Source organism: Microcaecilia unicolor, chromosome 5, assembly GCF_901765095.1.
Source record: "Microcaecilia unicolor chromosome 5, aMicUni1.1, whole genome shotgun sequence".
Classification (NCBI taxonomy): Eukaryota; Metazoa; Chordata; class Amphibia; order Gymnophiona; family Siphonopidae; genus Microcaecilia; species Microcaecilia unicolor.
Window position 1 is genome coordinate 346,277,787 of NC_044035.1, and position 72,089 is coordinate 346,349,875.

The 72,089-nt window shown below is 46.2% G+C and overlaps 1 protein-coding gene across 2 annotated transcripts; it reads right to left on the minus strand.

Moving 5' to 3' along the window:
* Positions 1-14,497: 14,497 nt before the first annotated feature.
* On the minus strand, positions 14,498-58,773 carry LOC115469913 (MTOR-associated protein MEAK7-like). 2 transcript variants are annotated; one of them, XM_030202691.1, is made up of 9 exons: positions 58,653-58,773; positions 54,852-55,166; positions 47,855-48,027; positions 41,772-42,005; positions 41,048-41,192; positions 39,318-39,758; positions 35,284-35,402; positions 18,476-18,655; positions 14,498-14,936 (listed from the first exon to the last, which is right to left on the minus strand). In XM_030202691.1, exons 3-9 carry the CDS (start codon positions 48,002-48,004, stop codon positions 14,817-14,819), a joined length of 1,389 nt encoding a protein of 462 aa, XP_030058551.1. In that variant the 5' UTR covers positions 48,005-48,027; positions 54,852-55,166; positions 58,653-58,773; the 3' UTR covers positions 14,498-14,816. The 2 variants fall into 2 exon arrangements, with proteins under 2 accessions (XP_030058551.1, XP_030058549.1); XM_030202689.1 differs by lacking the exon at positions 54,852-55,166.
* Positions 58,774-72,089: the final 13,316 nt, after the last annotated feature.

Genomic DNA, 72,089 nt, shown 5'->3' on the forward strand with positions numbered 1-72,089 from the left:
AAACAGCAAAAGAGTGCATGAATGGGTGGGTGGCAATGTATATGAAGAACACACACAGGTCTATGTCTCTGGTAGGTACAGTCTCATATAAAGAGTGCTTCCCTTTGAAAATTTGGTACAATGCACATACTAAGAGAAGGAAAATTTTCAGCCCAGGGTATTTACACACCTCCCTTTTAAGTTAGTTTGGTAGATTCTTTCGAAAACTATCCTCTCTCTCAGCCTCCACTCTGCCTGTATCATAAAAACATTTCAGAAGCACCACAGAAAACTATCACTTTCTTTTGGTCTTCCAGTTCTGAAATTTTTACACAAAACTTTGTTAAATTTATACCTAAGACACCACCCATAAATCTTACTGTCTGAGGCAACCTACCCTTGGCATCTCTAGTTTCTATCAGAGGCAATGGAGAGTGAAAATTTGTTCATCTACCCTGGTTTTTATTCCACTGCTCTAGAGCTACCAAGTTACCCACTTCCAGGAGGAAGACTATTTGGCCAGTCCTGGGTTTTTTTTTTTTTTTTTTTACTTAAATGCCAATTCTGTGTATTAGGTGTAATCCCTGATTCTATCCACTGAAATCAGCATTACATCCCATAATGCATCAAGATGGGGTTGTCAGAAATCCAGGATTGGCCCAAAACCTCCCTCCTGGAACTAAGTAAATAGGCAGCCCTGACCATTACTTCCATTCACACCATGTGCTTGCCTAGTCGCTATGTTTATTCACAAATTATTACTGTTACCACACCTACAGTCATAGTAGCAGACAGCAGATAAAGACCACTTTTCCCTGCTAAGTCTGAAGAGGTGAAACAGATGGGGGCAGGGAAAATGAATGTGACTGGGGAGGGGAAGAGCAAAGAAGAAATGTAGGCCTATGGGTAGGGGGGGGGGGGGGTCCACAAATATATGTTCAAATATAATCTAGGCCAAGTCTGAATGCATCAGAAGTCACTCTGGCTCTGTTCAGCACTCCCAATGAAGAGCTGAAAGCAGTGGTGTGCTGGGAAATATTTAACAACAGCCTCTCTCTCTGGGTGTAGCCAGCCCTGATATTTGGGGAGGAGGGTGTGGAGACAAGGGGGTAGAGGGGGGCAATGCATTCTTACCTTCCTTCCCTCCCCGCAGGCAGGCACACTAGGGATACCTTTGCTATAGTGATATTGAGCCCCATCTGCCAAATAAATGGATTACTGCCACTCCCTGCTGTTTGTGGCTCTGAGCAGCATGCCAGGACTTCAGTGTGAGAATTCCTGGCATACTGCTCAGAGCCAAGCAAGGTGCAGTGGCAGTCCATTTATTGGCTGGCAGGGCTCAGTATCCCTGCCAGCAAAGGTGAAGGACTTCAGCAATGCCAAGGGTGGCCCATCGCAAAGCTGGAGCTTGAAGGCCAATGAGCACAGTCTCCTTGTACATTTGGCACTTCTTTTCTCCTCTCTGTGCCCTCTCCCTTCCTTAGTCCCCCCAATGAATCTCTTCCTATCCAGTACCTCTCTTCCTCATTACTTCCCCCAATGCAGTACCACTCTCCCTCGCCACCTTTCCTGATGCAGCCTCTCCTTCCTTGACCCCCCCCCCCCCCCCAATCATGCAGCACCTCTCTCATGCCTTGCCACCCCATGCAGCATCACTTTCCCTGCCTCTCTTGATGCAGCTCATCTGTCCCTCACTCACTCACTCCCTCCCCCATGCACTGCCTGTGGTCCCTTGTTGCCCCACCACCACTACAATGTAGTATCTGCCTGCCTCATTATCCCACCTGAACCAGAATCTCTGCTTTTTCCCTCATTGTCCCCCCCCCCCCCCCCCACCTCCTTGCCTCTTGAGATACATTTTTTTTAAGCAGTGCTGGCATACATCAGCAAGAGCAGACTGCTTCAGCCAATCCCAGGGGTCTTCCTTCAGCATGTCCCGCCCCTGAGGGCTAAATGAAGGTGCCCCAGGATTGGTTGAAGCAGCCTGTTCCTGCTGTTCAATTTGTTTTTGGAGCCTCTGGCTGTTGCAGTTTGGGCAGAGACAGCTTGGATGTGAGTAGCAGGACAGTTGAATGTAAGTTGTCTGCTGCACTTGTAGGGGTGAAGTCATCAGAAATAATCACTGCTGAATACCAGGAGGTGCAGGCGGGGGAGGTCAGAGAGTGATCAGAGAGGTACTGAATGGGCAGCAGTGGCGGCAGAAGATGCCCAAGCCACTGTGGAGGAGGATCCCAACACCGCCAGGAGGGGACACAAATCACCTGAACCCAAATGTTGGGAGCCGGTTGATGAAGCAGCTTACTTTAACAACCGGCTCCCAAAATTTGAAAAAAATTCACAACCGGCTCCTGTGAGCTGGCTTCAGCACACCACTGGCTGAAGGCTACAAAAAGTTGAGCGATGCAAGCTGTGAAAAAAAACTAGGTGAGAAGAAACTCTAACAAGTGTCTTTACTGCTCCATGGAAGAAAGAAACTGCCTGGTCCCAAACAGCAATGCGAGTTAGGAAGGTGTGCACACACGTATACGGTGGAGCTTCCAATGTCTTCTGGAAGTTTTTTTGCACCAGGTTCTGATGACTTCACCCCTACAAGTGGAGCAGACAACTTACATTCAACTGTCCCACTACTCACACCCAGGATGTCTCTGCCCAAACTGCAACAGCCAGAGGCTCCAAAGACAAATTGAACAGCAGTGGAGACAGAAGGCACCCCTACTTTGTTCCACCAAAAAAAAAAAAAAAAAAAAGAGGGAAGGCTTCTGACAGGACCCCATTCACAAGCCTAGGAGGAGCTATACAACAAGCCCACCATCTGAATAAACTACTCGCCAACCCCAAACCACTCCAAAACTCTAAACATAAAGACCCACTCTATCCAATCAAAGGCTTTCTCCACATCCACTGCTAGCGCTACAAGACCCAGCTGACTAGGCAATAGAGAAAGAACGTTCCAAAAAGTACCCAAATTATCCGGTAGGATACCTCCCTGAGATAAAACTATTCTGATCCCGCTGAACTAAGCAAAACATATACCTAGAAAGCCTCATCTGCAAAACTTTTGCATAAACCTTACAATCCACATTGATCATAGAAATGAGCCTTTAATTATCCACCTTAGAATGATCACGCCCTGGCATAGGGATTACCACAATCTGTGACTCCCCAAAAGTCTCTGCATCCCCAAACCCCAAAAAGGCCTGGAACTACTGTCCCAAATAAGGGACTAACAAGACCCCCCAGGTTCCACCCCCCCAGGGTCTCCAGCCCCCCCAAACTCCCAGAAAATGTCAAGTGGCCGCTGGCCAAACCGTCTCCCACCCAGCGAGCGATGGGGGGGGCTGGAGGTCCGGTGGACCTCCAGACCACCCCAACTCCCCCCCCCCCCAGCGTTGTCCGACCGATCCCTGGTGGTCCAGCGTGAGGATAAGTAGTAGTGGTAGTAGTAGTAGTAAGGACAACCCCCCTCCCGGCCTTCCTACCTTAAGTTGGAGGAGGGACGCAGCCTGCCTCCATCCTCTTCCTTCTGTTGACGCCGCTGCAAAATGGCGGCGCCCAGCCCCGCCCATTGCATCCTGGGATGCGCTGGGCGGGGCTACAGACCATGTAAGGGAATTGCTCGGGGAAGGGGTAGACAGGGCCTGGTGGTCCCATGGACGTCCAGCCCTGTTGATCATGAGGGTTTGACAGATTTGGGCTTTTGACAGCCCCGACCTGTCAAACATGTGCGGGGGGATTGTGCTGAGCGCATGCTCGGCACAATTCGCCCGCACTTCTACCCCATGATCATTGCGCTGCTTAAATTTGCATGCATTATCTCTGATCATCAGTGTGGTAAAGCCCCGCGCTGTTCCAACGCTATTTTTAGAGCGCTGTTTGGAACAGCGCAGGGCTTTTGATCATGAGGGTGCCGGTATCCAGTTAGCACTGGCTGGTGTGGTTCAATATTTGGACACACATGGAGAGGATTCATTGATAAGCGAGGGTCCTAGAAAAACTAAGGAGTTCTTAAAAGGATAGGAACATCTGGAGGAGTGGCACAGGCAGCTCCTTGTGACTCTGGGCAAGTCACTTAACCCTCCATTGCCCCATGTAAGCCGCATTGAGCCTGCCATGAGTGGGAAAGCGCGGGGTACAAATGTAACAAAAATTAAAAAAAAACCAGGCCTGCTTTTCTGAAGTAGGCCATTTATAGGTATTCTGCATGCTGTTCTAGATTCTTCAGTTTTTAAATTTTTCAATGTGTATTTCTTTTCATTACTTTTTATTGTTTAATGTTTTTTTTTTTTTTTGGGGGGGGGGGGGGGGTTGAATTTCAATTAAAATTTGTAATTGCAATTGTGTGAATTAAAGTATGTTATTCCTTTCCACACACACACACACACGCACATTGTGGCTCTAGGCAATGGAAGGTTAAGTGACTTGCCCAGAGTCACAAGCAGGCCCGCTGAGAGGAGAGAGAAAGGGGGAGGGGCAAGATTTCCCAGGCCCAGCTGACTCAGTGGCATGGGGAAACTGGGGCCCTCCACTTTGGGCTCAGGCCCATCCAACTGCAGTACCTTGAATGGCTGTCAGCGATACCCAAACCCCCACCTGCCAAATAGCTCCGAAGCCATGAACTGAGCATGTGCGAGGAGTACCAGCATCAGTGGTTAGAAAGGATGCTGCCGACTTCCTTACACCAGGGGAGGTTCGGGCTGCAGAGCTATTTTGCTGGCAGGGCTTGGGCATCCCCACCAGCAAAGGTAATAATTTTAATGGGGGGGGGGGGGGGGGGGGGGGAAGAGCACAAAGGAATGGGTGGCCCCAGCATTCCTCCACCACCACGGGCTGCTGGCTACCCCCTTACATTTGGTACAGCAGGGTGGGGGGCCCCCCTAAGAATGTTTGCCCCAGGCCTTCTTTTGTCTCTCAGCAGCCCTGGTCAGAAGGAGCTGCAGTAGGGGGAAAATAAATAAATAAAATAAATAACATGATTAATCACAATTAAAGTTTTAATTGAAATGCAGTCCTAAAAAAAAAAAAAAAGCAGTGGGAACTGAGATATAGTACTGGGGCAAAAATGTTTTTGTTAGGAAAGTGAATAAAAGTAAGAGGGAGAGGGAATCACGCGACGCTATGCTCGGGGGAAGACACTAGTTTCAGTCTCTCCGGGCCCCCAAGCAACTCCCGCGACCTTTGCAGCGCACTAAATCTTTACAAAGCCTAGGTTTTGTTACCTGGTGAGAGCTGGACCACTGTTACAGCAGTTGCTTTGGTGTGGCGACGAGATCGGCGCACAAGGAAAAAACCCGAGGCAAAACGGTGGAGGACAAAATGGCGGTGCCTTCGAGTCCAGCTTCCCCTACAATTTCCTCAATGTGGATTGCGGAGATTACTTCAGAAATGACTGTAGTCCTGGAAGATCTGCTGGAAGAGAGGCGATTAGCTCCTATACATACTAAATTGGAGCGATTGCACGCCCAAATGGAAGAACTTTCAAAAGACTGTGTGGCCTTCCAGACTCGAACAGCAGCGGTAGAAGATAGGGTCACGGTGGTAGAGGAAGAATAGAGCGCACTACAGAAGAGAGTAGCGGATCTAGAGGCCAAAGTGAAGGACCTAGAAAATAGGTCCCGCAGGAACAACTTGAGGCTAAGTCTGCCAGAAGCGGTACTGGACAAAACTTACCTGGTTATCTGGAACAGTGAATTTCTAAGGAGCTGCAACTTCCAGAAGGTAATGGCCCCTTACGTATTGAAAGAGCTCACAGACTTGGAACAAGGGCACAGGCATACCATAGACCTAGGGTGATTATCTTAAGGCTTTTGAACTTTGCTCAGAAACAAGAGAAACTACAAGCACTTTGAGAAGGGAAAACATTGAAATATGACAACCAGAAAATTTTGTGCTTCCAAGATTACTCCGCAGGGGTGGTGGCACAGCACAGAGCCTTCTCCCCCATTTGCTCAAAGTTGTTTGCCCTCAACATTAAATTTGCATTGAGGGGATCTCGAATTCAATGATGGAAGCAGGGATCTCTTTGTTGCTTAAGCCAGGAAACGATCCCACTGTATGTGGCTCCTATAGACCCATTTCACTTTTAAATGTTGACGTAAAGATACTGGCCAAGGTGTGGGCCAACAGGTTGGGACGGGTCCTACCAAAGTTGATAGGGGGTGACCAGTCGGGGTTTATCCCGGGTCGACAGGTGGGTGACAACATTCGCAGTACCCTCCACTTGCAATGGGAAGCACAGAAGAGACTCCCAGGGGCAATACTGTTAACACTAAATGCCGAAAAAGCGTTTGACAGGGTTGACTGGGTGTTTCTGAAAGAGGTTATGCAGCGTATGGGTCTTGGGAATAATTTCTGCAGGTGGAAAGCAGCCTTGTATGCGGCGCCGAAGGCCTGTATACAGATCAACAGCCAGTATACCTCCTTTTTTGCTATTGAACGTGGGACCAGGCAGGGCTGCCCCCTGTCGCCCTTATTGTTGCTATATATATATATAGAGAGAGAGAGAGAGAGAGCCCTTGGCAGAGAGGTTACGTAGCCATCCGGGGTTTCACAGTGGGGAAGAGGGAACATCGCATGGCACTGTATGCGGATGATCTGTTGCTTTATGTGACAGATCCAGGGAAAACGTTGGAGGTGGTGGTGGATGTCCTGGGGGAATTTGAACAGTATGCCGGGTTGCGGATTAATATGGAGAAATGCAAAATATTAGGCATTTTGATCTCCCAGGAAGAAGAAAACTGTTTGAAGCAGAGGTTTGCTTTTAAGTGGGCCGGAAGTCATATTAGGTATCTGGGGGTTTATATTCCTAGAGATCTGAGTAGAGTCTATGGACTTAATTATGGCAAAATAGTGGAGTGCATTAGAATTGAATTATCACAGTGGAAAGGGTTGTGGCTGTCGTGGTGGGGGAGGATGGCGGTTATAAGGATGAACGTCTTGTCTAGGCTGTTATTTCTGTTTCACTGTTTGCCGGTGGCGGTCCCCAAGCGGGAGATGCAGCAATTACAACGCCAGATATTGCAATTTGTATGGGACGGCAAACATCCCCGGTTAGCGGGAAGGGTGATATGGGGAGAGATTGAAAGAGGGGGTAGAGCAGTGCCTCGGCTTGAGTGGTATTATCAGGCTGCTCAGGTCAAGATGGTGCTGGAGTGGGAAGGGGGCAGGCTTAAGCCAACAAGTCAAGTGGAACAATCGTACTTCCCACATAGGGGTTTAAAATTGTTATTATGGACCACTGAGGGATTGGGGGGAGGGGTGTTGGCGGGCGTGAATAACCCATATCTTAGGCACATTTTGACTATGGAAGGAGTTTCGGAGGAAGTGGGGACAGGGAGAGGGGGTCTCCACTAGGGTGGGGATAAGATGGGAGCCGAAGTTCGGGGCCAGGAGGATAATCCGGTTTGTGCAATGGGTTCACTTGGGCCTTTCGAGTTTTGGAGATGTGCTCCAAGGGGCCCAGATTAAGAGCTTTGAGGAATTGAGGTTACAATGTGGACTCCCCGAAGGAGATCATTTTTCTTACTTACAGATAAAGTATTTTATGGGAGCGATGGGATGGAGGGGGGGGCAGCCCTCAGGATAAGGAGAGCTTAGAGAATTTATGGGGTATATTACGGAGGGTGCCTAGATCCATCTCGGTGCTATACAAATTTATGAGAGGCAGTGACCCTGCCCCCTTTCGCTTCAAGGGAGCATGAGAATCAGACTTAAATTGCTGCTTCAATGATCAGGAATGGGAGAGGATATGTGGGGAGGTTCAAAAGGCCTCCACGTGCGCTCTAGTGCAAGAGAATGCATACAAGGTGCTATCGAGGTGGTATTACACTCCTGAGAGAATTAGGGGTATGTACCCTAATGCTTCTGACTGGTGCTGGAGATGTGGTAAAGACAAGGGCTCATTTCAGCACATTTGGTGGTCCTGCCCCCGGTTGATACCGTTTTGGGAGGGGTGATGAAAGCATTGGTAAGAATGTTTGGAGATTCCATGGTATGTAGTCCACGGGTGTGCTTGCTGGGGATGTATAATGACAGTGACTCATGGGAACGGAGCAAAATGTTACGTTGGGGTCTGGCGGCAGCAAAATGCCTGATAGCTTGGAAGTTGCGAGTTACTGGCCCTCCTTGGGGGATTGGAAAGCAAAATTAGAACTCATAGCTATGGAGCGCTTAATGGCATACCGTAGAGATGGGGAGCTACGGCACAAGAGAGGATGGTCTCGACTGCAAGAATGGGTGAGGACAATCAAACTTTGATAGGAACGGGTGGTAGTTGAGGAGGGGGGGAAGGGAGGAACGGAAGACGAGGGCTAGAGGGGGAAGTGAAGCAATTATATGCTTGAACAAATTTAAGGGGGTAGGACAGAGCTGAGGGTGTAGACCCTTGTTTATAGTGATTGGGAGTTGATAGTTCAATTTTCACCATAAGGGTGACTGGGTTGTTGTTTTGTTCTTTTCTGTTATATTATATGGATGTCCAATATTTTAGGACAACTTGGCATTATCTGTACTGTCTTGAATGTTGTAAGTTGCTTCATTAATAAAAATATTTAAAGTGAAAAAAAAAATTTGCATTGATATGCCCGGCTACCCTCAAACTTACACATGGAGATTCGACTCATATACCTCGGTGGAGGAAGCGTGCAAATTTCTTGCATGAGTGGAAGGCACAGACGGGGAACGATCGAGAACGGCCTGAGGGAATACCTAGATGATCTGACAAGGGAGTGACTCTCACTGGGAAGAAGGATTTCATGGGGGCATTCAATATAATACTATTATAAAGGGAGAATATGGATGGAGGGAAGTACTGAAGTACAGACTTGTGACTTTTTTTTTAGGCCCCGGTGACGCTGTGGTCGGCGTTCAAAGGCCCCTAATTTGTTGGTTATTGACTCATGGAGGACACAGAATTAAGCTTGTTTGGAGGGAGCTTGGGAATACGCCGGTTGTTGGCTGTGAGGGGGCGCATATTGATGGATATATGGGGGGGGGGGGCAGTTTGTTGCTTGCTTCTGCAAGTTGCGATTAGTTTTGTTTTATTAAGTATGTAACGGGGGTTGGTGGGGAGGCGTTTGAAGTGATTGTTCCTATGGGGGGAACACTGTTGGGGGAGGGGAGGGAAGGGGGCATGGGTGTTGGGAAATGGGGATTAGGCTTCAGGAGATATTTGGAATTTGGAGGTTAAGGGTGAAATACTGGCAAGATGAGGAGAGATGGATTAGATTGGCAAAGATGTTGGGTGGGGGATGGAGGCTGGGACGTCTCTCACCACTGAATACTATAAAAGAAGTTAAGTTGAAAGCGATCCTTACCAGTATGACATGGTAAAATTGGTAACTTGGAATGTGGGGGGGATACATTCACCAATTAAAAGATCTAAAATATTACAACATATGCATAGGCATAAAGTGGACGTGGCCCTGTTACAGGAGACACATCTCAATGCGATGGAGCATGCTAAGTTAAAAACATGGTGGGTGGGAGATTTGTGTAGCAGCGGCAGCCCAGGGGAAGAAAGGGGGGGTGCCATTTTGTTTAAAAAGGGGGTGGTTGAAGAGGTCCAGACCATAGAGGCAGATCCTGGAGGCCGTTTTATTTTGGTTAAGGCGGTCATCAACAAGCATCTAGTTTACATATGTAACCATTTACGCCCCGAACCAATGTAAGAAATTCTACAAACATGTGACTAAAGCACTGACTTCTCATGAGTGTGCTCCCTTGGTGGTGGGGGGAGACTTTAATGCAGCGTGGGACCCCAGTATGGGTAAGTCAACATCGGGACCTTTGTCTGGTTATTATGCTAACAAAGGTTTAATCCAGTTGTCAGTTGTTGGACCTTGTTGATATTTGGAGGGAGCTGCACCCATCAGATAAGGATTATACTCATTTATCTCAAGCGCATTCTGCCCAGGCACGAATTAACTATTTGCTGGTAACCATGGGGGAGTTTAGCAGAGTGCAGAAATCGGATATAGGACCCTATGCTATATCGGATTATGCCTGGGTGTGGATGGATTGGGATTTAGGGCATTTTGGGCCACGAGGTGGGCATTGGCAGTTCCCCATTGAGTTATATAAGGACCCTATGTTTCGGGAGAGGATGTTGAAGTGTTGGAAATCCTATAAGACTCTGAATGTAGAGCATGAGGCTCACCCTGTTTTGTACTGGGATGCTGCAAAAGCGGTTCTAAGGGGAGAAATAATAAATTATTCCCATTATAAACGTAAGGCCCGTGAAAGAGAAATCTTAAGGCTGGGAGGGCTGTTACGTAGGGCTAGGCAGTGTTATGCGATCTCGCCAACAGTGGATCATCGGAGGACTCTGCTGGAATACCAAACGGAGTTGAACACGCTTCATCAGAGGGCCCATAAATCGCAGCAGTTTTACCGGTATATGCTTTATAGACACGGTAACAAAGCAGGACAGTTGTTGGTAAGGTTGATTCGGCCTACAGGGGGCCCTCGCAAAATTCGTACAATTCAGGATACTGGAGGACATAGGGTTCTTTTAGATGAGGGGATCTGTGAGATCTTTCAGGATTATTATCGAGGTTTATATGTGGCTCCCCCGGATTAAGGTCTCCGGGGGCATTGTACTTGGATAATATTGCACTGCCTTCCATAGGGCACGCAGAGACCAACAGAACGCTCCAATAACTGAGGAGGAAATAGCAATGTCAATCAAGCGTAGTCCCCTGTTAAAGGCTCCAGGGGTAGACGGCTTTAGAGCTGAGTTTTATAAGCTTATGGGAGAGGTGGTGGTTCCTCCTTTAACTAAAATGTTTAACAAAATTGTAGACAAGGAAGCCTTGCCCAAATCCCTGGATTTAGCTCAAATTATAGTGTTACCTAAGCCAGGAAGAGATCCAACCTGCTCGGCATCCTATCATCCTATTTCCCTATTGAATTTTGAAGTCAAGGTGTTGGCAAAGATAATGGTGAATCAAGTAGCTCAGGTCTTACCGGGTATTCTTCATGAGTCTCAGGTAGGATTTGTGGGGGGACATTCGGTGGCAAAGAATCCGCGTACAATACTGACCACGTTGGAATATAGGGAGCGAAGGGGGTTCCAATCTATACTTATTAGTTTTGATGCCAAGAAGGCCTTTGACTGAGTAAAGTGGGATTTATTTGCCACCCTAAAGGCATATGGGTTTGGGGGTCGCTTTGTCTCGGTCATCAGGGCACTATATTCGGCATCCCACGCTATTCGGCATCCCACGCTAAAGTGTTGGTCAACGGGAGTGAGTCTCGGCCCTTCCCAGTACTTCGGGGGACTAGACAGGGATGCCCTTTGTCACCTCTTCTTTTTGTGTTAACATTGGATCCCCTTATAAGGGAGATTATGGCAAATCCTGACATTAAAGGTATTCAGATTGGTCCTCACTGTTTCAAGGTGGCGGCTTTCGCTGACAACTTGTTAGTCCATCTTGGTACACCACGGGAATCCCTTGAGGCATTATTGGAGACATTTCGGGAATATGGCGATTATGCACGGTTTTGCCTCAATTTGGATAAGTCAGTCAGAGGCTTTGCTGTCCTCACCGCAAGTTAAGCAGTTGTGGAACTCAGATTTTCCATTACGTTGGGCAGATAATTCATTTAAATATTTGGGGATTCATTTGGCAATGGAGGTACGTTCCTTGTATCGCAGTAATATCTCAGTCCTCATGGAGGCCACTCAGGGGCAGCTGGATTGTTGGAGGGCCCCGCTGTTATTGTTGCTTAGGAGAATAAACCTTGTACAAATAGTCCAATTTCCTCATCTGTATATCCTTCAGAGCCTGCCCTTGCGCATGCTGCAAAAAGATTTAAATTTTTTACATAGCATGTTGAGCAGATTTTGTTGGGCGGGTAAAAAGCTCAAGGTTAGACTAGTTAATATGTTGGGGTCATGGAAAGAGGGAGGGATAGGGTTGCCCGATCTAAAACTATACAATCAAGCGTGTTTAATGCATCATTTGAGTGACTGGTTTGGGCAAATTTACACGACTGCTGCATTGTAGGAAGAGTCAAGCACCTGACCATTTTAAGAAGAGTATTTTGTTGGGACCTCTGAGGGAAGCATGGAAGGTGTTAGTGAGTAAATTGGGGGGCAAAGTATCAATCTCAGACCAGTTATCGATTAGGGGAAATGGGACTTTTGAGCCGGGTTTAGATGGCCCTATCTTTAGGCTTTGGGAACAAAAGGGAATAGTCCTTCTAGAACACATGCTCATAGAAGAAGGGAAGCTGCTGCCATTTGAAACTTTACAAAATCGGGTAGGACCCACATGGGGCAATAGATTTGCATATGCACAAGTCAAACATTACATGTCCAGCCTCGATGGGTCCTCTCTGGGGAACTGGTTGGGTTCCCATATACGTGAGTTTTTCCAACAGATGTGGGAGTGTCGGGGCTGAATAAGGCTCTGATTAAAGGGAACCCAGCCAGGGACTTTACAGGGTTAAACAGAAGATGGGAGGAAGATTTGGGGAGGTCCCCGGCAGACTGGGATATTGCAGCAACCCTCAGGAGTATTCCCCTAGTGACTAAGGATGATACTTCGAACATACATAGGAGGAGTGGCCTAGTGGTTAGGGTGGTGGACTTTGGTCCGGGGGAACTGAGGAACTGAGTTCGATTCCCTGCACAGGCAGCTCCTTGTGACTCTGGGCAAGTCACTTAACCCTCCATTGCCCGCCGCATTGAGCCTGCCATGAGTGAGAAACTGCGGGGTACAAATGTAACAAAAAAAACAAACAAAAAAAAAGTACAGTTGGTACATATAAATCCACAAGAGGGGGCACAAAAGCGCAAAACCACTCTGCCAAAAACTACACTGGCTCCCAATCAAAGAATGCATCGCCTTCAAAATCTGCACCCTGGTTCACAAAATCATCTACGGCGAAGCCCTGAGATATATGACAGACTTGATCGACTTAACAATTAGAAACACATTCGAATCAACACGAACTTATCTAAATCTGCACTACCCAAACTGCAAAGGGCTTAAATACAAATCAACTTACGCATCCAGTTTTTTCTACATAAGCACACAACTGTGTAACGCATTACTAAAAACCTTGAAAACTACGTACGACCACCTAAACTTCCAGAAATCACTCAAAACAAACCTGTTTAAAAAGGCATACCCTAGCGATCCAACTTAAATGCCTGATCTCTGCAACACAACCAAACTAAAGCACGTAATGGACATAACACAACTCTTCCGTTCTATGATTCCCTAATGTGGCTGTGCCACATGAACTTTATCGTACCACAGCATCACTTTGTATTTGTTCACACCGGAGTCTGCAAACGCCTCTCCGGTACTATGTAAGCCACATTGAGCCTACAAATAGGTGGGAAAATGTGGGATACAAACGTAACAAATAAATAAAATAAATAAATGCCTCAAAAGATTTTAACATTTTTAACATTGTCACAAATGTCTCGCCCAGTAACTTTCCGCAAATCATATGGGCTGGTGCCTACAACGATGGCTAGGAATCAGCACTGAAATTCTACCTCTCCCTTGGACAAGCCACTTACTCCTCTCTGAGTGTAAGCTCATTAGAGAAGGGACTTCAATCCAGAATATACTTTGTTGATTTCAGTGCTTGTTGATGCTTAAACAATACTGAAATTCAAAGTGACATATACATATCTGAATAGAGTGGGAATTTGTAGACTAGAAAAGTGCACATCTAACACTGGCTCATTTTGCCTTTTCCCATTTTTTGAAGAAAATTAATAGGCTGATGTGGAAGGCCCATGTGAAAATGTACAAGCAATCTCTTTGTAACACTAAGGCACATTTTAGACAGAAGCATCAACAGATTCTTAAATACTGCTACAAGAAGTTTGCAGCTTGATAGAGCTTACAATTTATTCAAAACAGACTAACAGGACAAAGATTAGGGAGTTTCATTTATTATGGGGCTAAAAAAAATCTTTAACTATTTTCACTTGGAAAACAAGCAGTTTGTATAGTGTCTGCATTTCTATCCAAGGGCTTTAAGTTGCACTAAACTAGATTCAAGAAAAAAATAGATATACAATGAGGTTAAAGTTTTATAAAGGCAGAATGGAAATCTCCCCTAACAACAAAAGTCATTACAAAATGTAATACTGGGGACATGATTTATAAAGATTTTTTTTTCTTACAGGTTTCATTACAGGAAAAAATGTTAATAAAATCATGTCTTAATTTGCTGCTATAATGAATTCTGAAATGTTCAGCATCAGCAAAAACAGTGCACCAAGTTAGGACATCAGATATTTCTAATATATGTACAAAAAAATATACAAACATTATTGCTAACTGTGGGGGTTCTTTTACTAAGATGCGCTGAAAAATGGCCTGTGGTAGTGTAGGCGCATGTTTTGGGTGCGCGCACAATCATTTTTCAATGCACCTGCAAAAAATGCCTTTTAAAATTTTTTGCTGAAAATGGACGTGTGGTAAAATCAAAAATTGCCACGCATCCATTTTGGGTCTGTGACCTTACCACCAGCCATTGACCTAGCGGTAACCATGCAGTAATGACCTATGCGCGTCAAATGCCACTTGGCATGCGCCCAATACACGTGTCCAAAAATACATTTTTGGACCTGCGCGTTGGGTGCGTGTAAACGCTTACGCGGCTTAATAAAAGGGCCCCTGCAGTCTTATTGTTCAAGTACATATCCAGCCAAATACGAATGGCTTCATGAGGTTTTAATCAGCTTATCCAGGAGTAGCCATGTTTCTTGAATGGTAAATCCAGAGTTGGATACATATGAGAAAATAACCTGTTCCTGATAGTCAGTTCTCCAACAGATGTTGTTCAGTGTGCAGTGACTATTACACAGCTTAGTTTTCATCCTCTTCCACCTGGTCACGAAGTCCAGCGCTCTGGCGACTTTTTCCAGTCATTTCTAATAAGGCCTGAGCCTCAGGATCCACATCTAGGATGCTTGTTTTCCCTTTTAACTAAAACACAAAAATATGGTTTGGAATGAGGTTTTAAGAAGTCTTCAATTGCAGGATTGAGTCACAGTAAAATGTCAGCTACCCCACTGGCTTGGTCACAGCTCCTCTCCATTCAGTTTGTCACTTAACCTCACGAGTCAAAACCAGAGTGTGGGGGAATGTATTACACGTCCACAGGCAGATACATAAGAAGGTAAAATTTACATTTACTTATAACCTGTGGTTTATGAAGGCAGCATTTCAAGTCACAAACACAGATGGCATCATTCAATGGCTGGCACTGACAACAAATTTCTGCAAAAAGCCTAAATGAACTCCCATCTCCATGCTTGCCTCATTTGAAGCTAATGAGCACAGCTCTAGAAGGGGAACAGAGTGAACTGCTCTCTTTGGAGAACACCTGTTACAGATAAGCGGTGCACTGTAGTCACACCATGTGACTGCCAACTAAGGATTGTAAACAAAAAGGGAGGTGGGGGAGAACAGTCACATCAATAGGCAGAGACAATTTTTTGGCAGGCTATATCAATTTTTTTTAATCAGAAAGAGAATCCAAGGGGCCTGATGCTGAACTCTAACCCTCATCAGAGAAGTAGCTAGGTGGGTCACCAGGGGAGCGGCTGCTCGCCTAAACGGACTTCCAATGGCGCCGGCGCCTTTTTCCAATGCAGTCTGTCGTATTTAAAATATGCGCCGGTGACATTGCCCATCTACTCTCTGCTCCCCCCATGCCCTCAACCTGGCTACGCTTCTGACCCTCGTAGAAATTGAAGAATGCTTTGCCCAAACCTCTGTAATGCCAGAAATAAAAATCTGAATAGTGAGATGCTAATGTAACCTGAACTTCATGTGGCAGCTTCTTAGAAGCTAACCTCCGATGGGCCATTGCTGGAGCCATAGTCCAAACAATTTGGGTCTCCATATGACGTTTTCAAGATCAAAACCTGCTTGGACATAAAAGAATATGCAATCTGCTAGTCAATTTGATTAAATTCTCTTCAAAACAATCATCTCAGGGCTTACTAATGGGGGAAGTGACAAGTATCTTGTAATCCAAAACGAGATGGACTGTAGGAAACAAATTTGACAGATTATAGTGGAAAAATGGATCACAATCTTCAGATGCACGTGAAGGATCACCTGATCATGAGAAAAGTCATACTGTCACTAGGACCTGCAGCTCCTCGACGCAGCTGGCTGCAGGGACCACCCAGACCAAGCACTTCAATGTACAAGAGCGCAGGGGCTTAAATGGGGCATTCACCAGCTACATTAAAACTATCCTGACACAGTGGGAGGCTTTAAGTGAAGCACACTCCAGAAGACTGTTACAGCTAAATATTGCATGGAAGTTGGCAGCTCTAAACAAAAACAAACAAGCAAAATACCTCTGCAGCCAATCATGCACCAAAATTACTGCTGGCATGGGAAAAGCATAACCACTTTTATTGCTGCTGGAGACAGGAACTGCCACACACATTAAAAAGGCTCTGGAAATATGTTACATGTTGGCACTGTGGCATGACAGCATGATCCATGCGTGTACCTGTGGTGAACTGTTCATCTTCAGACAAATGAGGATAGAAGTTTGATGGACTAGTAAGGGATAACTTGAATCATCTGGGAACTTGTAGTATTTTAGAACATGCAATCACTTTGCCAGTCAGTTCAGAGCACTTAGGGCCTCCTTTACAAAGCCACGTTGTCAATTCTCGGTGCGGTATACGAGAGGAAATCCATTCAATTCCTATGGGCTTCCTCTAATCTGCTGTGCAGGATTCACTGGTGTGGCTTTGTAAAAGAAGTCCTTCTTCTATTTTGATCATTACTTGATTATGGTTAAAGTACTCTTGGTTATTATTTATCCCTATTTCTTTCTATTTCACAACCACATTGCCATAGTTATAAAAGGTTTACTACACTTCAGTACACTAATACAATATCAAAGCAGTTTACAATAAAATAAGGAAAGTAACTCCAATAAAAATAGGAAAGCACACAACACACAGAGCAGCCATATCAACATATACAATAGAGAAAAACACTCCCCTCCCTTTAATTAACTGTAGAGAAAGCCAATGAAAACAAATGAACTTTTAAGCATTGCTTAGAGCACTTCAGACAACGTTCTGCCCTCAACCTTAAAGGATTCCAAAGAACAGGGGTCACTATGGGAAAACTCCGCTGAAGTGATCTATTCAACTGGGCCACTTTAATCCCTGGAATAACCACACAAGGATTCCAAAGAATGTAAATCCTTGGCAACACCCCACAACATGATGGGGCCAATTCTGAGCAATGGGAAGCCCAAAAGATGCTCCAGATCTGTCTTCCACAACAATCGTATGTCGCAGATTGATACAGTATCTCCGTTTTGACATGATGGATCCCACCTGCAGTCAGGAGGCAATTTAGTGTCATCCAGGTGGTTCATCCCTCCTTACATCCTGGCTGTTGATTAGTGTGTTTAAAATGCTTGATGGTTTGCTTTCCTAAGAGATTTCTACTCTTTTCAAAACAAATTTCAAAGTTAATTCTGGTTTCTGTTACTGAATATCATATAAAAATAAGAAAATAATCTTGGTATTCAGTAAAAATCCTCTACAACACAAATGTTTATCAGTGCAAATTTATGAATTATTCAGCTGATGTTTTGTTATGACCAGTAAGGAACCTTTTTACAAAGGCATAGGAAGGCCTACGCATGTACAGCACACACAAAATCAGCACTACTGCCCAGTTAGCGCACAAGCCGGGTGGTAATTCTGAATTTGGCACACGCCAAATCCTGCGGTAGAAAACAATTTTCTACCGCGAGCCGCTTACCCAGCGGTAAATAGTAGTTGGCACGTGCTGCATGCTTACCACGCTGGTAACGCGCGAGACCTTACCGCTAGGTCAATGGGTGGCGGTAAGGTCTCTGGTCAAAAATGGCCGCGTGCTGGTTTCAATTTTAGCGCATGTCCATTTTCTGGCCCCTTACAAAATGGCCTTTTCCTAGACGTGGTAAAACAATGGCCCAGCGCACGCCCCAAAAAAGACACGCTCACACTACCGCAGGCCACTTTTTACCACGGCTTAGTAAAAGGACCCCTAAATGATTAGCTATGCCCTCTAAGGGTAAGTTAATATCCAGCCACTAATATCATTTTACACGTGGAGTTCTCTTGAAATTTGTTTACCAATTAAAAGATGTTTTATCCTTGGGGGACTGAGTGCTTAATTCTTAAAAAGGCTGAGCAGTTCTTAAGTTCTATGACAGTTTGCACAAGAGGAGATCACAGCCTAACTGAAATCGTAATCCAAATGACACAATGTCGATATTATATAAAACATTAACGAAAGTACAACTGAAAAAAAAAAAAAAAAAAAAAAAAAAAAAGAGGTAAGATTTTCTTACTAAACAAATGCTTGGTCAATACTGATTGACTCACAGTGTAACGGTCAAACATTACAAATATCATACCTGTAAGAGCAATTCCCCCTGTAAGAACGCTGTGAAAGTTTTTCAAAGCAAACTACTATTGAACTTTACTTACAAGCACACTCTCTGGCAGATCTCCGACGGCCCACACCTCCAACGCATCCAACAAAAAGTCATCCTGTGCTGAGAGCTGGGGGCTGTTGTAAGTAGTGCATTTGGGTTTGGCTTTGCTGTGTCCTTTTCCATAGTTACTGTCTATCCAAAGTCCAAAGTAATTGTGCTGTCCACCCATACCCTGTAAAGCGAGATTAACATCATATCTCACATACAGTGGTCAATTTCTACGCAACCCGCAGTGCTATGCATCACCTAATTAAGGGGCCCTTTTACTAAGCCACATAGGCGCCTACGCACGCCCAACGCACATCAATTTGGAGTTACTGCCAGGCTACCACGAGGCCTGGGCGGTAATTTAGTTTTTTTACGCGCGTCCTCTATGTGCGCCAGAAAATAATTTTTATATTCCTGCACGCACGGAAACCGGGCGGTAATCGTCATTTTATGTGTGTAGACGATTACCGCACAGTTAGCATGTGAGACCTTACTGCTAAGTAAATGGGTGGTGGTAAGGTCTCAGACCCAAAATGGACGCACACCAATTTTTATTTTGCTGCAGGTCCATTTTCGCCCCCCCCCCCCCCCCCCCCCCCCCCCAAAAAAAAGGCCTTTTTTGTAGGTGCACTGAAAAGTGGATCTGCGTGCGTCCAATACACGCATATACACCAGCGCAGGTCACGTTTCGGGGCACCTTAGTAAACAGACCTCTAAGTCTCATTTATGCAGTTCTTTAACAATACACCAGCTGATACTGAACTGCAGAAGTCAGCTTTAAGCAAAACACTGGCGATCACAGTTAAAACAGGACATTCAGCATTGACCTATCTGGTTAGCAGCCACATTCAGACTATTAACCAGATCAAGTTAGGATAGCCAGGGCCGTGTCTAGGGTCTCCGGCGCCCCCTGCAGTTGGCCCCGCCCCGCCCCCCGAAAACGATCACTACACTACCCGCCCTCTTCTCCCCAGATCCTTTTCCTTTTTTTTTTGTTTAAATTTACCTGTGTCCGGCGGCAGCGTAGCGTTAGTGAGAAGGAGGCGGCGCTCCCCCACCCCGACGTGTCAGTCTTCCCTTCGCTCAGTGGCCCGCCTTCTTCTGATGTCATTTCTGATGTCAGAAGAAGGCGGAACTGAGCGAAGGGAAGACTGACACGTCGGGGAGGGGGAGCACCGCCTCCTTCTCACTAACGCTACGCTGCCGCCGGACACAGGTAAATTTAAAAAAAAAAAAAAAAAAGGAAAAGGATCTGGGGAGAAGAGGGCGAGGTAAGCATGGTGCGGCGGGGCGCCCCCCCAGAGGATGGCGCCCTCCTGCCATGCTTACCTCGCTTACCGTGTTGGCACGGCCCTGAGGATAGCCTTTCTGCTGTTTTAAACTTTATCCAAGAAGAAAAAAAAGAAGAGGTTCACACCTTCCACAAAATCATTAAGGAGATCGAATGCAGAGTGAAAGAAAATCCAATCCAAGAAACCAGTCAAAACTCACAGAATGAAAACTAATAAAGTCTATTTGGAGTTTTCATTCTGTGAGTTTTGACTGGTACCTTGGATTGGATTTTCTTCCACTCTGCATTCGTTCTCCTTAAACTTTATCCAGCCATTAACTGGATAGCCTAGTTCTGCCCATCGTCCAGATTAGAGAGTTGCATGGGGACAGAAATCTCACACATCCCTGCCCTTCCCTGCCGCAAGAAATCTCCTCCATCCCAGCCCCCCCCCCCCCCACAAGAAACAGATCTGCATGAAAAATGTATTTTTATTATTTTGACTTATGAAAAACCACTTGTTCCTGAAACATGCTCAAAACAGAATAATCCATTTGTACAAAAGAGATTAGGTGAAGATGTGATTTCATGTGCCCCAAAGAAAGGAGAGTTTAATTTTACTTCCAATCTTTATAACACCAGGCTTCCCAAGGCAGATTACAACAGTTAAGATGAACCCGTCAGTAAACAGGATATCCTCACTGAGATTTGGCCTTGTATTACTGTATTGTATAGAACAGTGTAGAAAAATGAGCACAAAATACAGTCTTTATTAGTGCTGTTTCCACCAGCTACAATATTTTTGAAGCTATTTTAGTGATATTTAGTTCTGATTTCATGATATTTATATCTACACTAGTAAAACAGGCCCATTTCTGACACAAACGGGTGCTAGCAAGGTTTTCCTCGGAGTGTGTATGTTAGAGAGAGAGAGAGAGAGAGAGAGAGAGAGAGAAAGTGTGTGTGAGAGATGGAGTGTGTGTGTGAGTGAGAGAGAGAATGAGTGTGTGTGTGTTTGTGTCAGAGAGAGAGAGTGTATGTGAGAGACAGAGTGTACGTGTGTGTGAGCGAGTGTGTGAAAGAGAGAGAGTGTGAGAGAGTGTATGTGAGAGACAGAGAGTGAGTGTGTGTGGGGGGGGCTCCGAGTTCCATGCCCCCCTCCCTCTCCTCCCCAGCGTGTTCCATGCCCCCCTTTCCTCGGAGTAGGTATTTTTGAGAGAGAGTGTGTGGGTGAGAAATGGAGTGTGTATGTGAGAATGAGTGAGACACACACAGACAGTGTGTGTGTGTGTGTGTGTGTGTGTGTGTGTGTGTGTGTGTGTGTGTGTGTGTGTGTGTGTGAGAAAGTGAAGCCTTCAAGCCTTGAAGCATTCGTGCTCTCTGTAAGGCTCCATCTCCTCAATTGACGATATGTAGTTCCGGAACGTTGCAGGAATGCTTCAAGGCTTCACTTTCTTGGCTTCAGAATGTTGGAGGTGCGTTTTATTATATAGGACTAGTAGAAAAGGCCCGTTTCTAACATAAATGAAACGGGCGCTAGCAAGGTTTTCCTCAGAGTGTGTATGTTTGAGAGAGAGAGAGAGAGAGTGTGTGTGTGACAGATGGAGTGTGTGTGTCAGAGAGAGAATGAGAGACAGAGACAGAGTGTGTGTGTGTTTGTGTGAGACAGTGTGTTAGAGACAGAATGTCTGTGTGTGTGTGTGTGAGAGAGACAGAGACAGAGAAACTCTGTGTGTGTGTGTGTGTGTGTGTGTGTGTGTGACAGAGATAGAGTGTGATAGACAGACTGGTCTGTGTGTGAAAGAAAGAGAGAGAGTGCGATACAGAGTTCACTCTCTGTGTGTTGTATTGCACCCCATTGTTGCCTCTCAGTCTTGATTGATGTCTCTTTCCGGCTCAAGGGCTTCCTGCCATGTAATTTTCCTGAATTATAATAAATGTCACTGTTTATGTTTTTTTTTCTATTCTGTTGTTTCCTGCTTTTGTGTGACACAGTGAGAGAAATAGAGACAGAGTGTGAGACACATTGTGTGTGTGTGACACAGAGTCAGTGTCTGTGTGTGTATTTGAGACTTGAAAAGAGAGTGTTTGTGTGTCTGACAGAGACAGAGTATGTGTGTCTGTGTGTGAGCCAGCAGTGTGATAATTACCTATTGGTAGGATAACTGGACCATCGTCTGACGCACATTTAAAAAAATTGTATACCAATATTTTTACCTATTAAATCATTCTAACATTCTGCAGTGACAGAAATTAAACCTCAAACAGAAGCAAAACTTATTTATTAATTTCAGTCTACCCTGCAATGTCGGACTGCTGTATACCTGCAGCTCCACTTCCTGGTTGCCTATGATCAGCTGACTTTCAGTGACTCTGATCTCATGACCTGCTTCCCCACCTCTCTGTCTCCGTCTGGTTCCTTCAACCAATCTTATGAATCTTACAGCCGGTATGGTGGGGATGGAAGGAGCCAGCAAGGAAGTTCAAGCAAGGGTGTTGAATTCACGAGTAGCCGGGGATGATGTCATAAAGCTGAAGCCAGTTTGGTTAGTCGCTGTTTCCCATTCCCCGCACGCAGGCAGAGAAGGAAATCTTCTAGTTAAAATTAAATTAGAGGTGATGGTATCTTTATTTACATAAGTACTCTCAGTTTTGAAACACACAGTGTCTTTACCTGAAGACTTCAGTAAAGCTAATGGAGGCCACTCCTTTTTCTTAATTGGGATTATGTAATTACCGATCATTGAAGTTATTGTGAGCTTTGGGGAAATGGAGAGGAAGGACTGCCAATACAGTAGCTGGGAAGCATTTGAAAGAAAAACCCTCTAAAACTCGTTTTATTATTTAGTGGTGGCTGTTTCTTAACGTTTTTACCTGCTGCTGTGCCGGCAAAAGTGAAGGGGAGCACTGACGGACGCCGCTTCAGAGTGCCTTCCCTTTCACTTCAGTGTCAGCTGTTCCTGTGTTCCCGCCCTTCCGGAAACAGGCTGTCAGTGGCGAGGGGCTGAATCTCGAGTGCTGTAGCGGCGAGAGCAACGTCTTTGTTATTGTGGTCGCACGCTTCCCACCTCCCTGGTAGTCGCTGCCCTGCTGGACAGTGACGTCAGGAGTTGGTTACGGTCACAAGTAGCCTCATTCGAACGTTGGAGGAGCAAATTATTATAGAAATAAGAAAAAAAATCTTTTATCCTCCACTTTTAAGGCACTGCCTACCAGCTTTTGATTTTATAGATGGGCCACTCATAGGCAGTCCGTTATTTCTAATAAAGCGAATGCTACATACCTGTAGAAGGTATTCTCCGAGGACAGCAGGCTGATTGTTCTCACTGATGGGTGACGTCCACGGCAGCCCCTCCAATCGGAATCTTCACTAGCAAAGTCCTTTGCTAGTCCTCGCGCGCTCGCGCGCACCGCGCATGCGCGGCCGTCTTCCCGCCCGAAACCGGCTCGAGCCGGCCAGTCTCATATGTAGCAAAAGAGATACAAGGGAAGACACAACTCCAAAGGGGAGGCGGGCGGGTTTGTGAGAACAATCAGCCTGCTGTCCTCGGAGAATACCTTCTACAGGTATGTAGCATTCACTTTCTCCGAGGACAAGCAGGCTGCTTGTTCTCACTGATGGGGTATCCCTAGCCCCCAGGCTCACTCAAAACAACAACCATGGTCAATTGGGCCTCGCAACGGCGAGGACATAACTGAGATTGACCTAAAAAATTTACCAACTAACTGAGAGTGCAGCCTGGAACAGAACAAACAGGGCCCTCGGGGGGTGGAGTTGGATCCTAAAGCCCAAACAGGTTCTGAAGAACTGACTGCCCGAACCGACTGTCGCGTCGGGAATCCTGCTGCAGGCAGTAATGAGATGTGAATGTGTGGACAGATGACCACGTCGCAGCTTTGCAAATTTCTTCAATGGAGGCTGACTTCAAGTGGGCTACCGACGCAGCCATGGCTCTAACATTATGAGCCGTGACATGACCCTCAAGAGCCAGCCCCGCCTGGGCGTAAGTGAAGGAAATGCAATCTGCTAGCCAATTGGATATGGTGCGTTTCCCCACAGCCACTCCCCTCCTATTGGGATCAAAAGAAACAAACAATTGGGCGGACTGTCTGTTGGGCTGTGTCCGCTCCAGATAGAAGGCCAATGCTCTCTTGCAGTCCAATGTGTGCAGCTGACGTTCAGCAGGGCAGGAATGAGGACGGGGAAAGAATGTTGGCAAGACAATTGACTGGTTCAGATGGAACTCCGACACGACCTTTGGCAAGAACTTAGGGTGAGTGCGGAGGACTACTCTGTTATGATGAAATTTGGTGTAAGGGGCCTGGGCTACCAGGGCCTGAAGCTCACTGACTCTACGAGCTGAAGTAACTGCCACCAAGAAAATGACCTTCCAGGTCAAGTACTTCAGATGGCAGGAGTTCAGTGGCTCAAAAGGAGGTTTCATCAGCTGGGTGAGAACGACATTGAGATCCCATGACACTGTAGGAGGCTTGACAGGGGGCTTTGACAAAAGCAAACCTCTCATGAAGCGAACAACTAAAGGCTGTCCCGAGATCGGCTTACCTTCCACATGGTAATGGTATGCACTGATTGCACTAAGGTGAACCCTTACAGAGTTGGTCTTGAGACCAGACTCAGACAAGTGCAGAAGGTATTCAAGCAGGGTCTGTGTAGGACAAGAGCGAGGATCTAGGGCCTTGCTGTCACACCAGACGGCAAACCTCCTCCATAGAAAGAAGTAACTCCTCTTAGTGGAATCTTTCCTGGAAGCAAGCAAGATGCGGGAGACACCCTCTGACAGACCCAAAGAGGCAAAGTCTACGCTCTCAACATCCAGGCCGTGAGAGCCAGGGACCGGAGGCTGGGATGCAGAAGAGCCCCTTCGTCCTGCGTGATGAGGGTCGGAAAACACTCCAATCTCCACGGTTCTTCGGAGGATAACTCCAGAAGAAGAGGGAACCAGATCTGACGCGGCCAAAAAGGAGCAATCAGAATCATGGTGCCTCGGTCTTGCTTGAGTTTCAACAAAGTCTTCCCCACCAGAGGAATGGGAGGATAAGCATACAGCAGACCCTCCCCCCAATCCAGGAGGAAGGCATCCGATGCCAGTCTGCCGTGGGCCTGAAGCCTGGAACAGAACTGAGGGACCTTGTGGTTGGCTCGAGATGCGAAGAGATCCACCAAGGGGGTGCCCCACGCTTGGAAGATCTGGCGCACCACTCGGGAGTTGAGCGACCACTCGTGAGGTTGCATAATCCTGCTCAGTCTGTCGGCCAGACTGTTGTTTACGCCTGCCAGGTATGTGGCTTGGAGCACCATGCCGTGACGGCGAGCCCAGAGCCACATGCTGACGGCTTCCTGACACAGGGGGCGAGATCCGGTGCCCCCCTGCTTGTTGACATAGTACATGGCAACCTGGTTGTCTGTCTGAATTTGGATAATTTGGTGGGACAGCCGATCTCTGAAAGCCTTCAGAGCGTTCCAGATCGCTCGCAACTCCAGAAGATTGATCTGTAGATCGCGTTCCTGGAGGGACCAGCTTCCTTGGGTGTGAAGCCCATCGACATGAGCTCCCCATCCCAGGAGAGACGCATCCGTGGTCAGCACTTTTTGTGGCTGAGGAATTTGGAAAGGACGTCCCAGAGTCAAATTGGACCAAATCGTCCACCAGTACAGGGATTCGAGAAAACTCGTGGACAGGTGGATCACGTCTTCTAGATCCCCAGCAGCCTGAAACCACTGGGAAGCTAGGGTCCATTGAGCAGATCTCATGTGAAGGCGGGCCATGGGAGTCACATGAACTGTGGAGGCCATGTGGCCCAGCAATCTCAACATCTGCCGAGCTGTGATCTGCTGGGACGCTTGCACCCGCGAGACGAGGGACAACAAGTTGTTGGCTCTCGCCTCCGGGAGATAGGCGCGAGCCGTCCGAGAATCCAGCAGAGCCCCTATGAATCTGCGCCGGGAGAAGATGGGACTTTGGGTAATTTATCACAAACCCCAGTAGCTCCAGGAGGCGAATAGTCATCTGCATGGACTGCAGGGCTCCTGCCTCGGACGTGTTCTTCACCAGCCAATCGTCGAGATATGGGAACACGTGCACCCCCAGCCTGCGAAGTGCTGCTGCTACTACAGCCAAGCACTTTGTGAACACCCTGGGCGCAGAGGCGAGCCCAAAGGGTAGCACACAGTACTGGAAGTGACGTGTGCCCAGCTGAAATCGCAGATACTGTCTGTGAGCTGGCAGTATCGGGATGTGTGTGTAGGCATCCTTCAAGTCCAGAGAGCATAGCCAATCGTTTTCCTGAATCATGGGAAGTAGGGTGCCCAGGGAAAGCATCCTGAACTTTTCTTTGACCAGAAATTTGTTCAGGGCCCTTAGGTCTAGGATGGGACGCATCCCCCCTGTTTTCTTTTCCACAAGGAAGTACCTGGAATAGAATCCCAGCCCTTCTTGCCCGGATGGCACGGGCTCGACCGCATTGGCGCTGAGAAGGGCGGAGAGTTCCTCTGCAAGTACCTGCTTGTGCTGGAAGCTGTAAGACTGAGCTCCCGGTGGACAATTTGGAGGTTTTGAGGCCAAATTGAGGGTGTATCCTTGCCGGACTATTTGGAGAACCCACTGATCGGAGGTTATGAGAGGCCACCTTTGGTGAAAAGCTTTCAACCTCCCTCCGACTGGTAGGTCGCCCGGCACTGACACTTGGATGTCGGCTATGCTCTGCTGGAGCCAGTCAAAAGCTCGTCCCTTGCTTTTGCTGGGGAGCCGAGGGGCCTTGCTGAGTCGCACGCTGCTGACGAGAGCGAGCGCGCTGGGGCTTAGCCTGGGCCGCAGGCTGTCGAGAAGGAGGATTGTACCTACGCTTGCCAGAAGAGTAGGGAACAGTCTTCCTTCCCCCGAAAAATCGTCTACCTGTAGAGGTAGAAGCTGAAGGCTGCCGGCGGGAGAATTTGTCGAATGCGGTGTCCCGCTGGTGGAGCTGCTCTACCACCTGTTCGACTTTCTCTCCAAAAATGTTATCCGCACGGCAAGGCAAGTCCGCAATCCGCTGCTGGATTCTATTCTCCAGGTCGGAGGCATGCAGCCATGAGAGCCTGCGCATCACCACACCTTGAGCAGCGGCCCTGGACGCAACATCAAAGGTGTCATACACCCCTCTGGCCAGGAATTTTCTGCACGCCTTCAGCTGCCTGACCACCTCCTGAAAAGGCTTGGCTTGCTCAGGGGGGAGAGCATCAACCAAGCCCGCCAACTGCCGCACATTGTTCCGCATGTGTATGCTCGTGTAGAGCTGGTAAGACTGAATTTTGGCCACGAGCATAGAAGAATGGTAGGCCTTCCTCCCAAAGGAGTCTAAGGTTCTAGAGTCCTTGCCCGGGGGCGCCGAAGCATGCTCCCTAGAACTCTTAGCCTTCTTTAGGGCCAGATCCACAACTCCAGAATCATGAGGCAACTGGGTGCGCATCAGATCTGGGTCCCCATGGATCCGGTACTGGGACTCGATCTTCTTGGGGATGTGGGGATTAGTTAAGGGTTTTGTCCAGTTCGCAAGCAATGTCTTTTTTAGGACAAGATGCAAGGGAACAGTGGACGCTTCCTTAGGTGGAGAAGGATAGTCCAGGAGCTCAAACATTTCAGCCCTGGGCTCGTCCTCCACAACCACCGGGAAGGGGATGGCCGTAGACATCTCCCGGACAAAGGAAGCGAAAGACAGACTCTCAGGAGGAGAAAGCTGTCTTTCAGGAGAGGGAGTGGGATCGGAAGGAAGACCCTAAGACTCCTCGTCAGAGAAATATCTGGGATCTTCTTCCTCTTCCCACGAGGCCTCACCCTCGGTGTCAGACACACAGAACGGCCCGGAGGCTCTCGTTCAGAGCGGCTGCAGAGAAAGGCATGGAAGTCGATGCAGGCGTCGACGTCAGAACCTGTTCCGGGCGTGGAGGCTGTTCCGGGCTGTCCAGAGTGGAGCGCATCGACACCTCCTGAACAGAGGGTGAGCGGTCTTCTCGGTGCCGATGCCTGCTGGGTGCCGACTCCCTCGGCGACCCAGAGCTCTCGGTACCGACACGGGAAGGGGACCGGTGACGATGCTTCTTCGATTTCTTGGAACGAAGCATGTCACCGGAGCTTCCCGGTACCGACGAGGAGGACGTAGAATCCAGCCGTCGCTTCCTCGGGGCCGAGGCCGAAGGAGGTCGGTCTCGGGGGGGCTGTACCGCAGGAGCCCTCAGGGTAGGGGGAGACCCACCCGAAGGCTCACCGCCACCAGCAGGGGAATGGACAGCCCTCACCTGCACTCCCGACGATGCACCACCGTCCAACGACATCAGCAGACGAGGTCCCAGTACCACCGACGTCGATGCAGCTATCCGATGTCTCGGCGCCGATGCAGAGGGCCGATGCACTCGATGCACTGGCAGCCGAGGATGAAGCTCTGGACGCTGAAGACGTCGATGCACTCGATACCCCCGGTGCCGATGCCGACGAAGAGCCCGAGAACAAAACGTTCCACTGGGCCAATCTCGCTACCTGAGTCCGCCTTTGCAAAAGGGAACACAGACTACAGGCCTGAGGGCGGTGCTCTGCCCCCAGACACTGAAGACACGACGCGTGCCTGTCAGTGAGCGAGATTACCCGGGCGCACTGGGTGCACTTCTTGAAGCCGCTGGAAGGCTTCGATGTCATGGGCGGAAAAATCACGCCGGCGAAATCAAAATCCGAAATGGCGAAATGAGCACCAAAACTTTGAGGGAGAAAAATCTCGACCGAGGCCGAAAAGAGGCCTACCCCGACAACGAAAGAAAACTTACCGGGGCAAAATCTGAAAATACGGGAAGGGGCAAACGAAACCCGAGGGGGCTTCCGGAACACTTCCCAAACAGTTTTAAAGGATTTTCCGAAGAAAAAACACGTCGAAAAAAGGACGCGCGAGGTCGACTTTCCGGGGCTCGACACGGCGAAAACACGACCGTACCGAGTGCGGACGAAAGAAGACTGGCCGGCTCGAGCCGGTTTCGGGCGGGAAGACGGCCGCGCATGCGCGGTGCGCGCGAGGACTAGCAAAGGACTTTGCTAGTGAAGATTCCGATTGGAGGGGCTGCCGTGGACGTCACCCATCAGTGAGAACAAGCAGCCTGCTTGTCCTCGGAGAATCATCTTTTGCTATTGTTTTGGGTAAACCAGTGTGGTGGCAATCTCTGCCTGTCTTCAACCCATATAATGTGCTAAATAGCTTCGTACAGTCTACTGTTCTCAAGCTAACCTCCTTGCCCCCTTACCAATCTTTTTTCCTTCCTCCCTACACCCACCCTTTTTACAGCCCCCTCTCTCCCACCCACATACACGACTGCATCCACCTCCCCTCCAGCCCTGGGTGCCATCCCTGCACATACCTCAAGGCACCCTGGTGGTCTAGTGGCTTCTTTGGGGCAGGAAAGATCCCCACCTCTTTCCTGCCTGCTGCTGCCGCCGCTTGTTTAAAATGGCTGCAAACACTTCAAGCAGTGACCTCTCAAGATTTCTGCTGAAGTCTCGGTAGCCATTTTAAACAAGTGGCGGCAGCGGGTAGGAAATAGTGGGGATCTTTACTGCCTCGAAGAAACCACTAGACCACCAGGTTGCCTTGAGATATGTGCAGGGAGGGCACCCTGCAGCTCAGGGGAGGGAATGAAAAGCTCCTCAGCTTGCCGTACATTTCTGCAGGAACCCCGCAGTACCTGGATCCATATCTGCGGGATCACCTCAGACCTCGGTCCATCCTTGCAGAGTCCCTGCAGACCTGGAGGGGATTCCCGTGGGATTCCCGCTATCCCCATTCCTGCGCAGCTCTCTAGTCAAGATAGTGCCAAAAGAGTAATAGAAAATATTCAGCGGCACTATTCAATATCCCTCTCGCTGACACTTTTCTGATTAGCAGCACCTGCTAACTGGATCAGTGCCTTTGAATATTGATCCCATAATGTTTTACCAAAATGTCATCTAAGCCATGTTCCTGTTCTGATGGAGCAGGGCAACAGGAAAGTGATTGCAGACATGCGATGAGAGCCACATCAAACTTTGCTGACGACACAAAGTTATTCAAAGTTGTTAAATCGCAAGAGGATTGTGAAAAATTACAAGAGGACCTTATGAGACTAGGCATCCAAGTGGCAGATGTTTAATGTGAGCAAGTGCAAAGTGATGATTGTGGGAAAGAAGAACCCGACCTATAGTTACGTAATGCAAGGTTTCACATTAGGAGTCACCGACAAGGAAAGGATCTAGGCATCATTGTTGATGATACGTTGAAACCCTTTGCTCAGTGTGCGGAGGCGGTTAAGAAAGCAAATAGAATGTTTGGTATTATTAGGAAAGGAATGGAAAACAAAAACTGAGGATGTTATAATGCTTTCATATTGCTCCATGGTGCAACTGAACCTCGAATATTGTGCAATTATGGTCAATGCATCTCAAAAAAGATATAGTGGAATTAGAAAAGGTACAGAGAAGGGCAATGAAAATGATAAAAGGGATGGGACGACTTCCCTATGAGGAAAGGCTAAAAGTGGCTAGGGCTCTTCAGCTTGGAGAAAAGATGGCTGAGGGGAGATATGATAGGAGGTCTATAAAATAATGAGTGGAGTGGAACAGGTAGATGTGAATAACTTGTTTACTCTTTTCAAAAATACAAGGACTAGGGAGCATGCAATGAAGCTACAAAGTAGTAAATTTAAAATGAATTGGAGAAAATATTTCTTCACTCAACGTGCAATTAAACTCTGGAAATCAATGCCAGAGAACGTAGTAAAAGCAGGTAGCTTAGCGGGGTTTAAAAAATGCTTGGATAGTTCCTAAAAGTCCATAAGCCATTATTAAAATTGATGGGGAAAAATCCACTGTTTATTTCTAGGATAAGCATCATAAAATGTACTGTTTTGGGATCTTGCCAGGTACTTGTAACCTGGATTGGCCACCGTTGAAAACAGGATGCTGGGCTTGATGGACCTTCGGTCTGTCCCAGTATGGCAATACTTTATAAACAAGGTCTCAGACTCAGAAAAATTGATCAGTGTGATTGAGAATGGATATTATGTCCAAAATCAGAGGCTCAGGACTTTTTCTTTTTTTTATAATTAAATTGTTCCTGAGATCTTTCCCAACAAAATATGCAAATTTCTCATACCAAAAAACATCAACTGTGCCAAGCATGAGTCTGAGGGTTTGATCATAAGTTTTGCAGAGTCCAGCTTCTCCATGAGTAAAATGACTTGGTATGAAAAGATGGCTGCTCAATCTTCAACAGGATAGAGATAAGGGAAGAGCTGAAATACTCTATTCTAAAAGCAAAAAGAGTCAGATTCAATGCACTTTTAGACCAGCTTCAAAAGAAAGTTGCAGAAGACCTTGATACATTCCAGCACGGGTGTCCAACTTGTGACTCATAGACCAAATGTGGCTCTCTTGAGAATTTTAATAAAAGAAGTGTTTTACCTAATTAGCAAATATGATTTCTGAAGCATCACAGACTCTCAATCTCAGAAGAGATTCACACATTTTTGATAAGTATAAATCATGCTATAAAAGGCTGAAATATTTGTGCTGCCAGCACGCAAATGGATTTCTGATCACACGGCTAAGTGTTGAAAAGACTTGGATGCCTCTGCAGTACAGAAAAGCTTTTGAGTTTTCTGACCCAAGAGGGAAGGGAAGGGAAGGAAAAGAAATGCAGTGTGTGTTGGTGGGGGGGTGGGGGGGAATACCTGAACTGCACAAGAGAGACCAACATATTTAAGGTGACTAAAGATATTGTACAGCACAGAATAACTTTGGACAATTGAAAAACTAAGAAAATAGCAAAAAAATCTGTCTTTCCTACAGACCAGATTTAAAATACCCATGAAGTTCTCACAGTTGCTGATAAATGGGAGTGAAAAGTACAAGGAGCCTTCGAGAAGGACACCAAAAAAGCACGAGTACAAGTGAATTGCGATTTTGTTGGTGTTCCTTAATGTTTTGGGGTCATCTTTGACTCTTCTCTCTCCTTCTCTGCTCATATCCAGCAGATTGCCAAGACCTGTCGTTTCTTTCTTTACAACATCCGTAAAATCCGCCCCTTTCTTTCCGAGCACTCTACCAAAACCCTCATCCACACCCTTGTCACCTCTCGTTTAGACTACTACAATCTGCTTCTTGCTGGCCTCCCACTTAGTCACCTCTCCCCTCTCCAGTCGGTTCAAAACTCTGCTGCCCGTCTCATCTTCTGCCAGGGTCGCTTTACTCATACTACCCATCTCCTCAAGACCCTTCACTGGCTCCCTATCCGTTTTCGCATCCTGTTCAAACTTCTTCTACTAACCTATAAATGTACTCACTCTGCTGCTCCCCGGTATCTCTCCACACTCGTCCCTTCCCTACACCCCTTCCCGTGCACTCCGCTCCATGGATAAATCCTTCTTATCTGTTCCCTTCTCCACTACTGCCAACTCCAGACTTCGCGCCTTCTGTCTCGCTGCACCCTACGCCTGGAATAAACTTCCTGAGCCCCTACGTCTTGCCCCATCCTTGGCCACCTTTAAATCTAGACTGAAAGCCCACCTCTTTAACATTGCTTTTGACTCGTAACCACTCGCCTCCACCTACCCTCCTCTCTTCCTTCCCTCCTCTCTTCCTTCCCGTTCACATTAATTGATTTGATTACTTTATTTTTTGTCTATTAGATTGTAAGCTCTTTGAGCAGGGACTGTCTTTCTTCTATGTTTGTGCAGCGCTGCGTACGCCTTGTAGCGCTATAGAAATGCTAAATAGTAGTAGTAGTAGTTTTGAGACTATTGTCACAGACACAGGGTTTTTTTTGTTTTTTTTTTTTACTCATTTGACACATTAGAATACCATCCATTCTGACAGACCCCTTATGCAGGTGGTTTTGCCACAACATGGACCATGTTGTGTCTTTTCAATAACATTTTGAGTTCATGCCCCCATTCTCGAAGGCCCCTTGTGCTTTTCTTTTCATTCCTGTGCAGTGGTGTAGCTACGTGGGGCCACGGGCCCAAATTTCCTCTGGACCCCTGGTTTTGCTGGTGGGGGTCCCCAACCCCCGCCAGCTGAAGCCTAGTCCAGTGCCGGTCTCCAGCACCGCCACATTGCCTGCCCTGCTCTCTCTTCCCCCTCACATCCTACACGCTCCTTTTAGTGAAATTGAGCGTGCTCAGTTTCACTATAAGGAGCATGCAAGGATGTGAGGGGGAAGAAAGAGCAGGGCAGGAGACCGCCACCGGAGAAGGCTTCAGTTGGCGGGGGTTGTGGACCCCCACCAACCAAGGTATTTGCTACAGCAGTGGGTGGGAGCGGTGGCGGGGCGGCAGACCAAAATGTGCCCCCTCCCACCGCAAGGTCTGGCTAAGCCCCTGCTCCTGTGTGAGTGGATTCCCTCTCCTGTGTTTCTATAGATAAATGGGAAGCAGGGAAGCAGATGCAGATAATAACAACTCTTAAAATTTTCAGAATCTCCATAAATCACATCCTTTGAGTTTGGAAAGGGATTAAGAAATTTAATTCTAAGTGTTTAATAATTTTATCACCCTTGAAAGATCAAGGAGTTGAAAGTAGCATAACCTCAGGCTTTATGGATCAAAAATCTTGACTGTCCTTGGGCATCCAGCTGCTCTTCCCATTCCGTACCCTCACTCATATCAGCTAAGAGGACACAGCTGATGTGAAAAAAGCAAATGCAACAGGGTAGGGCAACTGCCTACAGACGCTTGTCTCCTCTGCCCACTAGTAAATCCTCCCTTGTATACCTTATTAAAAAAAAAAAAAAAAAAAAAACCACCACCAATAAAGGTGTAATACAGGAACTTTTGAGAGCATAAAAAAATCCTATTTTCTCCAGGACAAAATATGGCTCCTAGTGCTCTGATCTCAGTAAGCAATCACAAATAGCAATGACTGGGAAAAATCATAAGGATTTTCTCATGAGATATCGCAAATTAAAATATGAAGTGAGGAGCCTCATTAGCTAGCTGTGCATTTGAGTCACACAGAGGGGCATTTTCAATATGACGTCCAAGTCCGACTTTAGACATTTTGCAAAAACGTCCAAAATCTGAATAACAACTTCATTTTCCAAAAAGAAAAACATCTATCATTTGTTTTAGAAAATACTGATTCTAACAAGGTTTTGTGCTTTGAACATTTTGGGTTTTTTTTGTCCATTTTCAAAACAAAAATGTTCAAGTGAAAATGTATAAAATCAAGCCATTGGGGTGTAGGAGGGGCCAGCGGTTTTAGTAGACTGTTCTCCCAAACATCCCAGGAGATAAATGAGGAACCCTAGTGGACTTCAAAAACATGCTCCCAGGTACACATCTCACCGTTGCTCCCTTATCTTGTCTGCTGAGCCCCTCAAAACCCACTGTCCACAGCTGTACACAATAGCCCTTATGGGTAAAGGGGCACCTATATGTGGGTACAGTGGGTTTCTGGTGAGTTTTGGAGAGCTCACAGTTTCCACCACAAATGTGACAGGTAGAAGGAGATAGGAATCAGACTCCCCACTCTATGGTGCACAGCATTGATCACTACACTACTCCAGGAACATGCGTAATGAACATGAGAATGCAACTCTGGAACGCATTACCACACTACTTGAAAGCGACCTATGAACTGGCCAACTTCCGCAAACTACTAAAGACTCATCTCTTTGAAAAGGTATACCACAAAGATCAAAACATGTAAAATCTCCAAATACACCCAGGAACGTCGTAACACGTCTAATGTCTTACAATGTCCCTGCTATACCACTATCCTGTATTGCTAATGTCTGATAATGTCTTCTGTAATACCACTATCCTGTATTGCTAATGTCTGATAATGTCTTCTGTAATACCACTATCTTGTACTGCATGACCATATAACACAAAATCCTTCTGTAAAACCAAATGTATATCCTCTTCTTATTTCCACTATTCATGATATATTGTAAGCCACATTGAGTCTGCAAAGAGGTGGGAAAACGTGGGATACAAATGCAATAAATAAATCTAATAGACCTGGCTCTAACATCTGAAGCTGTCATAGAGGTTGGTAAATCATATTTGTATTCACATTTGTGGGGGATGGTAGGGGGTCAGTGACCACGGAGGGGGGGGGGGTGTTTTGGGGAGATCACCCCCCCCCCCCCCCCCCGAGTCCCTCTAGTGGTCATTTAGGGCACCCTTTTGTGCCTTATTCATTATAAAAACATGTGTAGCTCAAAACGTCTAGCCCTGAACGGTTTTGTTTTGTTTCATTATGGCTGAAAAACGTTCAGGGTTAGGAATGCCCAGATCCCGCCTTTAACACGACCCTGACATGCCCCCTTGTGATTTGAATGCACTTCTGATGTACTTCATAGAAAAACGTCTAAAAATTGGTTTTGAAAATACCAATTTGGACATTTTTTGTGAGAAAAACGTCCAAACGCAGATTTATGCCACTTTTTGGACGTTTTTCTCTTTTGAAAATGAGCTCCACAGACTACTAACCTAATGAAACAGACATTAAATCTTTTAGGGTACTCACTAGTCCATTTGGCATGGTTTGCTGGCCGTGATTCAGGTACATGTAGTGGTCATTGTATCCTGTATATGTATAAACTTCCAGACGGGGGAAAACGGAAAACAAGAAGCACCTGTTGTCTCCTGGAAATTACCACACAAGATCATCAAGACCAAGACAGAAATTGGAACTTCACTCAAAAACAGAAAAAAAAAAAAAAAGATCCCACACATACAGACCAGCTCTCATTGGTTACATTTTCTCCAAAGCAATATTTATTGAAAGACCCAATGCGGCTCGTGTTTCGGCAAAGTTGCCTGTTTCAGGAGTCATTTTACAAACACTGTCTTTTCTTTCGGGTAGCATTCGTGATGATTATCGCAGGTTTAAATGGTTTTTCTATTATCTCTAAATACTCAAAAATCAAAAAATATATACTGTAGAGCAAAAAAACCATCAGAAACCTATCATAAATTAATTTACTCTGAGATTGGCTTTAACCCAGACCATAATATATAGTATATCATAAATTCTAAACAAAAAGAAACCTCAACAGCCTAGGCTGCCTACAGAGATGGTCTCCCCCAATTTCTATATCTCTACCACTGGAGTGACATTTGACTTAGGAAGCAGACAGACTGTGAAATCTATAGGACCCCTAAAGCAATCAATTTTGACAAAGCACAGGCTGTGTCGTAATCTGGTCAAAAATGACTTCAAGGTTATTGTATAGATGGTACTATATCCCCAACAACACATCAGTCGTATATATAAAACTGGGAATGACTTGTGCTGGAGAAAGCATGGGGAACGAGGAACCTTCTACCAGTATCAGGCGAGTTCCCACCCGGACAGTTCCCACCCAATTCCCCCTGGGACAATTCCCACTTAAGGGGACAATTCCCACCAAGGACTCCCCCCCCCCCCCCCCCTGACATTTCCCATCCTCCCTAGCCTGTAGCTTCTTTCTTGTATCGGGTCCCATAAGTCCTGGTGGAGCTTTTTTTTTTTACGGCATCTGAAATAAAGAGGTTAGAGCAGCATATGGATGTACACAGAGGACGTATAATAATGGAATAACTTTTCATAGGTAGAGTAGTAATTTGTTATAAATCATAATCAGACTGTCATTTTGAGGGGCTGAATTAGGTTGAAACCTAGTTTGGAGGGGTGTAGGGGGAGCATTGCTCCCCCCCCCCCCCCCCCCGCATGAACGGCACTTTGTATTTATCTATTTATATATTTACTTATTTATGGCATTTAGATCCCAGATTAAACATGAATTAGGTTGAAACCTAGTTTGGGGGGGGTGTGAGGGGGCATTGCCCCCCCCCCCTCACATGAACTGCATGTCTGGAAGGGGGAAGGGGTGTGTAAAATATAATGTTGTTGGGGGGGGGTGAAGGTATACTGACCCCCCCAAACGATGTGGAAGAGAAAAGGGAGGGAGATTGTTTGTCCTACTGTTTTTTTTTGGGGGGGGGGGGGTTATGAGTGGGAATTGTCCTCCCTGGTGTGGTGGGAATTGGTTCAGTGGGAATTGTCCAGATGCAAATTGGTGGGTGGGAACTGACCTAGAACCCTCTTCTACCATATATGGTGGATATGCCCCAAAGTATGGGCCTTCTAGCAGGAACTGCTGGATAAGCTGCAGCAAATCACATTTTCTTACCTGCTAAATATTGCCTACTACATTTTAAGATACCATGTGTACAGAATGAAATTCAAAAACTAGCCAATCATTTGTTTACAGCTGGTAAATTGGCACTAGCAGCTAATTGGAAACAAGAAAACACACCCTGCCTGAACACAGTTTTGAGAAAACTTTGTCATTAAGCAAATCAAGTTAACATGGGCGAATAAGCCCAGATTTATAAAATATGGGATTAATATACATCCTGGAGAGAGAGCCAAAGACAGCTACATAAAGTAGATTTATGAGCAACTGGCAACTTAATGATGGACCTTCTGAACATGGAGAAATACTTTGCATTTAGGGGAAGGGGAGAATAGGGAGGGATGGAGATATTGTGATATCACAATGGATGTATATCGCGATCAATTCAGTAAGATGTCTTTTGTGTCGCCTTGATAATTTTCAATATGTTTGAAGCTCTGGTCTCTGCCAAATGGTACAGGGCTGTTCATTTTTTTTTTTTTTTTTTTACTTATTATTGCACTTTAAACAATAAAAGGAAAAAAAATGCACCTTTTGGATCTTTCAATAAATTGCTTCCTCATTAAAGAGACCTTCAAAATTATTTCATCTGCCTTCCCGTTAGTGGCCGACTACATTTCTGTGTTGGTGTAGTCTCTCTGCTTTCACCATTTACGTTTTCCCCAAGATAATGGGACCTCTTGCAAAAAGTATAATTATTAAAATGTTATTTGACACCCCCCTGTGGTGCTAATCTCAAAGAATGTTAATCTCATTAGTTGCAATGTATTGTCTAACTGAATTTCAGTGCTGTTAAATGTGAATATTTTTGATCCTGTTTCTTGGTAGTCCTATTAGGTTTTAATTTGCTATTCTCAAGTTTACCTCATTTAGAGGCCCTTTTACTAAGCTGCGTAGGCACTTATGCATGCCCAATGCGCATCAATTTTGAGTTACCGCCCGGCTCCGCATGGCCCTTGCGGTAATTTAATTTTTGATGTGCACCCGCTACGTGCGCTGGAAAATATTTTTTTCTGGCACAAGGGTGGTAGTCGGCATTTTACATGCGTAGACCATTACCGTGTGAGACCTTACCGCTGGATCAATGGCTCAGACCCAAAATGGACATGCAGCAATTTTCATTTTGCCGCACGTCCATTTTGAGCAAAAATTTTAAAAAGGCATTTTTTACAGGTGCGCTGAAAAATGATTATGCGCATGCCCAAAACACGGGTCTACACTACCACAGGCCATTTTTCAGCACACCTTTGTAAAAGGACCCCTTATTGTATTTATGTTTAAATTTGGTCATTGTTACTATTGTTATGCTGTTAACAAAAATTGTAAGTTTTATGTTAGGCTGTACCTGCTGCACACCGCCTTGGGTGAATCTCTTCATAAGGGTGGTTAAAAAAAATCCCAATAAATAAATCTCCAAACCAAAAAAAAAAAAAACTCTTAATACTTGTGCATTGAAAAGTTTCAAACACATTATCTAACATTTATTTTATTCGCACTGATTTAGCTACTTGATTAGTTTAGCTCACCTTGTCAGGATTTTAACAAATGAACCTTGGCACAGTCCCAGACACTTTCTGTACAGTCAGAGTAACACATGACTCAAAAAGTCCATGGTATGAAAAATATAGGGGGGGGGGGGGGGGGGTCTTGTATGCCACACTATGCACAGAAGCAAAAGCAGCCTTTCATTGTGGTTCTATTCTGAAATACGAAAGCATCACAGGTGGAAGACAGAAAGGCTCCATACAGAATAAGACCTTTAAAAAGGAGCTTCCCAGACTCTGTATCCACCACAAAACAGGCAAGATGCCTATGAGATGCCTGGTCACCAGCTGGAGAGGGGACAGGAGCAAAGAGGGAGAGATGCTGAACTATTTTTGTGGGCACGGGGAAAAGAGAAGGTAAAATGCTGGTCTATGTACGGCTGTGGCTTGGGGGTGGGGGGGGGGTAGAAGGTAAAGTGCTGGACCATGTGTGGGAAGTGTTCTGATAATTTTAGCACTATGTAAGTGTGCTTTGAGACGAAAAAGGTTGAGCTTAGTGCATGGTGCAGCCAGTAGATATGTTAAATGACACATTTACTCTATGCCCAAAAGATTAAAGCTCATAAAAATAATATTAAACTCATAAAAATACACATAAAGAAACCTATCTTTTAAAATATTATTTTGTAACCTAATAGTCTAAGCAAAGGGGTTTGATAAATTTGTTTGTTTTTGGAGGGAGTTTGCAGAAGTAAATCTACTGAAATAAAACAGCACCACCTTCTGGATTTAAGAAACCCATTCAATACTCAGCTAATGTGAGGATAAGCCAAAGGTTCTGCAATATCATTAAGTCTATGGTAATACTCGATTGTAAGGCAAAAGTAAAAACTTACCCTGAAACTGAGGTTTAACATCCCAGGTTTGTGATGCAAATCCACCAAAAATGAATCCTTCAGAGTCTTTTAAAACCAACAGGCAGGGGCCTTGGTTCACAATCTGCCCACACAGCCTGGAAAAGCTTTCGCCATGAACCTGAGAGGAGAAGATTAGCCGCCACTGATGCTGCAGCTCGGTGGGAAGGTGCGAGTTGATGTACATGACAGACGGGAAATCCAAGAGGCTAATGAATGCCGTCCGTTTCGTGCCTTTGCACTTTGGGACTAAGTTTTCTACCTCTGTCTGATTCTCTATATGGGACTGAAGGACTGAGAGGCTATGTGTAACAATAACACTGAGAAACGTTGAGATCAGCGGCGTTTTGAAGATCCAGTTCTCAATGGCGTTTCTTTCCCAAGTGGAATGTATGGGCTGCGATCCTGTAAGCTCCTGTCGGTCTAAAACATCAGAACCAGTAATGCAACACTGCCCATAGTATCACTGAAAACTTAGGGGCCCTTTTACTAAGCCGCGAAGGCGCCTACGTGCACCCAATGCACGTCAATTTGGAGTTACCACCCAGCTACCATGTGGCCCTTGCAGTAACTTCAATTTAATGCGTGTCCACTACACGCACTGCGTGCTGGAAAATGTTCTTTTCTGGCGCGTGGCAGAAACCGGGTGGTAATCGTCATTCTACTGCGTAGACGATTACCGCATGGTTAACGTGTGAGACCTTACCACTAAGTCAATGGCTGGCGGTAAAGTCTCAGAGCCAAAATGGATGAGTGCCAATTTTTATTTTGCCACACATCCAATTTCAGCAAAACTTTTTAAAAAGGCCTTTTTTACAGGCATGCTGAAAATGGATCTGCGCGCACCCAAAACACGAGCCTACACTAGCACCACCCATTTTTCCGCACACCTTAGTAAACGGACCCATTAGAGGTATTGACACAGTTAAAGTATATTCTCTCCACAAATCAATTACTTGTGCTCAGTCTGGGAGGAAATTCTACATATGGCACATTAAAAATCGACGCCATAAAACCACATGGTTAGTGCAATTCTATAAACCGCCTAAAGTTAGGCAAAGTTTATAGAATATGCTCATGTGCCATTCCTACGCTTAAAATTTAGGCGCACCAATTTAAGTCACCGAAAACCAGGCCTAAATACCTGCGCCTAAGTTAAGCGCAGATCAGGTGTATTCTATAATAGTGCGCATAGTTTTTTGAAATGCCCACAACCCGCCCATGGCTGCGCCCTCTTTTTGACTGTGCACATTAGAATTTACGTGTACCGCTTTCTTAGAATACGTTTAGAAAGTTGTGCGTGTAAATTCTAATTAAAAACAATTAGAGCCGCTAATTGGTTAAGTACCAATTATCAGCACTGATTAGCTTGATGATCAATTAAGCTGTGTGCGCAATTTGGCCACGCGGCCAAATTAGCGTACATAACTTAAGGCGCCATTTAAAGAATTTAGGGGTTTGTGCTTTCTGATGGTTAGACCTGAATTGAATGAAATTACACCTCAGTAGGTAATGAAAGAAGCATGCACATCGTTGCTGCCCAATTTCCACAGCTGCATCTCTGCACGCATAAAATCACAGTACATACGCTTGCAAATGAGATCTTATGCCACCTATGAAAACTAAGGTTTCAGTTGGGAGAGGTCTGGCAGTAATATACTTCAGTTGTAAGCAACAGCAGTCCCACCACCTGTCCGTACACAATTGCTTACCTGGAGATCTCAGTTCTAACAGCAACTGTGCAGCCAAGACCTTTCCCCCAGCAACATAGTCCTGAGTGTTTTCAAGGTTCCAGCCTTTCATAAGCTTCTTGTGTTTTAGGAGGTACACCACAGACATGATCAAATCCTCAGTAAACTAGATAAGATGAGAGCTGTGTCACCGTCTCTCTGGATTTGTGATATCAGTACATATCAGCAATTCCAGGGATATTTTGCATTTAACACTGGTTAGTATCTAAGAAAATCAGTGCCCTATACCAATATTAGCTCTCGATACACCACATTTAGACTGCTGTATTAAAGCAGTTCAGGCAAACTGATCACCCTGGGCCAGGGAAAGTTAACAGCAAGTAAATAACTTTTAAGGATTGACTGAAATCTTTCATAGGAAACTTTGGAACCAATATCCAGTGGGAGCAAGGTACAGAAAATGGGGGGGGGGGGGGGGGGCAGTGAAGAAGGCAAACTACAATAAGGGTCAAGAATGAATGAATTTGCAGGTTTCTTACACTCGGTTCATACAACTGCTCACGTCGCCAATTGGGTTTTTTGCAGCAACACTGACTACCAGAGCTGCATTTTAAGATCACAGTGCCCTTGACCTATCTATTACACATTTTTACTTTGCTGTTAAACTGGATTTGATAATAGCTTTTAGGACAACAAATATTAAAGCAAAGGTCAAAAGACAGCGAATTAGCAATCCCTGCTTTACCTCCTGGACTTGTCTTTCTTTCACAATCTCACTGCCATCACCCAAAATCATTCTGGAGACAATATAACTTTTTTCTTCCGCTGTTCCTCGTAGCAACTCTGAAAGAAACACTGTGAACTGTTCCTTGGAGATCTGTTCACTCAGACCAGATGCCTTTGCACTCACACGGATGCTTCTCATTCCATCGTACAGTCTGACTGTCATAGACTCTGGAAAGCCTTTGAAAACAAAGGCCTATCAAAAAAAAAAAAAAGTGATTTAATTACCAAAAACAGGGCAAACTACAGGTATAAAACTATTCATTTCTGCTTGTTACAATTTTGTTTTGAAACAAAATCAGCAACTTCTTTTTAAATCAGTGTTTTGAAATTGAAAAAAAAAGAGAGAGTAAAGGTCTACAGGATACAAGAACACATTGTATCAGACTGTTGTATATAAAAAGTTTGCGAGCACACACTGATGTACTGTGTTTATAAAAAAAAAAAAAAAAACTACTAATAAGAAAAAGAAAATATCTGGGACATAGGCGCCCGTATAAGAGGCTTGGGGAGAGCCCAGCTGTGACCTTCGCGGCAGCCCCGCCTGCCTCCCTCTCCAAACGTACCCCCAGACTCCCGACGACGAAATCTTCTGCTGCCGCCGCTTCTATTGAGCAGCGCAGCAGCAGCCAGGAACAACACCTACGCTCATCCGCTGCCGGAGCCAGCACAACATAAGAAGAAAAAGAAGTGCGGGGCCGCAGCAGCGTTCAGACATGCGCTGTCGGCTCTGCCGGTCTCTGCTCCGTGACGTCAATTTCCCGTTCCAGGGGCAGAGGACTGGCAGAGCCGACAGCGCATGTCTGAACGCTGCTGTGGCCCCGCGCTTCTTTTTCTTCTTCTGTCAGCGCTGCTGTAAAGAGGCCCGGGCCGGAGGGAGAGAAGAGAACGTGTGGAAACGGTAGGAGGAGAGAGAAGGAGAGCAAGGGACATGAACAAGAGCAGTGGACAGCCAGAGAGCGATAGGGAAAGAAAGAGGGGACATGGAAAAAAGCAGGGGAGAGCCAGAAAGAGATGGGGACAGAAAGAGGGGCCATGGAAAAGAGCAGCGGAGAGCCAGGGACATGGAAAAAAGCAGGGGAGAGAAAGAGGGGACATGGGCAGGAGAGAGAGAGAAGCTGCTGGGGAGAAACTGGGGGAGACCCTAGCTGTCAGACTGAGAAATGCTGGCTGGATGAAAGGAGGGAGAAAGAGGAAAAATGCTGGAAGGAGGGGGCAGAATGAGGGAAGACGCTGGTAGGGAGGGAAAGAGGAAAAACACTGGAAGGATGGGGTGAGAGAGTACATGCTGAATGGAAAAGGGTCAAGAGAGAACTGTCTAGAAGGAAGGGGAGTTAGAGGAAGACAATGGAAGAGGATAATGGGTGGAAGGATGGAGAGAGAAAGAGGGATGACACTGGATGGAATGGTAGGAGAGAAAGAGGGAAGGTGCTGGACATGGATGGAGGGGAGGGAAGTATATGCACATGGATGGAGAGGAGTGAGGAGAAATGCTGGACATGGATGGAGGGAAAACTGTTCAATTTAAGAGCTGGATCGGGATACTGAAGGATAGGGACAGGGCTACAGATGGTAGACAGGACGCATAAGGACACAGGAGGATGGTGGACATGGTGAGAGAAAAAATATCAAATGGAAAGAAGACACTGCATAAAACAGAAGACACTGGGACCAAAGCAAATAGAAAAACCAAATGATCAGACAACAAAGGTAGAAAAAAGTATTTTATTCAGAATTTATTAACTGGAATATGTCAGCTTTTGGAAATGTGCATCTGTGATATTTTGCATGTAAGTTTCAATTTTTCTAGTATTACTGCATGCTGAGTCTGACTTCTTGAGGTAACTTTCCAGTTCAGTATTTTGCCTTCATATCTGTTGTGTCATGTGTTTTTCATGCGTGATCAAGGTGCAGTATCCTGCTAGCGTGTAGCATTTGCAGCCCTTTTTGTCTTGTTTTTTTTACGAGGTAGTGTATTGGTGTTTTAGAGCCTGGTATAATTACAGTTCTGCCTTTCCACGCATAAGGTTGTGCTCGTCCTGTCCTTGGAATTAGTGCTGTTATGGTTTGGTAAGGTTATGAGTGTGTTTTTGCACAAGTTTGTGTATAGTGTTTTGCAGTGGCTTTCTGAGGTGGCACCAAATCATCAGAAAGGGTTTTAGAGCCTAAATCATGAAACACTACCTCTTGAAGGATCTACATATAGCCGTTCATAAAAGGAGCTCATTGTGAACACTTTCCACCCTAAAAGGGTGTTTTGTGGCTCTACATGAGAATTGTGATATTATGATCCCTTGTTTCATATTGTTGACGGTCTGCATTTTCCGTATGGGTGGTATATTGGTGTATTAGGTCTGCCCAGTGTAATATTTATGGTACAGTAAGGTTCTGAGTGTGTTTTTGCACAAATTTGTGCATAGTGTTTTGCAGTTGAGCAATTGTGGTTAGTACATGCTTTGAGCAACCACTTTATTCTTTGACATATGATACATATTTAATATCTAAATTTAATAAAAGGTATTGTGACTTATTTTTACTTATTTTTTTCTGTGTTGTCAGACAATTATGGATGTAAGCCCCGCCCCTGGCCCCACCCCTAACCCCGCCCCATTTAGCCTCCCCAAACAGTTGGGCCACCGACCGCCTATGGTTATACATAAAGGAGGCAATTCTGTAAGTTGTCCCTCTGTTTAGGCATCTCAAGTGCTGCAGGGTGAGAGCCAGTCATAGTCGTGGCAGGGGAGGGAATGTAAAGGCAGAAAATGACCAAAGGAATGTAAAGGATAAGAGGCACTGGAAGAAAAGTGCCTGAAGAGTGAAGGGATCAGAGATAGGATTGGCCTAACCATTATACAAGACTAGGTGTTTGACAAGGGCTGCAGCTTTGAGATGGGCAGCAAAAAGCAGCTACTGTTAAAGATTAGTGATAGCCTTGACAGCTACATAAACTCAAACCAACCATTAGCCTCTACTTTTATGCATATGGAAGATTGGAAATTCCTAACACACCACTTATTCAGGTAAATGGTGTAAGAACATAAGAATAGCCATATTGGGTCAGACCAATGGTCCATCTAGCCCAGTATCCTGCTTCCAACAATGGCCAATCCAGGTCACAAGTACCTGGCAGAAACCCAAATAGTAGCAACATTCCATGTAGAAACCCAAAGAATAGCAAGATTCTGGAATCCTAAAGAGTGACAAGATTCCATGCAGAATCTCAAAGAGTAGCAACATTCCATGCTACCAATCCCGGGGCAAGCAGCGGCTTCCCAATGTCTATCTCAATAGCAGACTATGGACATTTTCTTCAGGAACTTGTCCAAACCCGGAGGAGTGGCCTAGTGGTTAGGGTGGTGGACTCTGGTCCTGGGGAACTGAGGAACTGAGTTGGATTCCCACTTCAGGCACAGGCAGCTCCTTGTGACTCTAGGCAAGTCACTTAACCCTCCATTGCCCCATGTAAGCCGCATTGAGCCTGCCATGAGTGGGAAAGCGCAGGGTACAAATGTAACTAAAATAAAATAAAGTCACCACATTCTCCAGCAACAAGTTCCACAGCTTAACTATTCACTGAGTGAAATATTTCCCCTTATTAGTTTTAAAAGTATTTCCATGTAATTTCATTGTGTCCCATGGTCTTTGTACTTTTGGAAAGAGTGAAAAATTGTTGCACTTCTACCCATTCTACACAACTCAGAATTTTATAGGCCTCAATCATATCCCCCCCCCCCCCCCCCCCCACACACACACACACACACACACATACATCTCTTTTTCAAGCTGAAGAGCCTTAACCTCTTTAGCTTTTCCTCATACAAGAGGAGTTACATCTCCTTTATCATTCTGGTCACTCTTCTTTGAACTTTTTCTAATTCCGCTATATTTTTGTTTAGATACGGCGACCAGAACTGAATGCAGTACTCAAGGTGAGGTCACACCATGGAGCAATACAGAAGCATTATAATATTCTTTGGAGTGGAGGAGTGGCCTAGTGGTTAGGGTGGTGGACTCTGGTCCTGGGGAACTGAGGAACTGAGTTCGATTCCCACTTCAGGCACAGGCAGCTCCTTGTGACTCTGGGCAAGTCACTTAACCCTCCATTGCCCCAGGGACAAATAAGTACCTGTATACAATATGTAAGCGCACTGAGCCTGCCATGAGTGGGAAAGCGCGGGGTACAAATGTAACAAAAATAAAAAGTGTTCTCATTATGTATATAAGTTTTATATATATATATATATATTTATTTATTCAAGACTTGATATACTGCTGAAGCTGATGGACAGACCATAACAGTTTACAAACAAAATAAAAAGCATAGGAAAGAACTACAAAATTCAATAGGAAAGAAACCATGCACACAAGGGAACTAATTAAAATAGCATTCACAATCGGGGCTAACATTTATACTGCCAACTCCCAGGTACCCACACCAGAGAGGGCTGCCTCACTCACTATAGTATGCCTTTTGGAAAAACCACGCTTTTTTAAAATTAGTTTTGCTGCGTATAGTGAGAGGCAGAGAGAATTCCAAAGTTGGGAAGCAACAAAGAAAAAAGCACTATGACGTGTTATCTCTAGATGGGCAGAGTGTGGTTCTAGTAGTACCATATGGTGATCGTTAATAGATCGCAAGACACGAACTGAACGTATGGTACAGTCTGTGAGGAAAGATACAAGGGAGTGCCCCGATGAAAAGCTTTTAAAGCCAGAAATAATGTTTTGAATTGAATGCAATAAACCACCGCTAGCCAGTGGTGATCCTTCAGAGTGGATGATCAGATCAAATTTCCGTACTTGACAGAGGAGACGAACAGCTGTATTCGAGAAGCGAATTGGATATCCCTAAATTAATGATATTGCAATAGTCCAAACGGGACATAAAAAAGGAAAGGATTAGAGAGTGAATGTATCGCCATTGAATAAAGAACGTACTGATCTTAACTGACACAAAAGAAAAAACTGGGATTTACAGAGCGCAGAGATGAACTTTTGGAGCTGTCTTCTTGGTTTGCCAAACTCAAGCTGCTGCTTTTCCCACTTTTCTGAAGGTCCTTAACATTATCTGTCTTTTAGAAAAGAAGCACAACACAGCAGACAGAGCCTCTGATCAAGCCGCGCTAGTGGTTCCTGCACGGCAATCCCGACGGAGCCCGCTTTGTCAGCATTACCGCACTGGAAGTCACTAGCATGGCTTGATAAAAGAGGCCCTACGTGCCTTGTTGTAAATTTTACCATCTTAGAGGAAACTTCTGTAAGAGGTGCCTATATTTAGGCGCCAAGAATACACCTATTTAGCGACTATTCGATAAAATAAAAAGTAGGCACCTAGATTGGGGAGATACATGCATAAATTATATTTTTATATACCGCCCTTAAGCCCAAAGCTATTGAAGTGCTGTCCATTCAGGTCTAGTAGGTATTTTTTGTTGCTGGAGGGTTCACAATCTGAATTTGTACTGGAGTTAATTCAGGGGTCCATTTACAAAGGCGCGCTGAAAAATGGCTTGAGGTAGTGTAAGCGTGGGTTTTGGGCACACGCCAATCCATTTTTTAGTGCGCCTGTAAAAAAGGCCTTTTTTTCCCCCCGAAAATGGACGTGCGGCAAAATGAAAATTGACGCGCATCCATTTTGGGCCTGAGATCTTACTGCCAGCCATCGACCTAGCCGTAAAGACTCACGCGGTAACTGGGCAGTAATGACCTACACACACCAAATGCCACTTGGCGCATGTCCGTTACGCGCAAACGAAAATGAAAAATATTTTTCAGACGCAGATATCGGACGCGCGCCAAAAATGAAATTACTGCAAGACCCATGTGGTAGTCGGGCGGTAACTCCATTTTGGCATGTGTTGGGCGCGCATAGATACTTATGCGGCTTGGTAAAAGGGCCCCTCAGGTTTCCCATATCCAAAAAAGCACAGAAGTACCCAGTGGATACAGATGTTAAGTAGTAACTGAAGCCAAAGATTTGCAGGTACAAATTCATACTGAATGTGAAGTAATCTAGTGCTACAAGCAGGGCCATCTGGCTCTTACCTTCAGCTGCTGCAGGTTCACCGTTTTTCTAGAAGCCTTTTCATTTTTTTCTCCAGACAAGCTGTCAAATGCTTCATCAATCTCTTTCTGTTCTTCTGGAAGAAATCTTAAAAGGCATTTCTGATAGGAGCTGCTTTCTACATTCCCCATCTTTCCTGATATCTGAGGGAATCCTACAGAGTACAGCAAACAAAACAAACAAAAATAAATAAAAATAAAAAAAAGACATGAGCAAAAAAAAAAAAACACCCCAACAGAGAAACAGATGATCCAGTAAAACAGGCAATCTACTGAGTGCTGCTTTGATTCTTCCACCCACAGACAAGTAAAAAAAAAGCAGAGGGTGGTAGGAAAGGTAACAACTGTGGAAAAAACAATGATCCCTCTGCACAGGGCCAGCCCAAGGGAAGATGCCACCTGAGGTGGAGCTAACATGCTGCCCTCCTCCCGGGCTGAGATGCCACCCCCCCCCCCCTCGTAGTATTTTACCTCACAGTGACGTTCCAAACCCAGCAATTCCCATATGCTGCCCTGCCGCCGGTGGCACTCACCTCTTCCCTTTACTGCGGCTGGCTGAGCCTCTGACGAAACAGGAAGTTACATCAGAGAAGCGCCACAGTAAAGGGAAAAGGCAGGTGCCGGCGGCAGTAGAGCATGTATGGGAATCGCTGCCGCTGCTGGGTTTGAAATGTCACCGTGAGGTGAAATGCAGCGAAGGGGGAGATGTCGCTCCTGATGAGTGCCACCTGAGGCCCCCTTAATGGTCGGGCCGCCCCTGCCTCTGCATGTATATTAGTGCATGCATTTGTACCTGTGTTGCCTGTGCACATGTATCCGTCTGTCCTAGAGGAGAGTGAAGAAGGGCAGTTTGAATAGAGCAGTTTACTTAGGCACCTTGAATGAAACTAACCTGCATTTATGAGCAGCCTGTACGTCAGGCTGCAGCTGCTTGGGAAAGACAGCTCACTGCTTGTGAGACTTATTCTTTGGGCTGCATTGCACTAACCAAACAGGGAAAACATTGGACTGTTCCTGCTGGTTTCATGTTAAGCCCCTAATGCAGCCCTTGGCCATGTTGGGCGGTTAGAGGAAAGTTATACGCTGATTTTATGTATGTGCATTGAATAAATTTTGTTTTGTTTTACCACGAGGGTCTGCTTTTCCTTTCCCAGACCCAACTGTATTAACCTCTCAACATCAGAAGCCAGGCTAAAAGATTGGGCATCTAAATGGCACATTTGTAATGCTTCTATCAATCCATGATGTAACGTCGCCTTGAGTATTAAGCACAGTTCTTCTTGTCACCCCATCTCAAAAACCAGTACATATATCAGAACTAGAATAGGACAACCAAAATGATAAAGGGCTCCCTTACCAACAAAGGTGGAACATATTAGCATTCTTCAGCATGGAGAAGATCAACTGAGATGGATACGACAGAGAGCTCTAAAATCATGTATTGGGTGGAATAAATATGGAACTTTTATTTACGCCTTCAAAGCAGAAGCCTGAACATACAAGTCCGGAGCAATAGCCTTAAAAACCACTGGAACAAAGAAACTAAGGATACTGTTGTAGCATTTTATTTTTAAAGGGGAGAACACTATAAAATGAGAAAATTAAAAAAGAAGAAGAATTATTGCCAGGGTCAAAAGTTTGCTTCAGGTATGGAAACGGTTTTAAATAACATTTTGGAAGCCCTCCAGTGACAGGAACTTATCTACTGTGCCTGAATGTAACTTACCTCGAGCTACCACTGAAATGCCATGAGCAAGAGCAAAATCCAAATCTGGTTCCATGAATATTGAACAATGGATATTTATTTGCACGCATTGAAGTTAAAAAGTTTTGCTCTGGCTTGAGACTCAAATAGCCCTTGTACACCGGCATCCTACTGAACATTGAATACTGCACCAGCTACAATTTACATAAAGCTAAGTTTATACTATTTCATCTATTAGATGCAGAGATTGTTCCTGATGTTCTCTGATTAGATAGTGGTGTGGCGGTAGGGTGTGCTATGATGGTGATACAGGTGATTTTACATATCTCGAGCCTTCGAGTCACGGTGAAACACCAAAAAAAACTGAGCACATTTTAAAAAATGTTTTCATAAACGTTTGGTTTGAAGTTGATTTTTTATAGTAGTTAATTTACTTATTTTTAGTTTCCTTTGGTTTCCGTAACATTTTGTAGTGCACTAATTGGGAGCCGAATAACTTCTTAAACCCAGGATTAGCTTTGTCTTAGTTAAATTTTAATGCCAAGAAGTGTAGAGTGATGCACTTAGGGTGCAAAAACCCGAAAGAGAGATACTGGATAGGAGGGGAGAGATTAGTAAGCTCGACTCAGGAGAGACCTTGGGGTGTTGGTGTCTGAGGATATGAAGGTGAAGAAACAATGTGACAAGGCGACGGCCATGGCCACAAGGATGCTAGGCTGCATAGGAAAGGGGTATAACTAGCAGAAGAAAGGACATGTTGATGCCCCTCTACAAGTCGTTGGTGAAGCCCCACTTGGAGTATTGTGTTCAGTTTTGGAGGCCATATCTAGCTAAGGATGTAAAAAGACTGGAAGCAGTGTAAAGAAAAGCTATGAAAATGGTATGTGATTAAAATTGCAAACCTGAACATGTATACTTTGAAGGAATGGAGGAACAGGGGTGACATGATACAGACGTTCAAATATTTGAAAGGTATTAATCCGCAAACAAACCTTTTCTGGAGATGGGAAGGTGGTAGAACTAGAGGACATGAATTGAGGTTGAAGGGGAGCAGACTCAGGAGTAATGTCAGGAAGTATTTTTTCACGGAGAGAGTGGTAGATACATGGAATGCCCTCCTGCGGGAGGTGGTGGAGATGAAAACGGTAATGGAATTCAAACATGCATGGGACAAACACAAAGGAATCCTGTTTAGAAGGAATGGATCCAAAGAATTTTAGCAGAGATTGGGTGGCGACGCTGCTAATTGGGAAGCGAAACTGGTGCTAGGCAGACTTCTACGGTCTATGCCCTGATCGTGACTGAATAGATAGGGATGGCCTTGAGTGTAAATTTTAAGGGGCTTCGACGTTAGTTTCAGAACTTTTAGTACAAGAAGAGTGCTGGGCAGACTTATACAGTCTGTGCCCCGAGAATGGCAAGGACAAATCAAACTCGGATATATATTTATATAAAGTATCGCATATCAAGTGAGTTTATTGCATTGGGCAGACTGGATGGACCGTACAGGTCTTTATCTGCCGTCACTTACTATGTTACCATTATTGTGTTCAGTTCTGGTCACCATATCTCAAAAAAGATATAGCAGAATTAGAAAAGGTTCAAAGAAGAGCAACTAACATGATAAAGGGGATGGAACGCCTCTCATATGAGGAAAGGCTAAAGAGGTTAGGGCTCTTCAGCTTGGAAGAGACAGATGAGGGGAGATATGATTGAGGTCTACAAAATCCTGAGTGGTGTAGAACGAGTAGAAGTAAATTGATTTTTTACTCGTTCCGATAGTACAAAGACTAGGGGACACTCGAGGAAGTTGCATGGAAATACTTTTAAAACAAATAGGAGGAAATATTTTTTCACTCAACAAATAGTTAAGCTCTGGAACTCTTTGCCAGAGAATGTGGTAACAAGGTTAGCGTATCTGGATTTAAAAAAAGGTTTGGACAAATTCCTGGAGGAAAAGTCCATAGTCTGCTATCGAGGCAGACATGGGAAGCAACTGCTTGCCCTGGGATTTGTAGTATGGAGTGTTACCACAATTTGGGTTTCTGCCAGGTACTTGTGACCTGACTTGGCCACTGTTTGGAAGACAGGATACTGGGCTAGATGGACCATTGGTCTGACCTAGGATGGACACTCTTATGGACAAGGGAAGAGGAAAACAGCCTTAGTAAATCAGGCTCTAAAGAAGCTGAAGTACACCTCAGAACTGTCCCCCCCCCCCCATTCCTCACTTCAGTGGAGATAAATGTGGGGGGGAGGGGGGACAGTGAGACAGTTCTCAGTGGCTGTATCCTATATTCAAAGAAATTTTCAAGGCCTGACTTATGCCATTCCAATTTATGATACTATGATACGTGGGGATGAAACTTGAAGGACAACTATTACATAAATGATTTTTTGTTTTGTAATTTCATAACTTTGTTTCTGGTTCTAATAAACTGCACCTCTTCTGTGCTTTCCTTTATCTCTCCTTGACCTGTACTGCAATACAAGTACCACTTTGTTCCGTAATCTATTTTCAGAATGCCAAAGCAGTGTTTTGAGTAGTTAAACCTGTAATTGCCAGTTAGCTTGTTTACAGCTGATGGTTAACAGACTGTTATGAGTTAACAAAAAAGAAAAGGTAACACCCCTGCAAACAGGGTTTCCATACTGTCTCGTTCATCTATAATTTTCTGGCTAATGAAATTATTTTTAATAAGGGAGATCTCTCTTTGTGCTAGGACTAGAAGGTTTTTTCACCATAAAATCAAAGCAACCTAGCTATACAGGAAATGACCATCTCAAGGAATCCTGAAAGACAGTCACTGACCCTGAAAGAAGGGCAAGATAAGAACAAGGCAAATACACAAAGGCCTGACAATAGAACAGTGGTCTTCATTAATTTTTAAGCTGGGGCCACTTTGGATTTTAATGAGCTAAAGGACAGCGGCCAACTATCTCCCCATGCAGGGCCATGACACTGCTGACCAGTGTATGTCAACGACATCCATCCCTACCAGCTGACCTTCAAACTTCATTGGGGGGGGGGGGGGGGTATCCTCAAGGTTGTGAGCATTTCCAAATACATTCTCTTGTCTATTGAGAAATGCCTTGTTCTTCGAGTATTCAGCTGTTCCCCCCATCCGCTCTCCCCTTTCTGTCCTGAGTCTGGGTAGACAGGCAAAGCAAAAGGGGGGGGGGGGGAACCCCAGAAAGAAAACAGGGGCCGCCCCAGGGGTCTCCAGAGGCCACCACTGGCTTCTGAGTCTTGATTGAAGAACACAGTTAGAATATGACCAGATCTAGGGTCACTGGCTAGTGAGCTGATGGAAAATACTAAGCAAAGAATAACACCTGAGTAAAATGGTATAACTATTACAGACTTCAACCTGTAGGATCTCTCAAACAATCAGTAGAGGAATAGTGACTGGTCAGCACTAGCTGGCAATTGTGTTTGCTGTTCTTGAATGTTTTCGTGGATGGATAAGTAAAGCTAGAAATAAGGTAGCTAGGCTACTGGTTAAGGGAAAAAAGTGGTGGACACCTCACAGGACACTTCTCAACACAGCATAACTGTCAGTTGAATACACAAATCTGATTATTATTATTATTATTATTTATTGCATTTGTATCCCACATTTTTCCCACCTATTTGCAGGCTCAAAGTGGCTTACATAATGTTGTTAAGTAGAGAGGTGTGGTAGCCGTGTTAGTCCACTCTTAAAGGTTATCAACAGAAATCAAACAAAATAAAATATGGAAAAGATCATGTAATCATCTTATTTTCTTTTGTTTGATTTCTATTGATAATGTTGTTAACAATGTCACTACAAGATATTAGATGCAGTTAGTATTGTGCAGAGATTGAGTAGGGAAGAGAGAGGAAGGGAGAGAGTGATCGGGAGTTATGTAGTTGGATTTTCATCACTGATTGGGTTGGTGAGGTGAATTATCAAAAAGTAAACCAATTTTGTTCTGCTTTAATAAACTAAGACTTAAAGAAACAAAGAAAAATGCAGGCAGATAAAGACCATATCGCCTATCCAGTCTTCCCATCCATGGAATCTACTCTCCCTATCACTCACTTAAGAGAGTCTATGTACTTGTCCAAAGCTCTCTTGAATTCAGATAATGTTTTCATTGCCAACACTTTGACCAGGAGCTGTTCCACGAATTCACCGCTCTTTCCGTGAAGAAGTATTTCGTCAGGTTACTTCTGAGTCTATCCCCTTTCACCTTCATCCTATGCCCCTTCGTTCCAGAGCTTCCTTTCAATTGAAAGACTCGCCTCCTGTGTATTTATACCATGTAGGTATTGAAATGTCTATCATATCTCCTCTCTCCCGCCTTTCTTCTAAAGTACACATATTGAGATCTTTAGGTCTGTCCCCGTACGCTTTATGACGAAGACTACAGACCATTTTAGTAGCCACCCTCTGGACCGACTCCATCCTATTTACATTGTACACAATATTCTAAATGAAGTCTCACCAGAGTCTTATAGAGGGGCATCATCACTTCTTTTCCTACTAGGCGTTCCTCTCCCTATGCACCCAAGCATCCTTCTAGCTTTCGCCATCGCATTTTCTACCTGTTTGGCCACCTTAAGATCATCACATACGATCACACCTAAGCCCTGCTCCTCTTTCGTGCACAAAAGTTCTTCGCCCCCTAAATTGTACCATTCCTTCGAGTTTTTGTAGCCCAAATGCAAGACCTTGCATTTTTTAGCATTAAATTTTAGCTGCCAAATTCCAGACCATTACTCTAGCTTCGCTGTCCTTCCTCACATTATTCACGCCATCAGGGGGTGTCTACCCTATTGCAGATTTTGGTATCTGTCACAAAGAGGCAAACCTTACCAGAGAGCCCTTCAGCAATATTGCTTACAAAAATGTTAAAAAGAACCAGCCCAAGAATCGAACCTTGCGGCACACCACTGGTTGCACCTTTTACCTCAGAATGAGCAGCATTTACCACTACCCTCTGTCGCCTTCCACTCAACCAATTCCTAACCCAGTCAGTCACTTTAGTGCCCATACCGAGGGCACTCAGTTTATTTATTAGCCGTCTATGTGGAACCGTGTCACAGGCTTTGTTAAAATCTAAATATACCACATCTAGCACTCTCCCTCGATCCAACTCTCTGGTCACCAAGTCAAAGAAATTAATCAGATTTGTCTGACAAGACCTGCCTCTAGTGAAACCATGTTGCCTCGGGTCCTGCAATCCATTGGATTCCAAAAACTTTACTACTGTATGTTTTAAAAGCATTTTCATTAATTTACTTACCACGGAAGGCAGACCTACCGGCCTGTAGTTAACATCTTCCTTACTTCTGCTTTTGTGGAGATGGACCACATTCGCTCTTCTCCAGTCCTCTGGGACCACTCCCAACTCTAGAGAAGCATTGGAAAGGTCAGCCAGCGGAACCGTTAGAACTTCCCTAAATTCCTTCAGTACCCTCAGATGTGTGCCATCCGGCCCCATCACTTTGTCCACCTTTAGTTTAGCCAGCTCCTCACAAACAGTCCTCTGAAAATCATTCAGGGATTACCACCCTTCAATTCCTATTTGTCATCTGTGGTCCTGCTCTTGGCTCTTCAGCTGTAAACACAGAATACAAATATTTGTTAAGCAATTCTGCTTTATCTTTATCAGCTTCTACATATTCCTCCCCTTCACCTTTGAGTCTCACAATGCCACTTTTACACTTCCTCCTATCACTAAACACACCTTAAAAATGTCTTGTCTCCCCCCCCCCCATTTTACTGTATTGGCTATTTTTTCTTTTGTTACATTTGTACCCCGCGCTTTCCCACTCACGGCAGGCTCAATGCGGCTTACATATTATATACAGGTACTTATTTGTACCTGGGGCAACGGAGGGTTACGTGACGCCCAGAGTCACAAGGAGCTGCCTGTGCCTGAAGTGGGAATCAAACTCAGTTCCCCAGGACCAGAGTCCACCACCCTAACCACTAGGCCACTCCTCCACTCCACTTCCATTTGCATCTTCGCTTTCCTGACTACTCTACCAGCTTCTCTTAGCTTTTCTGGATATCGTCGCCTGTCTTTCTCTTTCTGCTATTTCTTGTAGTTTATAAGGCTAACCTCTTTTTCTTTACCTTTTCAGCTACTACTTTTGAGAACCAAAGTGGCCTCCTTTTCCTCTTATTTACTTTCCTTACAAAAAGTTTTGTTGCCCTTACAATAGCTCCTTTCAGATTTGCCCACTGCTTTCAAACTTTTTCAAGATGTTCCCATCTAGACAATTCCTTGAGGTAATCCCCCATCTGAACAAAGTTAGTTTGTTTGAAGTCTAGAACCTTCAATTTTGAATGAACCCTCTCCACACCTATCTTAATATTAAACCACACCATCTGGTGATCACAGGATGCCAGATGATCACCTACTATAACATCAAAAACACTCTCCCCATTAAGTCCAGTATGACCTCATCCCAAATGGGTTCCATTACCGACCGTTTTAACCAAATATTTGCTTGCCTGATTTCAGACAAAATAAAGATATTTTGTGTAAACGTTACACAAGTTTGCTGTAGGCAGGACTGCATGGTCCTTAATGCATGGCCTAATGGGTACAAGCAAAGTGCTAAGGAAACAGGGCTCAAATTCCACCTCCCCACTAACAATCCTTGGAATTTTGAGCTACGCCATTGCCTCAGGTATCCATTTAGAAGCCAATTTATGAATCCACAAACCTTCCTGTACATTAGAAGCCTTATAAGTGTTGTCATACTTGACCAGACCAAAGGTCCATCAAGCTCAGTATCCTGTTTCCAACAGTGGTCAATCCAGTTTACAAGTACCTGACAAGATTCCAAAAACAGTACAATACATTTTATGCTGCTTATCCCAGAAAAAAAAGCAGTGGATTTTCCCAAGTCCATTTTAATAATGGCTTATGGACTTTTCTTTTAGGAAGCCATCCAAACCTTTTTTTAAACCCCGCTAACTTCTTTTACCACATTCTCTGGCAACGAATTCCAGAGTTTAATTACAAATTGAGTGAAGAAATGTTTTTTCCGATTCATTTTAAATTTAATACTATGTAGCTTCACTGCGTGCCCCCCAGCCAGTCCTAGTATTTTTGGAAAGAGTAAACAAGTAACATACATAGTAACATAGTAGATGACGGCAGAAAGACCTGCACGGTCCATCCAGTCTGCCCAACAAGATAAACTCATATGTGCCACTTTTTGTGTATACCTTACTTTGATTTGTACCTGTCTTTTTCAGGGCACAGACCATATAAATCTGCCCAGCATTATCCCCGCCTCCCACCACCAGCTCTGGCACAGACTGTATAAGTCTGCCCAGCACTATCCCCGTCTCCCAACCACCAGCCCCGCCTTCCCCCACCGGCTCTGGCACAAACCGTATTAGTCTGCCCAGCACCAACCCCGCCTCCCCCCACCGACTCTGCCACCCAATCTTGGCTAAGCTCCTGAGGATCCATTCCTTCTGAACAGGATTCCTTTAGGTTTATCCCATGCATGTTTGTGATTCACATCTACCCATTCCATTCCACTCAGTATTTTATATACCTCTATCATATCTAAAATAGAGTGGAGTGGAACAGGTAGACTTGTGAAAGTTTTCTACTCTAGATTGCACAATATTTATTTATTACATTTGTATCCCACATTTTCCCACCTATTTGCAGGCTCAATGTGGCGTAGTACATAGTTTTATTATGACATTGTCGTTCCAGGATTTCAGATACAATTACAGATGTGCAGAGATTAAATAAGGGAAGAAAGAAGGAAGTGATTAGGGGTTAAGTATAGAAGGTGGACTTTCATAACTGGGTGGGTTAGTGAAGTGGATTAGTGAGGCTACACCTAGTGCCGGTGTTACAGGGGTACAATTAAACCAACCTCCCTGGACCTCTATGACCTTGGCTTGGGCAAGTCATTTCACACCCCCTCCACCTCGGGATCAGAGACCTAATTTATTTATTCAATTTCTTTTATACCTGCTTGCAAGTTTCTTTCACATACAGCAGGTATGTTTCTGTCACTAGACAGCAACAATGTCAGTCTGTACCTGAGGAATTGGAGAGTTATATGGTTTGCTCAGGTTCACTAAGAGCTGCAGCCAGTCTCCTCTAGTTCTCAGCCAGCTACTACTTGAACCACACTGGGCTGTTTTCCACTCCTACCGCTGCAGTAAATTTATAACTAAGCTCAGGTTTAGAAATGTAATTTTATCTGATTCGTATAGTGTGGCACCCAGGACACAACTTTTCAAAATGATTGGGAGGGGGTGCTAAACCCAGGGGCGTAGCCAGACTTCGGTGGGAGGGGGAGGGGGCAGGGGCACATTTTAGTCCCCCCCCCCCCCGCAAGCACCACCTCCAACAACTTTGACACCCCCCCCCCCCTGGCCTACCTTTGCTGGTGGAGGACCCCAACCTCCGACACCCGGTCTTCTTCCTTCATTTGGTTTCCGAGTCTGACGTCCTGCACACGTCAGACTCAGAAACCAAACAAAGGAAGAAGGCTTCGGCTGGCGGGGGTTGGGGTCCCCCGCCGGCAAAGGTAGCAGACGGCGACGGCGGGTTGGCAGCCGGAGGGGAGGGTTGAGAAGGTCGTCCAGGGCCAAATCTACGGGGGCCCAGGCCCCCCGTGGCCCCATAGTAGCTATGCCACTGGCTAAACCCATCACAAAATTAACCTTCCTTGGACAAAGTGAAGGGGGGGGGGGGGTCCGGGTAAAACACGGATCCCGCGGATCGAAAGCGCATGTCCTTAAATATCTTTTCTTATGCCGGTCGTGTCCCACCCCCACAGCCATTGCCGGTCTGAACTAAAGGGATCTGCTTAATAATTGGTGGGGGGGGGGGAGGGGTGCACTGCAGCATCCACAGGCCTGGCACCTACGCCAGAAGCCAAGCCCCCTACCTCCTGCACGAGCGTCTGTGCCCCGGCCTCGAGCAGCTGCACAGCAAAGAGACCGAACTCATCAGCACACGGCGCGCGCCCCTCCTCACACACGTATTCAAGGAACGGGGACCGTCTCCCCTCGTCCTCGACCCGACACCTCTCCCTCCCGGTCAAACTCGTACCTGAAGTCGCCCACCAACAACCCCACAGCTTCCCTTCTCCGGTGGGTGCCCCGTCCCCCTATGTGAGAGACAACTTCTCCTCCGCAAGACTTTCGGATGTCATCGCCACACAGTTGAAGGAGTGACGTCGTCGCTGACGTTGCTGCCGACCCGGCCTTTTAAAGCTGTAACGGAGCAGCTTTGCGGCGCGCGCGCGCATGTCCCTCCCACCAGTGACCAGGCCTCGCGCCCCAAACTGTTTGTACTGTAAATAGTAGTTTCCATATCATCAAGCTGATCAATCCATAGACTGGTGGGTTGTGTCCATCTACCAGCAGGTGGAGATAGAGAGCAAACTTTTGCCTCCCTATATGTGGTCATGTGCTGCCGGAAACTCCTCAGTATGTTCTCTATCTCAGCAGGTGGTGGTCACACACAGCAGCAGCTCTGGCTAGGCCTCCAAGCCTAATCCTTAGGTTTTGTTGAGGCCTGGGGTTGAGGGCTCTTTTGAGCAAGTGCAAACCTGGTGGTGCCAGGTCCCTCCTTTTCTCCCCCCTCCCGCTGGCTCCGTTAAAAAAAAAAAAAAAAAAAAATTGAACGTCCTTAAAGGCGTTTATTTCGACGTTTATTTAAACGTTTATTGCAGCATACTCACTGGGACACCAGGTCGTTACAGCTCGGAGCGGAAAGCAGGTAATTTTTACCTTTTTATAGCGGGCAGGGGGTTCCCCGATTGATCTCCACGTGGCATATGGCGTCGGAGGGCGAGGGCGCAAAGGGTCGCTCCCCGGATCGCTTCGGCGCTTCTAGAGGGGATGCGGGGGTATTAAAATCTGATTCGCCCTTGTTGGGTGACAGTTTCGTGACCGATGAGTGTCCCGGTCCTTCCTCCGGCGTGGCGGTTTTTCCCGCCATAAACGCCCATCCCCCGCTGCTCGCCTCCGCCATCTTGGCCGGCCACGCGGCTCGGACGGCTTCTTCGTGGGCCGCCCTTGAGGGAGACATTAATGCCATGGTCGCCCTTAATTTGGGCGACGGCACCAAAGCAGCTAAAGTTAAGCGCCGTTTTTCCCGCGCGGCTCCTTCGCGGAGTGTCGCGCCGGACGCCATTTTGGATGCGCAGCATGGCTCTCCCCCGCTCTTGCGAGCGCCGGTTGAGGGTGCGTCTAGGGCTGTAGCCCAGGCTGCGGAAGTGCACAGTCTGGGGGGTTTCTCCCCCGAGTTTGTCTTGCTGCTGCATCAGGCCTTCCTTATGCAAAACGCTGCCCCTGCTCCCTCGTTTGGTAAAGAGGTTGAGGTCCCCGGAGGTAAACGCCCTCGGGTTGATTCCCAGGCCTTGGAGGACCTTATCTCCTCTGATGTAGATGAGGGCAGCGTATCTGAGTTCTCCCAACGGTCCTTTGCGGATTCCTTGGAGGAGACGGATCCCCGCTCGGTTGGAGCGGATGACCCCTCTGCAGCGCGGCTTTTTAGCTCAGAGGATTTGCCCAACCTGTTAGTGCAGGCCATGGGCATTTTGAAGATTTCCTCTCCGGAGGACGTCTCTCCCTCAGCCCCTGTTGGCTCTGCCATTATGCTGGGGACGAAACGCCCGCCTAGAACCTTCCACGTGCATGATGCTATGCACACCTTAATTTCGGCTCAATGGGATGTCCCGGAAGCGAGCCTCAAAGTGGCTAGGGCTATGTCCCGCCTCTATCCTTTGCCTGAAAGTGAACGTGAGGCCTATCTGTGGCCTACAGTGGATTCGTTAATCACTGCGGTGACTAAGAAAACGGCGTTGCCGGTGGAAGGTGGCACGGCCCTAAAGGACGCCCAAGACAGAAGATTGGAGGCGGCCTTAAGGTCGTCCTTTGAGGCGACTGCTTTAAGTTTGCAGGCCTCGGTTTGCGGTTCCTATGTGGCCAGGGCGTGCCTGACTATGGTGCAGCGGGCTTCCCCCTCGGATCATTCCTTGAGGGCTGATTGGCCGGCCCTGGAATCGGGCTTAGCCTATTTGGCAGACTTGCTGTATGATGTCTTGAGAGCCTCAGCTAAAGGCATGGCTCAGACAGTCTCTGTGCGGCGGTGGCTTTGGCTGAAACATTGGTCTGCTGACCACGCCTCTAAATCCCGCCTGGCTAGATTGCCTTTTAAAGGCAAGCTGCTCTTTGGGGTCGAGCTGGACAAAATCGTGACCGATCTCGGCACCAGAGGTCAGGGCTCGGGCTAGTACTCGACCCGGTACCTCCAGAGGACGGTTTCAGGAAGCCCGTCGGTACCGCCCGGGCAGGTCGGGCTCCTCTGCCCCCTCTTCCTTCAAGAGGAATTTCTCCCCCAAACAGCATTCCTTTCGCAGAGACCGCCGTCCCGGAGGTGCTCCCTCCGGTCCTCCCCCAGGGTCTCGTACCCAATGACGGGGCCTTGGTCCACGCCCCAGTGCAGATTGGAGGACGGCTGTCCTCGTTTCTGGGCGAGTGGACCACAATAACTTCAGACGCTTGGGTGCTGGAAGTCATCAGAGACGGCTACAAGCTAGAGTTCTGCCGACCCTTAAGAGACGGGTTTGTACTCTCTCCCTGCAAGTCTCCGGTCAAAGCTGTGGCAGTGCAGCAGACCTTGGACAACTTGATCCGCTTGGGGGCGGTCGTTCCGGTGCCAGAAAATCAGATTGGCAAGGGACGTTACTCCATTTCCTTTGTGGTACCAAAGAAAGGAGGTTCTGTCCGGCCTATCCTCGACCTCAAAGGGGTCAATCGGGCCTTGAAAGTGCGGCACTTTCGCATGGAGACTCTCCGCTCTGTTATAGCGGCAGTGAAGGCAGGAGAGTTCTTGGCTTCCTTGGACATCAAGGAAGCGTACCTGCATATTCCCATCTGGCCTCCTCACCAACGCTTTCTGCGTTTTGCAGTCCTGGGACGACACTTCCAGTTCAGAGCCCTCCCTTTCGGGTTGGCTACTGCTCCGCGGACCTTTTCCAAAGTAATGGTGGTCATAGCGGCCTTCCTGCGAAAGGAAGGAGTACAAGTCCATCCTTATCTGGACGACTGGTTGATCCGAGCCCCCTCTTATGCAGAGTGCGGCAAAGCTGTGGACCGGGTAGTTGCTCTTTTGAGCTCCCTGGGATGGATCATCAACTGGAAGAAGAGCCAGCTGCGCCCGACTCAGTCCCTGGAGTATCTGGGAGTTCGATTCGACACCCAGGTGGGCAGAGTGTTCCTGCCAGACAATCGGATTGTCAAACTTCAGGCTCAGGTGGACCAGTTCCTAGTAGCCTCTCCTCTTCGGGCTTGGGACTATGTGCAGCTGTTGGGCTCTATGACGGCCACGATGGAAGTAGTGCCCTGGGCCAGGGCTCATATGAGACCACTTCAACACTCTCTGCTGCAGCGCTGGACTCCGATGTCGGAGGATTATGCTGTGCGCCTTCCCTTGGACCCAGCAGTGCGCAAGGCGCTGAGCTGGTGGATGCAGACAGACAAGTTGTCTGCGGGAATGCCTCTGGTGACCCCAGAGTGGATCGTCGTCACGACGGACGCCTCTTTGTCGGGCTGGGGAGCCCACTGCTTGGGAAGGACAGCGCAGGGGCTCTGGTCTCCTGCAGAGGAAAAGTGGTCTATCAACCTCCTGGAACTCAGAGCCATTCGGTTGGCGCTTTTGGAGTTCATCCCGGTACTGGCCTTGAAGCCAGTACGGGTCCTGTCGGACAATGCCACGGCTGTGGCCTATGTCAACCGCCAGGGAGGTACCAAGAGCGCCCCTCTAGCCAAGGAGGCCATGAATCTATGCCAGTGGGCGGAAGCGAACCTGGAACAGCTGTCAGCGGCCCACATTGCTGGAGTCATGAATGTCAAGGCGGACTTTCTCAGTCGCCATACCTTGGAGCCCGGAGAGTGGCAACTATCGGCTCAGGCGTTCTTGGACATCACGAAGCGCTGGGGCCAGCCGAGCCTAGATCTGATGGCGTCATCGGCCAATTGCCAAGTGCCGCGCTTTTTCAGCAGAGGACGGGACCCTCGATCCCTGGGAGTAGATGCTCTTCTCCAACAGTGGCTGACACAAGAGCTTCTCTATGTGTTCCCGCCCTGGCCCATGCTGGGCAGGGTGCTAGACCGGGTAGCAAAGCATCCGGGCCGGATAATCCTGGTGGGTCCGGATTGGCCCAGACGTCCCTGGTATGCGGACTTGATCAGGCTTTCAGTCGACGATCCTCTGCGACTGCCAGTGGAGCAGGGCCTGTTACATCAGGGTCCCGTGGTGATGGAGGATCCCTCCCCCTTTGGTCTTACGGCCTGGCTATTGAGCGGCAGCGTCTGAGAAAGAAGGGCTTCTCAGACAAGGTCATCGCCACTATGCTGAGAGCGAGGAAGCGCTCTACTTCTACTGCTTACGCCAGGGTTTGGCGTATCTTTGCAGCGTGGTGTGAAGCAGGTTCACTTTCTCCCTTCACTGCTCCAATTTCTTCAGTGTTGGCGTTCCTGCAAGAAGGTCTGGAGAAAGGCCTGTCGCTCAGTTCCCTTAAAGTCCAGGTAGCGGCTCTGACTTGCTTCAGGGGCCGCCTGAAGGGTGTTTCCCTGGCTTCTCAGCCAGATGTGGTGCGCTTTCTCAAAGGAGTTAATCACCTGCGCCCTCCTCTGCACTCGGTGGTGCCTGCGTGGAATCTCAACCTGGTGCTAAGAGCATTGCAGAAGCCGCCTTTTGAACCCTTGTCGAGGGCATCTCTGAAAGACCTGACGTTGAAAGCAGTCTTTTTGGTGGCTATCACTTCAGCCAGAAGAGTTTCCGAGCTCCAGGCGCGCTCATGTCGAGAGCCTTTTCTGCAGTTCACTGAGGCAGGAGTGACTATTCGCACAGTGCCTTCCTTCCTGCCCAAGATTGTTTCTCGCTTCCATGTGAATCAGCAGCTCTGTCTCCCTTCCTTTCGTAGGGAGGACTACCCAGAGGAGTACTCTGCTCTCAAATATCTGGATGTGAGACGTGTCATCATCAGATACTTGGAAGTGACCAATGATTTCCGGAAATCGGATCATCTGTTTGTCCTGTTTGCAGGTCCTCGTAAGGGTCTGCAGGCTGCTAAGCCTACAGTGGCAAGATGGGTCAAGGAAGCCATTGCAGCGGCTTATGTGGCCGCGGGGAAGATGCCGCCTATCCAGCTGAAGGCTCACTCCACAAGAGCTCAGGCGGCCTCGATGGCAGAGGCCGGGTCCGTCTCCTTGGCAGAGATATGCAGGGCGGCAACTTGGGCATCGGCCCATACATTCTCCAAGCATTACCGCTTGACACTGGCTGCTCGGGCGGAGGCCCGGTTTGGAGCCGCAGTGTTGCGGTCAGGGATTTCAATGTCCCGCCCTGGGTGAGTACTGCTTCGGTACATCCCACCAGTCTATGGATTGATCAGCTTGATGATATGGAAGGTAAAATTATGTATCATACCTGATAATTTTCTTTCCATTAATCATAGCTGATCAATCCATAGCCCCTCCCAGATATCTGTACTGTTTATATTCTGGTTGAATTTTAGGTTCAAGTTTAGTCTTCAGTTACTTCAGGAGGACTTCGTGTTCAAGTTTTTTCACTTGGATCCTACAAGAGTTGAGACGAGTTTGTGTAACAGTGAGCTGCTGCATTCCTCTCCCCTCCGTTTTACGGGGCTGGATTGAGACATAAATTCTGCCGGCACTCCCTCCCGCTTCGTGCGGCTGTAGGGCAGCTTTGTACCCCTCCCGCTTCGGCGGTGTTAGGGTCAGTCAGCTCCTCCCGCGGTTGCGGTTGCAGGATAAGCCAGATCCCCCCGCATCGGCGGGTGTGGTGTCCCTCCCCCGCTCCACGGGGATGAGCTGGACCGATTCCCCTCCCCCACTTGTGTGGGGATGAGCTGGGTTAATTCCCCTCCCCCGTTTCGGCGGTGGTGAGCTGGGCAGAGTGTCCCTTTGTGGGTGTAATTCTCTAAGTGCTGAGTCCTGCGGATGGAGCTTTGATATCGACATACTGAGGAGTTTCCGGCAGCACATGACCACATATAGGGAGGCAAAAGGATTGCTCTCTATCTCCACCTGCTGGTAGATGGACACAACCCACCAGTCTATGGATTGATCAGCTATGATTAATGGAAAGAAAATTATCAGGTATGATACATAATTTTACCATAAAAACGGTCTTCTTTTTCCCGCCCGCCGCCGGGTGGCGCATCGGTTTTATTTTCTTCCCGGTTGCAACAAGAACGGCTGCGTCGCCTTTCGGTCCCTTCAAAAATTATCGTTCAATTCTTAGTGTTTCTTTTTTTTTTTTTACTTTACTTTTATTTTGTCAGGGGTCCCTTTACTAAGGTGCGCTGAAAAATAGCCTGCGGTAGTGTAGGTGCGGGTTTTGGGCACACCCAGATCCATTTTTCTGTGCGCTTGTAAAAAAAAAAAAAAATGGCTTTTTAAAATTTTGGCTGAAAACGGACTTGCGGCAAAATAAAAGCTGTCACGTGTCCATTTTGGGTCTGAGACCTTACCGCCATCCATTGACTTAGCGGCAATGTCTCGTTAACCGGGCGGTAATGAGCTACGTGTGTAGAATGCCACTTGTGCATAGCTGACGTGCGTCAGAAAATAAAAATGATTTTTTTTTCAGAAGTGCAAAGCGGATGTGCGTCAAAAATGAAATTACTGAAAGGCCATGCGTTGGCCGGACGGTAACTCCAAATTGGGACTGGGAGAGAGAAATAGGGGTAAGAAAGTGTGGAGGGGAAGGCAGAGGGAAAGAGTTCTGCTCTGGAAGTGGAAGAGGATGATCAGAACATGCAGTGGGAGATGAATAGAGAAGTTAGGAAATGGTAACAGGAGAGAGAGAGAGAGAGGCAGAAAGGATATGTGAGGGAAACAGAGGTTGGGTAATAGTGACAGGGGCTGGGAGCAGGGTTGCCAGGTGGAAAATTTTTTTCCCACCCAAACGAGCCCAAAACCCGCCCAAAGTCAAGCCCCGCCCCTGACACCCCACCCCGTGTCATCAACCCCGCCCCCGCCGTCATCGGCCCCGCCCAGAACGTCACTAACCCCGCCCCCCGGCCGAAAAAACCGCTTAAAAAACCGCCCAAAAGACCCAAAACAAACCCAGAAAACCGCAACCTGCCGCGGGCAAAATTTTCCCGCAGCGGGTCGCGGAAAACCACCCAATTGGGTGGTAAAACCACCCACCTGGCAACACTGGCTGGGAGAGAGAAATGCTCAACATCTTGTATAGCTGATGACCTCATCACCCACCTCAACCTCCTATTGGTCAAATTTGGAGCTGGAATGAGAATTGAAATGCATCAAGCCTCATTCCAGCTCCAAATTTGACCAATAGGAGGGTGAGCAGAGACGGAGCTGGAACCAACCGGCATGAGCCACTCAGCCGCTTCAAAAACTGCCCAAGAAGTCACAACCCGTGATCATAGAAAAGTGCCCATGTGCAACTTTAAAAAGCCGTCCAATTCCACGGGAAAACCGTAGAGTTGGCAACTCTGGTTGTAGTTCAAGGTAAGTTACATTTAACTTAATTTACCTCTAAATTTCCGATATCCTGCTTAATCTCCCTCTGCATTTAAACTTCCAAATGAAATTCACACAGAAGTTAAATATTTACATCTCAAGCAAAAGCCTTGTTAGATATTAAGTACTGGATTTTTAAACTAAAAATTATTTCTTACCTGATAATGTTCTTTCCTTTAGTCGCAGCAGCTGAATCCAGAGACTTGTGGGGTTAAATGGGCAGTATTCACAATGGAGAAGGGTAGTTAGTGGGGTTCCTCAGGGGTCTGTGCTAGGACCGCTGCTTTTTAATATATTTATAAATGATTTAGAGATGGGAGTAACTAGCGAGGTAATTAAATTTGCGGATGACACAAAGTTATTCAAAGTCGTTAACTCACGACAGGATTGTGAAAAATTACAAGAGGACCTTATGAGACTGGGAGACTGGGCAGCTAAAAATGAGCCCAATTTTTTATGTGTCTTATAAAGTATGTCCTGGGTGTCAGAAGGCAGCCCTAATACAGGAATGGTGCATGTTGTGATTAACTCCTTCCATAGCCAATGAGGAAACGAAAGAGGACAGGAATAGGTGGGATTGAGGAGATATGATAGAGACATTTAAATACCTCAGTGGTGTTAATGTACAGGAGGGTGAGCCTTTTTCAAATGAAGGAAAACTCTGTAATGAGAGGGCATAAGATGAAGTTAAGAGGAAATAGGCTTAGGAAGAATCTAAGAAAATACTCTTTTATTTATTACATTTGTATCCCTCATTTTCCCGCATAGCAGTAGGCTCAATGTGGCTTACAGGTTCTGGAGAGGAGAGTATCAACTCCGGGAATATACAGTGGTGGAAATAAGTATTTGATCCCTTGCTGATTTTGTAAGTTTGCCCACTGACAAAGACATGAGCAGCCCATAATTGAAGGGTAGGTTATTGGTAACAGTGAGAGATAGCACATCACAAATTAAATCCGGAAAATCACATTGTGGAAAGTATATGAATTTATTTGCATTCTGCAGAGGGAAATAAGTATTTAATCCCTCTGGCAAACAAGACCTAATACTTGGTGGCAAAACCCTTGTTGGCAAGCACAGCGGTCAGACGTCTTCTGTAGTTGATGATGAGGTTTGCACACATGTCAGGAGGAATTTTGGTCCACTCCTCTTTGCAGATCATCTCTAAATCATTAAGAGTTCTGGGCTGTCGCTTGGCAACTCGCAGCTTCAGCTCCCTCCATAAGTTTTCAATGGGATTAAGGTCTGGTGACTGGCTAGGCCACTCCATGACCCTAATGTGCTTCTTCCTGAGCCACTCCTTTGTTGCCTTGGCTGTATGTTTTGGGTCATTGTCGTGCTGGAAGACCCAGCCACGACCCATTTTTAAGGCCCTGGCGGAGGGAAGGAGGTTGTCACTCAGAATTGTACGGTACATGGCCCCATCCATTCTCCCATTGATGCGGTGAAGTAGTCCTGTGCCCTTAGCAGAGAAACACCCCCAAAACATAACATTTCCACCTCCATGCTTGACAGTGGGGACGGTGTTCTTTGGGTCATAGGCAGCATTTCTCTTCCTCCAAACACGGCGAGTTGAGTTCATGCCAAAGAGCTCAATTTTTGTCTCATCTGACCACAGCACCTTCTCCCAATCACTCTCGGCATCATCCAGGTGTTCACTGGCAAACTTCAGACGGGCCGTCACATGTGCCTTCCGGAGCAGGGGGACCTTGCGGGCACTGCAGGATTGCAATCCGTTATGTCGTAATGTGTTACCAATGGTTTTCGTGGTGACAGTGGTCCCAGCTGCCTTGAGATCATTGACAAGTTCCCCCCTTGTAGTTGTAGGCTGATTTCTAACCTTCCTCATGATCAAGGATACCCCACGAGGTGAGATTTTGCGTGGAGCCCCAGATCTTTGTCGATTGACAGTCATTTTGTACTTCTTCCATTTTCTTACTATGGCACCAACAGTTGTCTCCTTCTCGCCCAGCGTCTTACTGATGGTTTTGTAGCCCATTCCAGCCTTGTGCAGGTGTATGATCTTGTCCCTGACATCCTTAGACAGCTCCTTGCTCTTGGCCATTTTGTAGAGGTTAGAGTCTGACTGATTCACTGAGTCTGTGGACAGGTGTCTTTCATACAGGTGACCATTGCCGACAGCTGTCTGTCATGCAGGTAACGAGTTGATTTGGAGCATCTACCTGGTCTGTAGGGGCCAGATCTCTTACTGGTTGGTGGGGGATCAAATACTTATTTCCCTCTGCAGAATGCAAATAAATTCATATACTTTCCACAATGTGATTTTCCGGATTTAATTTGTGATGTGCTATCTCTCACTGTTACCAATAACCTACCCTTCAATTATGGGCTGCTCATGTCTTTGTCAGTGGGCAAACTTACAAAATCAGCAAGGGATCAAATACTTATTTCCACCACTGTATACAGAGTGGAAAATAGAGTAACAGTAGGTGCAAGGAAGCTGATAAGGTTCCGGAAAAGAGAATACAACTCTGGGACGAATATATAGTAGCATATAGAGAGAAGTAATCCCAATAAGGCTGATACTGAAAAGAGAATACAACTCTGGGACGAATATATAGTAGCATATAGAGAGAAGTAATCCCAATAAGGCTGATACTGTCTCCGGTGACCACCCTTCAACATCTTCTGTCCTTCTGTGACTGTTCTCTTGTGCTTGACTGCTTAAATATTTTAAATTTAAATGCTTTACTTTTTGTCTATTAGATTGTAAGCTCTTTGAGCAGGGACTGTCTTTCTTCTGTGTTTGTACAGCGCTGCGTACACTTTGTAGCGCTCTAGAAATGTTAAATAGTAGTAGTAGTAGTAGTGAGCAATACAGAGTAGGATAAGGGTAGAAGTACACTTAATTATAACTGGAGTGGTAAAATTCGTACAGTTTGAAGTAATAGGATTATGTGGAAGGGGTATTGTTCATTTCTGAGATCGAAAGATGTGATGCAGTGTTCATGAATTAGTTCAGGTCTGCTGGGTAGGCTTTCTGGAAGAGGTGAGTCTTGAAGTCTTTTCGAAATTTTAGATGGGTGTTTGCAGTTCTAATGTTTCTAGGTAAAGCGTTCCAGAGCTGGGTGCAAATGTAGGAAGAGCTGGATGCATATGTTGATTTGTATTTTAGTCCTTTACAGTTTGGGTAATGCAGGTTTAGATGATTCGATGCTGTTTCTAGTTGATAAGTCGATAAGTTCCATCATGTAGGTTGGGACCAGACCATGGATTATTTTGTAGACCAGAGTGCAAATTTTGAAGGCTATTCATTCCTTGATTAGTAGCCAGTGCAGTATTTTGCGTAGGGGTTTAGCACTTTCGAATCTTGTCTTTCCGAAAATGAGTCTAGCTGCCGTGTTCTGCGCGGTCTGGAGTTTCCTTAAGATCTGTTCTTTTCATCCCGCATATACAGCGTTACAGTAGTCAACATGTGATAGTACCATTGTTTGAATTATGTTACGGAAAGTTTCCCTTGGGAAGAATTGTTTGATCCATTTGAGTTTCCACATTGCATGGAACATTTTCTTCGTGGTGGCAGAGGCTTGGCTCTCCTGGGCTAGGTTGGTGTCAGTAGTAATTCCAAGGATCTTCAGTTTGTCCAATATTGGGAGAGTATGTTCTGGGGTTTTTATGGATGAAGGGGGGGGGGGTTGTTTTGTGGTGAGAAGAGAGAATAAGGCAGTGAGTTTTTTCCTTGTTGAGTTTGAGTTTGAATGCCGATGCCCAGGCATCCATTAAGCTTAAACTAGTCTTTTTTGCAACAGTGATTTCTGTTGGATTAGCGTTGAACAGTATGTAAATGGTGACATCATCCGCATACTGAAAAGGATTAAGATTATGCTTGTATAGGGCATGAGCAAGGGGGATCATCATCAGATTAAATAATATGGGTGAGAGAGGTGAACCCTGGGGTACTCCATGATGGTGATATGTTTGAGTTTGCTTTTACTTGATAAGATCTCACAGAAAGGGTGGTGGATGCATGGAATAGCCTCCCAGTAGAGGTCGTAGAGATGAAGACTGTGTTGGAATTTAAGAAAGCATGGGACAGGCACATGGGATCCTTTAGGAAAAGGAGGAGTTAGTGGGTGCTGAGGATGGGCAGACTGGATGGGCCATTCCCTTATCTGCTGTCATCCTATATAATAAAACTCACCCTCAACGTTCTGAGGACACTGACGTCACTGTCAGGTCCTCCGGGCACTTCCTTCCGGTTCGAAGCCTTCGTGGTGTTGAAGCCACCGAAAACACTGTGTTGGGGCCCCGCCCTTGCGTCAAACGTGATGAGGTCGAGGGCGGAGCAATGGCGTCAATGGCTTCACAACCAACGAAACAGCACAGATTGAAGGTGGCATGCCGAGGTCCGCAACAATGGCGGACAGTGCCTTCAGAATGCCGAAGGGGTGAGTGGGGGGGAGGTTCGGAAGGAAACCGTGCTAGCGCCCGTTTCATTTGCGCAAGAAACAGGCATGTTTTACTAGTGTTTTTATGTTTCTCTGTTTCTATATGTCTGAAACATTTAACAAAGATGACATTACCATATATACCCAGCTGGGCATTTAAAAGTCTGTCCTTTAATGATGCTGTATGTTCAGAAATCAAAGCCATAAGTATAGACAGTTATTCAAACATTATCACATGCACATACCAGAACAGGCATCCATACACACATTGCAAAAGTAAACAACAACTTCTACAGCACAACACAATTTATTGCAAATTGTTTAACCCTTAGTTTCGCCTTTGGGTTTTACAATATTTAACCATCTCTCTGACCTCACGTGCAACTTTCTTCAAACTAATCACCGTACTTTCTAATTCTTCCTACTTTCTTACTCATCTATATGTTACAATTTTGCCTTACCCCTCACTACCAATTATAATGTTCTAGTACATATTGTGTTGTCATTGCAAGTAGTATACCATGCCATACTTTGTATTGTTGTTCAGATATTTTTACTGCTCTAATTGCCTACTGCTCATGTTTCATCTATTCTTACTGTACACCACCTTGAGTGAATTCCTTCAAAAAGGTGGTAAATAAATCCTATATGTTCCCCGGAACATACTCTCCCAATAGTGGAGGAGTAGCCTAGTGGTTAGTGCAGTGGACTTTGATCCTGGGGAACTGAGTTCGATTCCCACTGCAGCTCTTTGTGACTCTGGGCAAGTCACTTAACCCTCCATTGCCCCAGGTACAAAATAAGTACCTGAATATATGTAAACTGCTTTGAATGTAGTTGCAAAAACCTCAGAAAGGCAGTATATCAAGTCCCATTTCCCTTTCACTAATAAATCAATATCATGTGCATGTAAATTCTGGATAAACAAATTAAATCAATCAAAGTTTAAAGCAAATGCCCATCTTACTATATAAATGAAGAGTGACTGATGTGCCGCGCATGTGCAGAACAGCGCAGCTTCTCGTCTGATGTAACTTCTGTCTGCCACAAGGGTGGGACACAGGGAAGGAAGGCTCGAAGGGAGTAGTTCTGTGACTGCCAAGGAGGCAGGCAGGTGAGACTGGGGACTGCAGCGCTGGTGGCCTGACCCCGGTGCCGGGCCCCCCTTGGAGGCCTGGGCCCAGGGAATTTTGTCCCCCCTGCCCCCCCTCTCGGCGGCCCTGGTAAGTGTTAAATAATGCACCGGGAGTTATCTTCTTTTTTAAAAATTTGTGCCGGTTCTACAAATAATTTTATGCATAAACCACCAATTTCTATATTACCGCATGGCCATGTGTGCTGGAGGCTTTTTTACCCGCTGCGATAAAAAGGGCCCGGGCGCGTGGGAAAAACAGCCCCCGCCACCAGCACAGGGCCCTTTTACCCTCAACTAGGTAAAAGGGCCCCTTAGATTGCGAGTCCTCCAGGTTTAGGGAAGCAGTTTTTTCAACTACTACTGAAAAAGGTGTGAGCTAAATTCCTATAAATTAATAAAATACATAGAGGCATATTTT

Excerpts from the sequence above, each read along its gene's own strand:
- LOC115469913 (XM_030202689.1), bottom strand. The coding sequence starts at position 48,004 with ATGGGGAATGTAGAAAGCAGCTCCTATCAGAAATGCCTTTTAAGATTT. Across the intron at positions 42,006-47,854 it reads TGAACCTGCAGCAGCTGAAG|GCCTTTGTTTTCAAAGGCTT; the intron begins GTAAGAGCCAGA and ends TTTTTTTGATAG. Across the intron at positions 35,403-39,317 it reads TGTTAAACCTCAGTTTCAGG|GAGACAACAGGTGCTTCTTG; the intron begins GTAAGTTTTTAC and ends GGTAATTTCCAG.